Genomic DNA, 70265 nt, shown 5'->3' on the forward strand with positions numbered 1-70265 from the left:
GAGAAAGAGGGACAGAGAGAGGGAGACACAGAAAGGGAGAGGGAGAGAGTGAGAGACAGAGATCTTGAGTGTTGACAGTACTCACCTTGGTCAGAGGAGCTCCCACCAGAGAGCTGCAACCATCCACCATCTTGGTCATCGGCCCTTGCTGGGTCTACCTTGGACGGTCACTGTGTGACCATGTGGTGTGGACGGTCACTGTGTGACCATGCAGTGTGGACGGTCACTGTGTGACCATGCAGTGTGGACGGTCACTGTGTGCGGTAGGGGTGACCTGTACAAAAGGGACGGGTTACACCTTAACTAGAGGGGGACCGACATTCTGGCAGCCAGGTTTGCCAGGGCTACACGTGTGGGTTTAAACTAAATAGTGGGGGGGGGGGGGGGGGGGGGGGGTGGGATTGACAAATTGGGAGTATAAAGATGGAGTTGAAGTGATTACAGGAAAAATTACAAGTGATTCTCGAATTAATGGGAAGGAAAGCTCGAGAATGGACAACAGGGTAAGGTCAGGGCCAATTGCGAGGGGGGGAAGTGAATACGGAGGTCAAAGTGCTGGATATGAATGCGTGAAGTATAAGGAATAAAGTGGATGGGCTTGAGGCTCAGTTAGAAACTGGCAAGTATGATGTTGTGGGAATTACAGGAACATGGCTGCAAGAGGGCCAGGACTGGGAACTGAATATTCAAGGGTACACAAAAATGCTGGAGAAACTCAGCGGGTGCAGCAGCATCTATGGAGCAAAGGAAATAGGTGACGTTTCGGCCCGAAACCCTGAAGGAAATAGGCAACGTTTCGGGCCGAAACCCAAAGGGTTTCGGCCCGAAACGTTACCTGTTTCCTTCGCTCCATAGATGCTGCTGCACCCGCTGAGTTTCTCCAGCATTTTTGTGTACCTTCGATTTTCCAGCATCTGCAGTTCCTTCTTGAATATTCAGGGTTATACCTCCTATCGAAAGACAGACAGGTGGGCAGCGGGGGTGGTGTTGCTCTGTTGGTGAGGAATGAAATCAGTCCCTTGCAAGGGGTGACATTGAAACAGGAGATGTGGAGTCAGTGTGGATAGAACTAAGGAATTGTAAGGGTAAGGATGTTGTTTTGTAGATTTAGTTCTGCATTTAATACCATCATCCCCAGCAGAATGGTGGACAAACTGTCTGACCTGGGTGTTAATGCCAATACATGCGGATGGATCAAGGACTTTTTAACAGATCGCCCACAGACTGTCAGGATGGGGTCCAATCACTCCCCAGTCCTGACGCTCAGCACAGGAGCGCCACAAGGTTGAGTGCTGAGTCCCATCTTATACACAATATACACCTATGACTGCACACCAACACACAGCACAAACAGGATCATCAAGTTTGCGGACGGCACGACTGTGGTGGGACTGATAAATAACAACGACGAGTCTGCCTACAGGGATGAAGTTCAAAAACTGACGTCTGGTGCACTAAAAATAACCTGGTACTCAACCCAACTAAAACAAAAGAACTGGTTGTTGACTTCAGGAGGAAGAGAGAGGAACCTGCTCCTCTCTACATCAAAGGAGACATGGTGGAGAGTGTCACTGGCTTTAAGTTTCTGGGAATAAACATCTCCCAGGACCTCAAATGGCAAATGAACACCGTCACTCTCGTGAAGAAGTCACAGCAGCGGCTGTATTTCCTGAGGTCTCTGCGGAGAGCAAACATCTCACAGCCGCTGCTGCTGTCCTTCTACCGGTGTGCGCCGTGGAAAGTATCCTCTCCTATGGCATCCTGGTGTGGTTTGCTAGCTGCACTGTGGCTGAGAGGAGGGCGCTGCAGAGAGTTATAAAAACTGCACAGAGCATCACAAACGCTCAACTACCGTCCCTGGATGACATATACAGGGCCCGATGCTTGCGCCGGGCTACAGACATCAAGCAGGACACATCCCACCCTGCCAACCACCTTTTCACTCTGCTACCCTCTGGGAGGCGATACAGGTCTATGAAGGCTATGTAGACTAAACAATAGTTTCTACCCATGTGCGATAAAAGAACTTGATTCTAACAGAGAACACTGGGGAAGCACAATATAATTCGGGGTGCAAGATAATGCACAATATTCTTTTAAATATTTTTAATACCTATTTATTATTTTTTTTACTGATTTGTGCATATGTGAGTCAATGGCTGTTTGTGTTTTGTTCTTTTTAAACCGAAGGAGATGCAATGGAATTTTGTTGCACAGTATTGTGCAATGACAATAAACGTATCGTATTCTAAAAAAGACCCAAATGGGACTAATCTACAGGCCCCTAAACAGTAGCCTGGACAAAGGGCGCAAGTTGAATCAGGAGTTAAAATTGGCATGTAGTAAAAGTAATGCTGTGGTTGTTATGGGAGATTTCAATATGCAGGTAGACTGGGAAAATCAGGTTGGTACTGGATCCCAAGAAAAGGACTTTGTAGAGTGCCTTTGTGATGGATTCTTAGAGCAACTTGTATTGGAGCCTACCAGGGAGAAGGCAATTCTGGATTTAGTGTTATATAATGAACCGGATTTGATAAAGGACCTCGAGGTTAATGAGCCATTAGGAGGTAGTGACCATAACATGGTCAGGTTTAATCTACAACTGGAGAGGGAGAAGGATAGATCGGAGGTGTCAGTGTTGCTGAATAAAGGGGTCTATGGGGCCATGAGGGAGGAGCTGACCAAAGTTAACTGGAAGATACCCGAGCAGGGATGACAGTGGAACAACAATGGCAGGTGTTTCTAGGAATAATAAAGAAGGTGCAGGATCAGTTCATTCCTAGGAGGAAGAAAGATTCCAAGGGGAGAAAGGGACGACCGTGGCTGACAAGGGACGTCAGGGACAGTATAAAAATTAAAGTGAAGAAGTACAACGTAGCAAAGATGAGCGGGAAGCAAGAGGATTGGGTAATGTTTAAAGAACAACAGAAGATAACTAAAAGGACAATACGGGGAGAAAAGATGAGGTATGAAGGTAAGCTAGCCAAGAATATAAAGCAGGATAATAAAAGCTTCTTTTGGTATGTGAGGAGGAAAAAATTAGTTAAGACCAAAGTTGGACCCTTGAAGACCGAAAAAGGTGAATGTATTATGGGGAACAAGGAAATGGCAGTGGAGTTGAACAGGTACTTTGGATCTGTCTTCACTAAGGAGGACACAAGCTATCTTCCTGATATAGTAGTGGCCAGAGGATCTAGGGTGACGGAGGAACTGAAGGAAATCCACATTAGGCAGGAAATGGTGTTGGGTAGACTGATGGGACTGAAGGCTGATAAATCCCCAGGGCCTGATGGTCTGCATCCCAGGGTACTTAAGGAAGTGGCTCTAGAAATCGTGGATGCATTGGTGATCATTTTCCAATGTTCTATAGACTCAGGATCAGTTCCTGTGGATTGGAGGGCAGCTAATGTTATCCCATTTTTTAAGAAAGGCGGGAGAGAGAAAACAAGGAATTATAGACCAGTTAGAAACATAGAAAATAGGTGCAGGAGTAGGCTATTCGGCCCTTCGAGCCTGCACCGCCATTCAATATGATCATGGCTGATCATCCAACTCAGTATCCCGTACCTGCCTTCTCTCCATACCCCCTGATCCCTTTCGCCACAAGGGCCACATCTAACTCCCTCTTAAATATAGCCAATGAACCGGCCTCAACTACCTTCTGTGGCAGAGAGTTCCAGAGATTCACCACTCTCTGCGTGAAAAATGTTTTTCTCATCTCGGTTGTAAAGGATTTCCCCCTTATCCTTAAGCTGTGACCCCTGTTAGCCTGACATCGGTGGTGGGGAAGATGCTGGAGTCTGAAGCATTCGCTGTAAGGCAGCGACTCTACTGCTGCACCAATGTGACCGCCCCTTTCCATGCTGTTTCTCTCTGTATAATACTCATCCCTCAATGGGCCTGTTGCACTGTAGTTAGAGCACCTTTACCGCACAAGGAGACGAGGCAAGAAACACCAATGACAGTGAGACTGAACTGAGAGCAGCAGCTTTTAATTTCTGGAAGCGACCAACATTTGGCGAGTCTGATTTGATAAATAAACTTGCCAGTAAGTAACATGTTTGCAGCCGGGCATTGCACTTGAGCTAAGGCAGGAGAGCTGGGCATGACCGGCCACGCACTACCTTGGCCGCCAGTGGCCACAGAGGTGGCGGCTTTACCACTGGTGCCAGGCTTAGTTTCATTTCAAGAAGGAACTGCAGATGCTGGAAAATCGAAGGTACACAAAAATGCTGGAGAAACTCAGCAGGGTGCAGCAGCATCTATGGAGCGAAGGAAACAGGTAACGTTTCGGGCCGAAACGTTGCCTATTTCCTTCAGGGTTTCGGCCCGAAACGTCGCCTATTTCCTTCGCTCCATAGATGCTGCTGCACCCGCTGAGTTTCTCCAGCATTTTTGTGTACCTTTAGTTTCATTTCAGTCGATCGGGGGGGGGAAATTCTCACGGATTTGCGGCGGTCCTCAATTCATTCAATGCCACTTGGTTCCCATTGCTGGCGGGCGGGCGGGCGTGCAGCAGTCTGTAGCTCCAATCCTCTGTCATTTTCAGTCCCCAGTTTGGAGGTGCTTTGTCTGCCCAGCCTCTCGTACCCGCACCGCGAGGGTGGGCGGCTGACAATGGCCGATCCCAGGGCTGGGGGGGCTTCTCCACGGCCTGTCCTCATACACGGCCAAGACATGGTGGGAACGCCAGGATTCTGTCGGTGTGGGGGAGGGGGATGGCAAGTTGGGATTCCGTACCCCTCCCTCAGGCCCCGCCACCCTCAGTACTTCTTCTTCTTGGACTTGTGCTTCCTGTAGGAGTGCTTGCTGAAGGCCGGCAAGCGCTGGCTCCTGCCGTCACTGTCGCTGTCCGAGCCCAGGGTCTTGCCCCCCCCTCCGCTGTCCCGTCGGTCACGGCTGCCCCCCCCACCACCGGGCTCGGGCTCCAGCGGGGGCCAGCTGCTGTCTGGGGTGGCAGGGCATGGCCAGGCCGCGAGGTCCTGCAGATGCCCGAAGCTGGGCATGGGAGGCACCGAGGTCGGCGGGTAGTACTGCTGCTGCTGCTGCTGCTGCTGCTGCTGCTGCTGCTGGAGTAGCTGGGAACTGAGGTGGTACTGCTGCAGGGTGTAGGAGTTCATCTGAAACAGAACAACACACAACAGTACAGCACTGGAACAAGGCCCGTCAGCCCACAATGTCCATTGTAAGCACAATGCCACCTTAAACTCATCTCCTCCGCATTCACTTCCAACAGTGGCGCAGCGGGTAGAGCTGATGCCTCACAGGGACACAGGCTCGATCCTGACTACGGGTGCTGTCTGTACAGAGTTTGTACGTTCTCCCCTTGTCCTGTGTGGCTTTTCTCCCGGAGCTCTGGATTCCTCCGACACTCCAAAGACATACTAGTTAAAGGGCTAATTGGCTTGGCATAATTGTAAATTGTCCCTAGTGTGTGTAGGATGGTGTAAGTGTGCGGTGATCGCTGGTCGGCACGGACTCGGTGGGCCAAAGGGCCTGTTTCCGCGCTGTATCTCTAAAGACTAAAAAGCAAACTTACTAAGGCACAAAGCTAACTAATTGCTCTACATCGGTGAGACCAAGCACAGGCTTGGCGATCGCTTCGCCCAACACCTCTGCACAGTTCACATTAACCAATCTGATCTCCCGGTGGCTCAGCACTTCAACTCCCCCTCCCGTTCCCAATCTGACCTCTCTGTCCTGGGCCTCCTCCATGGCCAGAGTGAGTCCCACCGCAAATTGGAGGAGCAGCACCTCATATTTCGCTTGGGCAGTTTACACCCCAGCGGTATGAACATTGACTTCTCCAATTTCAGGTAGTCCCTGCTTTCTCCCTCCTTCCCCTCCCCTTCCCAGTTCTCCCACAGCCCACTGTCTCCACCTCTTCCTTTCTTCTTCCCGCACCCTCCCCTCACCCCCACATCAGTCTGAAGAAGTGTCTCAACCCGAAACGTCACCTATTCCTTCTCTCCTTAGATGCTGCCTCACCTGCTGAGTTTCTCCAGCATTTTTGTCTACCTTCGATTTTTCCAGCATCTGCAGTTCTTTCTTAAACAAGGCTTGTGATCAGACAGGCTTCCTTCCAGTAGCCCAAGCCGTTACTCACCATTGCCTGCCAGTAGTAGGGATCAGGGTGGCTGTAACTGTTGTTCATACAGTACGGTGGAGTTAGAAACAGCGAGGAACTGGGCCCACTGGGGAACTGAAGGTTCCTGAAGCAAACACAGAGAGAGAATGTATTAACAGGGGACACAAGACTGTGCTTCACCTCTTCTCTCCTTTCTCTCTTCTTCTCTCCAATTTGAGGAAGGACATTCTTGCTATTGAGGGAGTGCAGCGTAGGTTCACCAGGTTAGTTCTTAAAGAAAGGAGACTTTGAAGGTATGAGACGGGAATTGGTTCGGATAGACAGGCAAATTATACTTAAAGGGTTAACGGTGGAGATGCAATGGTGAAGATTTAAAGACCGCATGGTTGACCTCCAAAAATTGTTCATCCCTGTCTGGCGAAAAAATAAAATGGGGAAGGCGTCTCAACCATGGCTGACGAGGGAAATCAAGGATAGTGTTAAATCCGAAGAAGAGGCAGATAAATTGGCCAGAGGAAGCAGCAAACCGGTGGACTGGGAGAAATTTAAAACTCAACAGAGGAGGACAAAGGGGTTAATTAAGAGGGGGGAAAAGTGCATGAAAGAAAGTTTGCGGGGAATATAAAAACTGACTCTTAAAAACGTCTTTAGATATGTAAAAAGGAAAAGATTAGTGAAGTCAAATGTAGGTCCCTTACAGTCACAGTAGGGTGGGGAGATTGCAACCTTCACGTGGTCCGCCCTGTTTCGACGAATGCAATCAACCAGGCGTGCATAATCAAGTAAGATCAAATAGAACAAGTTGTCCTACAACTTTAGGCTGTGCACGCCATACGCAAGAAGAAGACAGTCAGAGACAGGTGAATTTATAACGGGGAAACAAGGAAATGGCAGACCAGTTAAACAAGTAGGTACACAAAATTGCTGGGGAAACTCAGCGGGTGCAGCAGCATCTATCGAGCGAAGAAAATAGGCGACGTTTCGGGCCGAAACCCTTCTTCAGTCTGGAGAAGGGTTTCGGCCCGAAACATCGCCTATTTCCTTCGCTCCATAGATGCTGCTGCACCCGCTGAGTTTCCCCAGCAATTTTGTGTACCTTCGATATTCCAGCATCTGCAGTTCCTTTTTGAACAGTTAAACAAGTATTTTGGTTCTATCTTCACAAAGGACGACACAAACAATCTCCCAGAAATACTAGGGGACCGAGGATCTGTATATCTCCCAGAAATACTAGAGGACCGATGGTAGGGAGGAACTGAAGGGAATCCACATTAGTCAGGATATGGTGTTGGGTAAACTGTTGGGACTGAAGGGAGATAAATCCCCGGGGCCTGATGATCTGCATCCCAGAGTACTCAAGGAGGTGGCCCTTGAAATTGTGGATGCATTGGTGATAATTTTCCAATGTTCTCTCGTCTCTGGATCAGTTCCTGTGGACTGGAGGGTAGCCAATGTAACTCCACTTTTTAAGAAAGGAGGGAGAGAGAAAACGGGGAATTATTGACCAGTTAGCCTTACACCGGTAATGGGGAAGATGCTTGAGTTGATTATTAAAGATGTTATTGCAGTGCATTTGGAAAACAGTGAAGGATCGGTCAAAGTCAGCATGGATTTATGAAGGGGAAATCATGCTCGACTAATTTTTGGAATTTTTTGAGGATGTAACAAGTAGAATGGATAAGGGAGAGCCAGTGGATGTGGTGTATCTGGACTTTCAAAAAGCCTTTGACAAGGTCCCACACAAGAGATTAGTGTGCAAAATTTGAGCACATGGTATTGGGGGTCGGGTATTGACATGGATAGAGAACTGGGTGGCAGACAGGAAGCAAAGAGTAGGAATTAATGGATCCTTTTCAGAATGGCAGGCAGTGACTAGTGGGGTGCCGCAAGGCTCGGTGCTGGGACCCCAGTTATTTACAATATATATTAACGATTTAGACGAGGGAATTAAATGTGACACCTCCAAGTTTGCGGATGACACAAAGCTGGGTGGCAGTGTGAGGATGCCATGAGGCTGCAGGGTGACTTTGATAGGTTGGGTGAGTGGGCAGGTGCATGGCAGATACAGTATATTGTGGATTAATGTGAGGTTATTCACTTTGATGGCTGGAACAGGAAGGCAGATTTTTATCTGAATGGTAGACAAAAATGCTGGAGTAACTCAGCGGGACAGGCAGCATCCCTGGAGAGAAGGAATGGGTGACGTTTTGGGTCGAGACCCTTCTTCAGACTGATGTCAGGGGAGTGGGCGGGACAGAGATAGAATGTAGTCGGAGACAGTAAGACTGGTGGGGGAACTGGGAAGGGGGAGGGGATGGAGAGAGAGGGAAAGCAAGGGCTATCTGAAGTTAGAGAAGTCAATGTTCCTATCACTGGATTCATATTATCTGAATGGTGTCAGATTAGGAAAAGGGGAGGTGCAACGAGACCTGGGTGTACTTGTACATCAGTCACTGAAAGTAAGCATGGAGGTACAGCAGGCAGTGAAGTAAGCTAATGGCCTTCGTTGCGAGAGGATTTGAGTAGGAGCAAGGAGGTCCTACTGCAGTTGTACAGGGCCCTGGTGAGACCACACCTGGAGTATTGTGCGTATTCACTGGAATTTAGAAGGATGAGAGGGCATCTTATAGAAATTCTGAAAGGATTGGAGAGGCTAGATGCAGAAAAAATGTTCCCGATGTCGGGGGGAGTCCAGAACCAGGGGTCACAGTTGAAGAATAAAGGAATGAGATGAGGAAAAAAAAATTCACCCAGAGAGTTGTGAATCTGTGGAAGGCAGTGGAGGCCAATTCACTGGATGTTTTCAAGAGAGAGGTAGATGTAGCTCTTAGGGCTAAAGGAATCAAGGGATATGGGGAAAAGCAGGAACGGGGTACTGATTCTGGATGATCAGCCATGATCATATTGAATGATGGTGCTGGCTCGAAGGGCCGAATGGCCTACGCCTGGACCTATTTTCTCTGTTTGCATTTCATTCCCCTCTCCTTATCTGACACCTTTTTGTTTCCTTTGCCACTTACTCCAGCCACCTGCCATCCAACCCCTCCCTCACCTGTATCCACCTGTCACGTGTAGGAAGGAACTGCAGACGCTGCTTTACAGGTGAGTCTCTGCACAGATAGAACGTGGAAATGTACAGTGTAGGAAGGAACTGCGGATGCCGGTTCGTATTTAACCAAAGGTAAAGCTTCACAGTTACTGTACCTGGAGTTGTCCTGTGGCATTCGACACAGAGTGTTCTCCGCTCCCAGGTACGGCGTACCTGCGTCAGTGGTGTGGGAGCTCCCTGCAACACACACACACACACACCTGTCCCGTAAACCTCACATAACAACACGTGTCTGCTAGTTATTCACGATACCACGCTCCCCAAAAACTTCAACCTTCTGTTTTTTAATTTTCGGACAGTTAGTAGGCCCCCCTCGGTTATGACTGACCTTGGCTGATGCATCCTGGTCGGATGCAAGCCTGGACGATGTCATATGGAGGACAGGCTGTTGCCCATGCAGCACGTCCCACCTCCCCACGTCGCTGATCGATTGATTTTCGGACAACGAAAGCCCATTTTTGTCCCATGTTTTTAATTAATGGGTCAGGTCGCATTTGGAATACCGTGAGCAGTTTTGGGCCCCATATCTGAGGAAGGATGTGCTGGCTCTGGAGAGGGTCCAGAGGAGGTTTACAAGAATGATCCCAGGAATGAGTGGGTTAACCTATGATGAGCGTTTGTCGACACTGGGCCTGTACTCGCTGGAGTTTAGAAGAATGTGCGGGGGACCTCATTGGAACTTACAGAATAGTGAAAGGCTTGGATCGAGTGTATGTGGAGAGGATGTTTCCACTAGTGGGAGAGCCTAGGAATTATAGGATGTCCATAGCCTCAGAATTAAAGGATGTTCTTTTAGGAAGGAGATGAGGAGACATTTCTTTAGACAGAGGGTGGTGAATCTGTGGAATCCTTTGCCACAGACGGCTGTGGAGGCCAAGTCAGTGGATATTTTTAAGGCAGAGATAGATAGATTCTTGATTAGTATGGGTATCAGGGGTTATGGGGAGAAGGCAGGAGAATGGGGTTAGGAGGGAGAGATAGAATAGAATAGAATAGAATAGAATAGAATAGTTTCTTTATTGTCATTGTAACATGAACCATGTACAACAAAATTGTAAAATGTCAGCCAGTCAGTGCACCATTCAAACATTTCTAAAAGCTAACGATACATACAAGGTAAAATATTTAAAAAAGATAAACAACTAAAATAAATATCATGAAAATAGCACGCATAAACACCCAGCCCTACATCCTTCTGTCGATTTCACAGTCTCTTAGTATGTATCGCCCCTGCGTTCCTTGGCGGCTACATTTAGTGCCTTTATAGCAGTGGGGTAAAAACTGTTTTTAAGTCTGTTTGTCCTTGTCCTTGTAGATCTGTACTGTCTGCCTGACGGTAACAGTTCAAACAGGGAGTGTCCGGGGTGGGAAATGTCCTTTATAATACTCTGGGATTTTTTGATGCAGCGGGAACTGTGTAAGTCCTCCAAGGTAAGGAGAGGGCAGCCGACAATCCTCTGGGCCAGATCAGATGCTGGTTTAAATCATAGACACAAAATGCTTTTGAGGGAGTGCAGCATAGGTTTACAAGGTTAATTCCTGGGATGGCGGGACTGTCATATGCTGAGAGAATGATTGAATGGTGGAGTAGACTTGATTGGCTGAATGGCCTAATTCGGCTCCAATGACTTATGACCTTATCTCAAACTGTCCTAAACACCATCCTGACCTTGTCAGGGTATGTAGTCGCCAACGTGCAGAGCTGACTGCAATTTTATTGTAAAGATCCAATCTCTTTATCGTGCAGCTTTTGAAGGAATGCAACAAGTTCAGAGGCCCTCAGTGTTGCAGTCACACTATGCGTGGGCTCCACACATACATGAATCTTCACAGGAATTAATCAAAGATAAAGGCCACTTTTTCACACAGAGAGTTATGAGTCTGTGGAATTCTCTGCCTCAGAGGGCGGTGGAGGCTCGTTCTCTGAATACTTTCAAGAAAGAGTTAGATAGAGCTCTAAGGGATATGGAGAGAAGGGATATGGTGAGAAGGCAGGAACGGGGTAATGATTGTGGATGATCAGCAATGATCACATTGAATGGCGGTGCTGGCTCGAAGGGCCGAATGGCCTAATCCTGCACCTATTGTCTATTTGGGTTACAGCAAACTCTGCTCTGGAAAGGGCGGCACAGTGGCGCAGCGGTAGAGTTGCTGCCTCACAGCGGCAGAGACCCGGTTTCGATCCTGACTACGGGTGCTGTCTGTTCGGAGTTTGTACGTTCTCCCTGCGACCTGCGTGGGTTTCCTCCCATATCCCACAGATGTGTGGGTTTGTAGGTTAATTGGCTTCTATAAATTGCCCCTTAGTGTGCGTGTCGGATAGCACTGGTGTATGGATGATCGAGGGTCAGCATGGACTTGGTGGGCCGAAGGGACAGTTTCCGCACTGTATCTCTAAAGTCTAAGGAATCGGCATGAGTTGGCATCATGTTTGGGGGCATGGATATCGTGGTATGGACATGAGCATATGCAGTAGGAAAGAACTGCAGATGCTGGTTTAAATCGTAGATACAAAATGCTGGAGTAAGAATGTCCTTTGAGAAAGGACATTCTTGCTATTGAGGGAGTGCAGCGTAGGTTTACAAGGTTAATTCCCGGGATGGCGGGACTGTCATATGCTGAGAGCTTGTACACTCTGGAGTTTAGAAGGATGAGAGAGCATCTTTTAAATTTCTTTATTTATATAGCACATTTTTAGTCAACATGCATTGACCCCAAAGTGCTTCACATAATTACATTCACACACACAAGCAAAGGTGGGTGAAGTGTCTTGCCCAAGGACACACACAGGCAAAGGTGGGTGAAGTGTCTTGCCCAAGGACACAACGACAGTATGCACTCCAAGCGGGATTCGAACCAGCTACCTTCCGGTTGCCAGCCGAACACTTAGCCCATTGTGCCATCTGTCGTCCAAGAAATCTTAATGAAACGTATAAGATTATTAAGGGTTTGGACACGCTAGAGGCAGGAAACATGTTCCCAATGTTGGGGGAGTCCAGAACCAGGGGCCATATTTACAAATAAGGGGTAAGCCATTTAGAACAGAGTTCGATTTTTTTAAAACTCGGGAGAGCTCTTGGGTAAACTTGCTAGTGGGACAGGGCCATAACACTATCCAGGGGCCACACACAGTTTAAGAATAAGGGGTAAGCCATTTAGAACGGAGATGAGGAAACACTTTTTCACACAGAGAGTTGTGAGTCTGTGGAATTCTCTGCCTCAGAGGGCGGTGGAGGCCAGTTCTCTAGATACTTTCAAGAGAGAACTAGATAGGGCTCTTAAAGATAATGGAGTCAAGGGATGTGGGGAGAAGGCAGGAACGGGGTACTGATTGGGGATGATGAGCCATGATCACATTGAATGGCGGTACTGGCTTGAAGGGCCGAAAGGCCTACTCCTGCACCTATATTCTTTTGTCTATAACTCAGCGGGACAGGCAGCATCTCTGGATAAATGGAATGGGTGACGTTTTAGGACGAGACCTAGCGGTCTCGACCCGAAGCGTCACCCATTCCTTTTATCCAGAGATGCTGCCTGTCCCGCTGAGTTACTCCAGCATTTTGGCGCCTATCTTCGGCATTTGTTGTATCTCTAAATGGACCAGATAGCCGGCAAGCAAAAACCTTTTTCCTGTATCCCCGCATGGTGACAAATATAACCCAGTATTGTTTAAGAAGGAACTGCAGATGCTGGAAAAATCGAAGGTAGACAAAATTGCTGGAGAAACTCAGTGGGTGAGGCAGCATCTATGGAGCGAAGAAATAGGTGACGTTTCGGGTCGAGACCCTTCTTCAGACTGATGTGGGGGTGGGGGCGGTAAGAAGAAAGGGAGAGGTGGAGACAGTGGCTGTGGGAGACAGAGGCTGTGGGAGAGCTGGGAAGGGGAGGGGAAGGAGGGAGAAAGCAGGGACTACCTGAAATTGGAGAAGTCAATGTTCGTACCGCTGGGGTTCAACACCCCCTCCCATTCCGAATCTGACCTTTCTGTCCTGGGCCTCCTCCATGGCCAGAGTGAGTCCCACTGCGAATTGGAGGAGCAGCACCTCATATTTCGCTTGGGTAGTTTACACCCCAGCGGTATGAACATTGACTTCTCCAATTTCAGGTAGTTCCCTGCTTTCTCCCTCCTTCCCCTCCCCTTCCCAGCTCTCCCACAGCCCACTCTCAGCCTCGTCCTTTCTTCTTCCCGCCCCCCCGCCCCCCACATCAGTCTGAAGAAGGGTCTCGACCCGAAACGTCGCCTATTCCTTCACTCCATTGATGCTGCCTCACCCGCTGAGTTTCTCCAGCATTTCTGTCCACTATAACCCAGTAGCAATGTACGGTGTTGATCCACGACCTACCGGAGCGATATTGCAGATTCAGCGGTCTACCGTATAGCCGGATGCCGTTCAGCAGGGTGATGGCGTAAGGCACAGACTCTGTGTGCTTGAAGCAGACAAACCCGTATGTCTTCTGCCTGCCGTCCTTCTCCTTGGCAATGTGCACTTTAGTTAGTGGGCCCGCCTACAATCACAATGAAACATAGAAACATAAAAAATAGGTGCAGGGGGAGGCCATTCGGTCCTTCGAGCCAGCACCGCCATTCATTGTAATCATGGCTGATCGTCCCCTATAAATAACCCGTGCCTGCCTTCTCCCCATATCCCTTGACTCCACTAGCCCCGAGAGCTCTATCTAACTCTTAAATCCATCCAGTGACTTGGCCTCCACTACCCTCTGTGGCAGACCATCCTGGCCACACACTCATCTCCCTGCTACCTTCAGGTAGAAGGTACAGGAGCCTGAAGACTGCAACGACCAGGTTCAGGAATAGCTACTTCCCCACAGCCATCAGGCTATTAAACCTGGCTCGGACAAAACTCTGAACATTAATAACCCATTATCTGTTATTTGCACTTTATCAGTTTATTTATTCATGTGTTTTGTAGTCAATGCCTATTATGTTCTGTTGTGCTGAAGCAAAGCAAGAATTCCATTATCCTATCAGGGACACATGACAATAAACTCTCTTGAACTTGAACTTGAATTCCATAAATTCACAACTCTCTGGGTGAAAAAGTTTTTTTCTCACCTCAGTCTTAAATGGCCCCCCCCTTTATCCTAAGATTGTGGCCCCTGGTTCTGGACTCGCCCAACAATGGGAACATTTTTCCTGCATCTAGCTTGTCCAGTCCTTTTATAATTTTATATGTTTCTATAAGATCCCCCTCATCCTTCTAAACTCCAGTGAATACAAGCCTAGTCTTTTCAATCTTTCCTCATATGACAGTCCCCATCCCAGGGATCAATCTTGTGAACCTACGCTGCACTACCTCAATCACAAGGATGTCCTTCCTCAAATTAGGAGACCAAAACTGTACACAATACTCCAGATGTGGTCTCACAAGCAAGATGAAGCATCACCCACACTGACCATCATGCTGCGCCCTCTGGAGATCAAGTCCACTCTGCCGTTCAATCATGACTGATCTATCTCTCCCTCCTAACCCCATTCTCCTGCCTTCTCCCCGTAACCCCTGACACCCGCACTAATCAAGAATCTATCTATCTCAGCCTTAAAAATATCCACTGACTTAGCCTCCACAGTCTTCTGTGGCAAATAATTCCACAGATTCACCATCCAGGTTCAGGAACAGCTACTTCCCCACAGCCATCAGACTATTAAACACAACTTCAAACAAACTATGAACTATAACAGCCTATTGCACTTTATCTGTTGGTAAACAAAAGTGCTGGAGAAACTCAGAGGGTGCAGCAACATCTATGGAGCGAAAGAAATAGGCAACGTTTCGTGCCGAAACCCTTCTTAAGCACTTTTTATTTATGTGTGTGTATATATATATATTCTATGGTATATGGGCACTCTGAACTGATCTGTATTCATGCCTTCAATATTCTGTTCTGCTGCAGCAAACATGAATTTCATTTTCCTATCTGGGACACATGACAATAAACTCTATTTACTGGACTCTTGACTCCCTCTGAATAAAGAAATTCCTCCTCATCTCCTTCCTAAAGGAACGTCCTGTAATTCTAAGACTATGACCTCGAGTCCCAGACTCTCCCACGAGTGGAAACATCCTCTCCACATCCACTCTATCCAGGCCTACATTAATAGACAATAGATGCAGGAGGAAGCCATTTGGCCCTCCGAGCCAGCACCGCCATTCAATGTGATCATGGCTGATCATCCCCAATCAGTACCCCGTTCCTGCCTTCTCCCCATATTCCCTGATTCCGCTATCTTTAAGAGCCCTATCTAGCTCTCTGTTGAAAGTATCCAGAGAACCTACCTCCACTGTCCTGTGGCAGAGAATTCCACAGACTCACAACTCTCTGTGAGAAAAATGTACACTATCTTACAGTGCCCTCCATAATGTCTGGGACCAAGACCCAGCATTTATTTATTTGCCTCTGTACTCCACAATTTGAGATTTGTAATATGAAAAAAAAATCACATGTGGTTAAAGTGAACATTGTCAAGATTTTAATGATTTTTATACATTTTGGTTTCACCGTGTGGAAATGACAGGTCCCCAGGGTGGAGGAGGAAGGTCACTAGGGTGGGGGTGATCCTGTGGGGGTGTGGGTGGGGGTACCGGTCCTAGCCCCAGTGGGTGGGGCCGATGCTCCCTACGGTGGGGGAAGACCCTGTGGGGGTCGGGGGAAGGTCCCGAGAGTTCGAGTAGGGTCACCAGGGTGGGGGAGACCACCCAGGGGGAGGGGGTGATGCTCCCTAGGGCTAGGGGGGGTGCAGGTCCTAGTCTCCAGCGGGTGGGGATGATCCTGACGGGATAGGGGGAGGAGAGGGGAGGGAAAAGATGCTCCCTGGGGTGGGGAAGAATCCGAGCTTTGGGAGGAGGATCACTAGGGTGGGGGAGATCTCTCAGAGGGTGGGGATGGTGATGATCCTGTGAGGGCTGATCGCTGTGGTGTGTGTCCCGGTCCCCAGGGGGTGGGGGAGATGTGTGTCCCGACCCCCAGGAGGGTGGGGATGATGTATGTGTGTCCCCGACCCCCAGGGGGTGGGGGAGATCATGTGGGGGTGGGGAGGGGATGGACAGGGGGGGTGGGGGAGATGTGTGTCCCGGCCCCCAGGGGGTGGAGATGTATGTGTGTCCCGGCCCCCAGAGGGTGGGGGAGATGTGTGTCCCAGTCTCCGGGGGGGGGGGGGGGGGGAGATGTGTGTCCCGGCCCCCGGGGGGGGGGGGAGATGTGTGTCCAGGCCCCCGGGGGGGGGAGATGTGTGTCCAGGCCCCCAGGGGAGGGGGGAGATGTGTGTCCAGGCCCCCGGGGGGGGGGGGGGGGGGAGATGTGTGTCCCGGCCCCCGGGGGGGGGGAGATGTGTGTCCAGGCCCCCAGGGGAGGGGGGGGGGGGGTGTGTGTCCCGGCCCCCGGGGGGGGGGAGATGTGTGTCCCGGCCCCCAGGGGAGGGGGGGGGGAGATGTGTGTCCCGGCCCCCGGGGGGGGGGAGATGTGTGTCCCGGCCCCCAGGGGGTGGGGGAGATGTGTGTCCCGGCCCCCGGGGGGGAGATGTATGTGTGTCCCGGCCCCCGGGGGGGGAGGAGATGTGTGTCCCGGCCCCCAGGGGGTGGGGGAGATGTGTGTCCCGTCACCTGCAGGAAGAGCTCGAACAGGATCTCCTCCCGGGCGCCGCTGTCCAGGTTCCCCACAAACACGGTGCGGTCCGCCTCGTCCTGCTTGCTCATCCCCGGCCCCAGGTCCAGGCCTCAGGCCGCCCGTCCCCGGAGCTCCCCGCTACCCGGCACCGCCATTGCGGCCCTCGGTGCGGCCACACAACCGAGCAGCGCAGAGCAGAGCAAAGCCGGCCGCCGCTCCTCGCAGCGACAGTGGAGCAACCCTCCCGGCCACAGGGGGCGCTGTGGGATCGGTGGTAAATGGTCCTCCAGGAGACAGGGGGCGCCGTGGGTCCGGTGGTAAATGGTCCTCCAGGAGACAGGGGGCCGCTAGTGGGCCCGGTGGTAATTGGTCCTCCCGGAGACAGGGGGCGCTAGTGGGCCCGGTGGTAATTGGTCCTCCCGGAGACAGGGGGCGCTAGTGGGCCCGGTGGTAAATGGTCCTCCAGGAGACAGGGGGCGCCGTGGGACCGGTGGTAATTGGTCCTCCGGGAGACAGTGGAACAACGCTCCCGGCCACAGGGGGCGCCGTGGGCCCGGTGGTAAATGGTCCTCCCGGCCACAGGGGGCGCTAATGGGACATGTGGTAATTAGTCCTCCCGGAGACAGGGGGCGGCGTGGGCGCGTTGGTAAATGGTCCTCCAGGGAGAGGGGGCGCTAGTGGGACTGGTGGTAAATGGTCCTCCCGGCCACAGGGGGCGCTGTGGGACCGGTGGTAATTGGTCCTCCCAGCGACAGTGGAGCAACCCTCCCGGCCACAGGGGGCGCCGTGGGACTGGTGGTAATTGGTCCTCCGGGAGACAGGGGGCGCTAGTGGACCCGGTGGTAATTGGTCCTCCCAGTGACAGTGGTGAGCAACCCTCCCGACCATTGGCCCTCCTGACCCACAGGGGGCACTTGTAGGCCCCGTGGTAATTGGTCCTCCAGGAGACAGGGGGCGCTCGTGCGACTGGTGGTAAATTGGCTCTCCTGACCCACAGGGGGCGCAAGCGAACCTGGTGTGATAGGTCCTCCCAGCCACAGAGGGCGCTAGTGGGCTCAGTGGCAATTCGCCATCTTGGTCTACAGGAGGCAGTAGTGGGCCCAGTGGTAATTAGTCCTCCAGGGCCAGGGGTACTAGTAGGACTGGTGGTAATTGGTCATCCCGGCCACAGGGGGCGCTAGTGAGCCCAGTGGTAATTGGTCCTCCCGGAGACAGGGTGCGGTAGTGGGCCTGGTGGTGATTAGTCCTCCTGACCCACAGGGTGCGGCAGTGGGCCTGGTGTGATTGATCCTCCCTGTGACAGTGGTGAGCAACCCTCCTGGCCACATGCGGCGCTAGTGAGCCCAGTGATAATTGGCCCTCTAGGCGATGGGGGGGTGGGGGGGGGGGGGGGACACCGCTGCGGGAATGGCAGCGTTTAGTCATTCCCCAGGGGGCGATAGTGGGTCCAGTGTGATTAGTCCTCCCAACCCACAGGGAGCAGTAATTAACCCAATGGTGATCAACCCTCCCAGACTACAGAGGGCGGTAGTGAACCTGGTGTGAGGTGATTTATTCCTCTCTGCGACTGGAGGCGCTTCTGGGACTGGTGGTGATGAGTCCCGCTGACCCACAGGGGGCGGTAGTGGACCTGGTGGTGATGAGTCCCGCTGACCCACAGGGGGCAGTAGGGGTGTTCAAGAAGGAACTGCAGATGCTGGAAAATCGAAGGTACACAAAAATGCTGGAGAAACTCAGCGGGTGCAGCAGCATCTATGGAGCGAAGTAAATAGGCAACGTTTCGGGCAGAAACCCTTCTTCAGACCTGGTGGTGATTGGTCCTCTAGGAGACAGGGGGCGGTAGTGGATCCGATGGCAATTAGCCCTCCTGACCCACAGGGGGCGGCGGTGGCAATGTTGCGACTGGTCCTGGCAGCGACAGTGGTGAGCAATCCTCCCGGTGGCCACTGGTGGTAATTGGTCCTCCAAGCGACAGGGGGCAGCAGTGGGACTCGTGCTGTTGCTCCTCCCGGCCAAAGGGGGGCGGCAGTGAACCTGGTGGTAATTGGTCCTCCTGACCCACAGGGGGCGGTAGTGAACCAGGTGGTAATTGGCCCTGGAGGAGGAAGGGGACGGTGGTGGGCCCGGCGTAAGGAGGTACGTCCTCACTCCCAGTGTCATCGCCAATAGTCAATAGACAATAGGTGAAGGAGTAGGCCATTCGGCCCATCGTGCCAGCACCGCCATTCAATGTGACCATGGCTGATCATCCCCAATCAGTACCCCGTTCCTGCCTTCTCCCCATATCCCCTGACTCCGCTATCTTTAAGAGCCCTATCTAGCTCTCTCTTGAAAGTATCCAGAGAACCGGCCTCCACCGCCCTCTGAGGCAGAGAATTCCACAGACTCACAACTCTCTGTGTGAAAAAGTGTTTCCCCGTCTCCATTCTAAATGGCTTACCCCTTATCCTTAAACTGTGGCCCCTGGTTCTGGACTCCCCCAACATCGGGAACATGTTTCCTGCCTCCAGCGTGTCCAAACCCTTAATAATAATAAACCCTTAACTCCAAACACAAGGCGTAGCTATGGGTACACGCATGGGCCCCAGCTACGCCTGCCTCTTTGTCGGGTACGTTGAACAATCCTTGTTCGAGACGTACCAGGGCCCCATCCCCGACCTCTACCTCCGTTACATTGACGACTGCTTTGGTGCCACCTCCTGCACCTACACACAACTGACTGACTTCATCCACTTCACCACCAACTTCCATCCGGCACTCCAATACACCTGGACGATTTCCGACACTTCCCTACCATTCCTTGACCTCACCATCTCCATCGCAGGGGACAGACTCCTGACCGACATACATTACAAACCCACTGACTCACATGGCTATCTGGACTACACGTCTTCCCACCCTGCCCCCTGTAAAGACTCCATCCCCTACTCCCAATTCCTCCGCCTACGCCGCATCTGTTCCCAGGATGAGACATTCCACACCAGGGCATCGGAAATGTCCTCGTTCTTCAGGGAACGGGGATTCCCCTCCGCCACCATAGATGAGGCTCACACCAGGGTCTCATCCATACCCCGTAACACTGCTCTCTCTCCCCATCCCCGCACTCGCAACAAGGGCAGAGTCCCTCTGGTCCTCACCTTTCACCCCACTAGCCGCCAAATACAACACATAATCCTCCGCCACTTCCGCCACCTCCAGCGTGACCCCACCACTCGCCACATCTTCCCATCTCCCCCCATGTCTGCCTTCCGCAAAGACCGCTCCCTCCGCAACTCCCTCGTCAATTCTTCCCTTCCCTCCCGCACCACCCCCTCCCCGGGCACTTTCCGTTGCAACCGCAAGAAATGCAACACCTGTCCCTTCACCTCCCCCCTCGACCCCATTCAAGGACCCAAGCAGTCGTTCCAGGTGCGACAAAGGTTCACCTGTATCTCCTCCAACCTCATCTACTGCATCCGCTGCTCTAGATGTCAGCTGATTTACATCGGGGAGACCAAGCGTAGGTTGGGCGATCGTTTCGCCGAACACCTCCGCTCAGTCCGCAATAACCTACCTGAACTCCCGGTGGCTCAGCACTTCAACTCCCCCTCCCATTCCCAATCCGACCTCTCTGTCCTGGGTCTCCTCCATTGCCAGAGTGAGCAACAGCGGAAATTGGAGGAACAGCACCTCATATTCTGTCTGGGGACCTTGCGTCCGTATGGCATTAACATTGAATTCTCCCAATTTTGCTAGCCCTTGCTGTCTCCTCCCTTCCTTAACCCTCTAGCTGTCTCCTCCCACCCTCCCATCCGCCCGCCCTCGGGCTCCTCCCCCTCCTCCCCTTTTCCTTCTTTCTCCCACCCCCCCTCAGTCTGAAGAAATGTTTTGGCCCGAAACGTCGCCTATTTCCTTCGCTCCATAGATGCTGCTGCACCCGCTGAGTTTCCCCAGCAATAATAATCCCTTAATAATCTTATATGTTTCAATGAGATACCCTCTCATCCTTCTAAACTCCAGAGTGTACAAGCCCAGCCGCTCCATTCTCTCCGCATATGACAGTCCCGCCATCCCGGGAATTAACCTGGTGAACCTACGCTGCACTCCCTCAATAGCAAGAATGTCCTTCCTCAAATTAGGGACCAAAACTGCACGCAATACTCCAGGTGTGGCCTCACTCGGGCCCTGTACAACTGCAGAAGGACCTCTTTGCTCTTATACTCAACTCCTCTTGCTGCCAGTGCCTCGGAGTGTGGGAGGAAACCGGAGCACCTGGACAAAACCCACGCAGGTCACGGGGAGAACGTGCAAACTCCGTACAGACAGCACCCGTAGTCGGGACCGAACCCGGGCCTCTGGCGCTGTGAGGCGGCAACTCTATCGCTACGCCACCGTGCTTGCCCCATCTGTCTATTCACCCCATCCCTCCCTAACTACCTCGCTCTCTCCCTCCCTCCCTATCTCCTTCCCTCTCTCCCTCCTGCCCACCTTCACCCCATACACTGGTCCACACATATTTTCCCACACCCCCAGTCACTTTGATCTCTCATCCTCAATGCCCATCCGCCATCCCCAACTCCTCTATTTCCGTTTTATTCCCTTCCACTGACACGCTGACTGGATAGCACGCAACAAAAAGCTTTTCTCTGTACCTCGGTACACGTGACAATAAACTCAACTAAACCAAATTTCATGTATATTCTGAAGAAGGGACCAACCTAAAATGTCACCTATTCATGTTCCCCACAGATGCTGCCTGACCCGCTGAGTTACTCCAGCACTCTGTGTCCTTGTTTTGTAAGCCGGTTCCTTGTTTCTATATTCATTGTTTTTCTTCAATGGTTGATAATGTAGTTCCTCATTGCTCCATAATTTTATGTACCTTTTTTAGACCTTCCCACAATCCTGAATTGGGTGAATCCATAACTCCAGTGGATCAGTGGTGATGGTGTTAATGTCCAAGTGACCCACTCCTGGTAAACACAGGGAAACGCTGGAGTGACAACCCTGACCTCCATCTGTTTACCTCACCGCCACTCCCAGTATGTGTCAGTCAGCACCAAACAGTAACCTGACTCTGGGAGAGTAGAGGAGAGCCGACACATGTGATGCACCAGCAGCCCAAAATACCACCAGCTCTCACTCTGAAATATCTGTTCTTAAATCGTCCCCTTGCTGTCCTGCCCGTGATTCAAACACTGCTGCTCTCTGTGTGAGCTGATGTTAAAATGCTTCCACAATCTACCCCAGTTTTCGCGTCGGACCAGGGTCCAACCTTTGCCTGGTTGACTCAAATAAACAGCCTAACACACTGACCATTTGACCAAAACAAAATCCTCTTTCTGGCATTACAACCCATCACACCCTATCATTCCATTCACAGATAGTCACGAAACGCTGGAGTAACTCAGCGGGGCAGGCAGCATCTCTGGAGAGAAGGAATGAATGGGTGACGTTTCGGGTCGAGACCCTTCTTCAGACGGTCTTCAGTTTAAACCAGCATCTGCAGTTCCTTCCTACATGTTCACGGATACTGTTGGCCCAGGAGTGAAACGGAACTCAAAAACAAGAGTCACAATTCCTTCTGACTTATAAAAACAAGGAACTGCAGAGATTGGTTTACGCAAAAAAAATACACAGAGTGCTGGAGTAACTCAGCGGGTCAGGCAGCATCTGTGGAGAACATGGATAGGTGACGTTTCGGGTCGGGACCCTTCTTCAGACTCCATAATTTTACATGGATTGGTGAAGTTTCACTTGCACTCGGGACAGGTATGTAGAAGTATTCCGACACAAAACGTCACCTGTCCATGTTCTCCACAGTTGCCACCTGACCCGCTGAGTTACTCCAGCACTCTGTGAAACGTCACCTATCCATGTTCTCCACAGATGCTGCCTGACCCGCTGAGTTACTCCAGCACTCTGTGAAACGTCACCTATCCATGTTCTCCACAGATGCTGCCTGACCCGCTGAGTTACTCCAGCACTCTGTGAAACATCACCTATCCATGTTCACCACAGATGCTGCCTGACCCGCTGAGTTACTCCAGCACTCTGTGAAACGTCACCTATCCATGTTCTCCACAGATGCTGCCTGACCCGCTGAGTTACTCCAGCACTCTGTGTCTTTTCTCCTCTTGCCTTGTCTTCTGTGGGTGTAGCGGACACTGGCCCCTTTTAAGAGCTCTGGCAGCCCATGCTGCTGTGATACTTGAGCGCTCTGCAGTGCCCCGGTGCCATAGCAACCCTGGCAGCCCTGTCGGCGGTGGGGCCATCCCCTGCCCATCCTCTGCCCCGGCCAGCCCAGTGCCCGCCCCTCCTGCCCCCACTCGCGTGTCTCCCACTCACTGATTGTTGTCTCTGTCTTCCAGCGATCGGCTCCAGTTCCAGCTCGGGGCTAGAGAAAGAGAGCGCAGCCATGGATGAATACAAAACACAGATACAAGCACGTAGCATTGATGAAACTGTGCAAGAGGAGAAAGAAGATGAAGGTATTGGTTCGTTAAATGACAAAGATATTTTAACCCTCACCCTTCCGGCTCATGTTGAAGTTTGAGAACGCACATCTCCATCGAGTCATAGAGTGATACAGTGTGGAAACAGGCCCTTCAGCCCAACTTGCCCATACTGGCCCAACATGACCCAGCGACACTAGTCATAGAGTGATACAGTGTGGAAACAGGCCCTTCAGCCCAACTTGCCCATACTGGCCCAACATGTCCCATCTACACTAGTCATAGAGTGATACAGTGTGGAAACAGGCCCTTCAGCCCAACTTGCCCATACTGGCCCAACATGTCCCATCTACACTAGTCATAGAGTGATACAGTGTGGAAACAGGCCCTTCAGCCCAACTTGCCCACACCAGCCAACATGTCCCATCTACACTAGTCACAGAGTGATACAGTGTGGAAACAGGCCCTTCAGCCCAACTTGCCCACACCAGCCAACATGTCCCATCTACACTAGTCATAGAGTGATACAGTGTGGAAACAGGCCCTTCAGCCCAACTTGCCCATACTGGCCCAACATGTCCCATCTACACTAGTCATAGAGTGATACAGTGTGGAAACAGGCCCTTCAGCCCAACTTGCCCACACCAGCCAACATGTCCCATCTACACTAGTCATAGAGTGATACAGTGTGGAAACAGGCCCTTCAGCCCAACTTGCCCACACCAGCCAACATGTCCCATCTACACTAGTCATAGAGTGATACAGTGTGGAAACAGGCCCTTCAGCCCAACTTGCCCACACCAGCCAACATGTCCCATCTACACTAGTCACAGAGTGATACAGTGTGGAAACAGGCCCTTCAGCCCAACTTGCCCACACCAGCCAACATGTCCCATCTACACTAGTCATAGAGTGATACAGTGTGGAAACAGGCCCTTCAGCCCAACTTGCCCACACCAGCCACCATGTCCCATCTACACTAGTCACAGAGTGATACAGTGTGGAAACAGGCCCTTCAGCCCAACTTGCCCACACCAGCCAACATGTCCCATCTACACTAGTCATAGAGTGATACAGTGTGGAAACAGGCCCTTCAGCCCAACTTGCCCACACCAGCCAACATGTCCCATCTACACTAGTCACAGAGTGATACAGTGTGGAAACAGGCCCTTCAGCCCAACTTGCCCACACCAGCCAACATGTCCCATCTACACTAGTCATAGAGTGATACAGTGTGGAAACAGGCCCTTCAGCCCAACTTGCCCACACCAGCCAACATGTCCCATCTACACTAGTCACAGAGTGATACAGTGTGGAAACAGGCCCTTCAGCCCAACTTGCCCACACCAGCCAACATGTCCCATCTACACTAGTCATAGAGTGATACAGTGTGGAAACAGGCCCTTCAGCCCAACTTGCCCACACCAGCCACCATGTCCCATCTACACTAGTCACAGAGTGATACAGTGTGGAAACAGGCCCTTCAGCCCAACTTGCCCACACCAGCCAACATGTCCCATCTACACTAGTCATAGAGTGATACAGTGTGGAAACAGGCCCTTCAGCCCAACTTGCCCACACCAGCCAACATGTCCCATCTACACTAGTCATAGAGTGATACAGTGTGGAAACAGGCCCTTCAGCCCAACTTGCCCACACCAGCCACCATGTCCCATCTACACTAGTCATAGAGTGATACAGTGTGGAAACAGGCCCTTCAGCCCAACTTGCCCACACCAGCCACCATGTCCCATCTACACTAGTCATAGAGTGATACAGTGTGGAAACAGGCCCTTCAGCCCAACTTGCCCATACTGGCCCAACATGTCCCATCTACACTAGTCATAGAGTGATACAGTGTGGAAACAGGCCCTTCAGCCCAACTTGCCCACACCAGCCAACATGTCCCATCTACACTAGTCATAGAGTGATACAGTGTGGAAACAGGCCCTTCAGCCCAACTTGCCCACACCAGCCAACATGTCCCATCTACACTAGTCATAGAGTGATACAGTGTGGAAACAGGCCCTTCAGCCCAACTTGCCCATACTGGCCCAACATGTCCCATCTACACTAGTCATAGAGTGATACAGTGTGGAAACAGGCCCTTCAGCCCAACTTGCCCACACCAGCCAACATGTCCCATCTACACTAGTCATAGAGTGATACAGTGTGGAAACAGGCCCTTCAGCCCAACTTGCCCACACCAGCCAACATGTCCCATCTACACTAGTCATAGAGTGATACAGTGTGGAAACAGGCCCTTCAGCCCAACTTGCCCACACCAGCCAACATGTCCCATCTACACTAGTCATAGAGTGATACAGTGTGGAAACAGGCCCTTCAGCCCAACTTGCCCACACCAGCCAACATGTCCCATCTACACTAGTCATAGAGTGATACAGTGTGGAAACAGGCCCTTCAGCCCAACTTGCCCACACCAGCCACCATGTCCCATCTACACTAGTCACAGAGTGATACAGTGTGGAAACAGGCCCTTCAGCCCAACTTGCCCACACCAGCCAACATGTCCCATCTACACTAGTCATAGAGTGATACAGTGTGGAAACAGGCCCTTCAGCCCAACTTGCCCACACCAGCCAACATGTCCCATCTACACTAGTCACAGAGTGATACAGTGTGGAAACAGGCCCTTCAGCCCAACTTGCCCACACCAGCCAACATGTCCCATCTACACTAGTCATAGAGTGATACAGTGTGGAAACAGGCCCTTCAGCCCAACTTGCCCACACCAGCCAACATGTCCCATCTACACTAGTCATAGAGTGATACAGTGTGGAAACAGGCCCTTCAGCCCAACTTGCCCACACCAGCCAACATGTCCCATCTACACTAGTCATAGAGTGATACAGTGTGGAAACAGGCCCTTCAGCCCAACTTGCCCACACCAGCCAACATGTCCCATCTACACTAGTCATAGAGTGATACAGTGTGGAAACAGGCCCTTCAGCCCAACTTGCCCACACCAGCCAACATGTCCCATCTACACTAGTCATAGAGTGATACAGTGTGGAAACAGGCCCTTCAGTCCAACTTGCCCACACCAGCCAACATGTCCCATCTACACTAGTCATAGAGTGATACAGTGTGGAAACAGGCCCTTCAGCCCAACTTGCCCACACCAGCCAACATGTCCCATCTACACTAGTCATAGAGTGATACAGTGTGGAAACAGGCCCTTCAGCCCAACTTGCCCACACCAGCCAACATGTCCCATCTACACTAGTCATAGAGTGATACAGTGTGGAAACAGGCCCTTCAGCCCAACTTGCCCACACCAGCCAACATGTCCCATCTACACTAGTCATAGAGTGATACAGTGTGGAAACAGGCCCTTCAGCCCAACTTGCCCACACCAGCCAACATGTCCCATCTACACTAGTCATAGAGTGATACAGTGTGGAAACAGGCCCTTCAGCCCAACTTGCCCACACCAGCCAACATGTCCCATCTACACTAGTCATAGAGTGATACAGTGTGGAAACAGGCCCTTCAGCCCAACTTGCCCACACCAGCCAACATGTCCCATCTACACTAGTCATAGAGTGATACAGTGTGGAAACAGGCCCTTCAGCCCAACTTGCCCACACCAGCCAACATGTCCCATCTACACTAGTCATAGAGTGATACAGTGTGGAAACAGGCCCTTCAGCCCAACTTGCCCACACCAGCCAACATGTCCCATCTACACTAGTCATAGAGTGATACAGTGTGGAAACAGGCCCTTCAGCCCAACTTGCCCACACCAGCCAACATGTCCCATCTACACTAGTCATAGAGTGATACAGTGTGGAAACAGGCCCTTCAGCCCAACTTGCCCACACCAGCCAACATGTCCCATCTACACTAGTCATAGAGTGATACAGTGTGGAAACAGGCCCTTCAGCCCAACTTGCCCACACCAGCCAACATGTCCCATCTACACTAGTCATAGAGTGATACAGTGTGGAAACAGGCCCTTCAGCCCAACTTGCCCACACCAGCCAACATGTCCCATCTACACTAGTCATAGAGTGATACAGTGTGGAAACAGGCCCTTCAGCCCAACTTGCCCACACCAGCCAACATGTCCCATCTACACTAGTCATAGAGTGATACAGTGTGGAAACAGGCCCTTCAGCCCAACTTGCCCACACCAGCCAACATGTCCCATCTACACTAGTCATAGAGTGATACAGTGTGGAAACAGGCCCTTCAGCCCAACTTGCCCACACCAGCCAACATGTCCCATCTACACTAGTCATAGAGTGATACAGTGTGGAAACAGGCCCTTCAGCCCAACTTGCCCACACCAGCCAACATGTCCCATCTACACTAGTCATAGAGTGATACAGTGTGGAAACAGGCCCTTCAGCCCAACTTGCCCACACCAGCCAACATGTCCCATCTACACTAGTCATAGAGTGATACAGTGTGGAAACAGGCCCTTCAGCCCAACTTGCCCACACCAGCCACCATGTCCCATCTACACTAGTCACAGAGTGATACAGTGTGGAAACAGGCCCTTCAGCCCAACTTGCCCACACCAGCCAACATGTCCCATCTACACTAGTCATAGAGTGATACAGTGTGGAAACAGGCCCTTCAGCCCAACTTGCCCACACCAGCCACCATGTCCCATCTACACTAGTCATAGAGTGATACAGTGTGGAAACAGGCCCTTCAGCCCAACTTGCCCACACCAGCCAACATGTCCCATCTACACTAGTCACAGAGTGATACAGTGTGGAAACAGGCCCTTCAGCCCAACTTGCCCACACCAGCCAACATGTCCCATCTACACTAGTCATAGAGTGATACAGTGTGGAAACAGGCCCTTCAGCCCAACTTGCCCACACCAGCCAACATGTCCCATCTACACTAGTCATAGAGTGATACAGTGTGGAAACAGGCCCTTCAGCCCAACTTGCCCACACCAGCCAACATGTCCCATCTACACTAGTCATAGAGTGATACAGTGTGGAAACAGGCCCTTCAGCCCAACTTGCCCACACCAGCCAACATGTCCCATCTACACTAGTCATAGAGTGATACAGTGTGGAAACAGGCCCTTCAGCCCAACTTGCCCACACCAGCCAACATGTCCCATCTACACTAGTCATAGAGTGATACAGTGTGGAAACAGGCCCTTCAGCCCAACTTGCCCACACCAGCCAACATGTCCCATCTACACTAGTCATAGAGTGATACAGTGTGGAAACAGGCCCTTCAGCCCAACTTGCCCACACCAGCCAACATGTCCCATCTACACTAGTCACAGAGTGATACAGTGTGGAAACAGGCCCTTCAGCCCAACTTGCCCACACCAGCCAACATGTCCCATCTACACTAGTCACAGAGTGATACAGTGTGGAAACAGGCCCTTCAGCCCAACTTGCCCACACCAGCCACCATGTCCCATCTACACTAGTCATAGAGTGATACAGTGTGGAAACAGGCCCTTCAGCCCAACTTGCCCACACCAGCCAACATGTCCCATCTACACTAGTCACAGAGTGATACAGTGTGGAAACAGGCCCTTCAGCCCAACTTGCCCACACCAGCCAACATGTCCCATCTACACTAGTCACAGAGTGATACAGTGTGGAAACCGGCCCTTCAGCCCAACTTGCCCACACCAGCCAACATGTCCCATCTACACTAGTCATAGAGTGATACAGTGTGGAAACAGGCCCTTCAGCCCAACTTGCCCACACCAGCCAACATGTCCCATCTACACTAGTCATAGAGTGATACAGTGTGGAAACAGGCCCTTCAGCCCAACTTGCCCACACCAGCCAACATGTCCCATCTACACTAGTCATAGAGTGATACAGTGTGGAAACAGGCCCTTCAGCCCAACTTGCCCACACCAGCCAACATGTCCCATCTACACTAGTCATAGAGTGATACAGTGTGGAAACAGGCCCTTCAGCCCAACTTGCCCACACCAGCCACCATGTCCCATCTACACTAGTCACAGAGTGATACAGTGTGGAAACAGGCCCTTCAGCCCAACTTGCCCACACCAGCCAACATGTCCCATCTACACTAGTCACAGAGTGATACAGTGTGGAAACAGGCCCTTCAGCCCAACTTGCCCACACCAGCCAACATGTCCCATCTACACTAGTCACAGAGTGATACAGTGTGGAAACAGGCCCTTCAGCCCAACTTGCCCACACCAGCCAACATGTCCCATCTACACTAGTCATAGAGTGATACAGTGTGGAAACAGGCCCTTCAGCCCAACTTGCCCACACCAGCCAACATGTCCCATCTACACTAGTCATAGAGTGATACAGTGTGGAAACAGGCCCTTCAGCCCAACTTGCCCACACCAGCCAACATGTCCCATCTACACTAGTCATAGAGTGATACAGTGTGGAAACAGGCCCTTCAGCCCAACTTGCCCACACCAGCCAACATGTCCCATCTACACTAGTCATAGAGTGATACAGTGTGGAAACAGGCCCTTCAGCCCAACTTGCCCACACCAGCCAACATGTCCCATCTACACTAGTCATAGAGTGATACAGTGTGGAAACAGGCCCTTCAGCCCAACTTGCCCACACCAGCCAACATGTCCCATCTACACTAGTCATAGAGTGATACAGTGTGGAAACAGGCCCTTCAGCCCAACTTGCCCACACCAGCCAACATGTCCCATCTACACTAGTCATAGAGTGATACAGTGTGGAAACAGGCCCTTCAGCCCAACTTGCCCACACCAGCCAACATGTCCCATCTACACTAGTCATAGAGTGATACAGTGTGGAAACAGGCCCTTCAGCCCAACTTGCCCACACCAGCCAACATGTCCCATCTACACTAGTCATAGAGTGATACAGTGTGGAAACAGGCCCTTCAGCCCAACTTGCCCACACCAGCCAACATGTCCCATCTACACTAGTCATAGAGTGATACAGTGTGGAAACAGGCCCTTCAGCCCAACTTGCCCACACCAGCCAACATGTCCCATCTACACTAGTCATAGAGTGATACAGTGTGGAAACAGGCCCTTCAGCCCAACTTGCCCACACCAGCCAACATGTCCCATCTACACTAGTCATAGAGTGATACAGTGTGGAAACAGGCCCTTCAGCCCAACTTGCCCACACCAGCCAACATGTCCCATCTACACTAGTCATAGAGTGATACAGTGTGGAAACAGGCCCTTCAGCCCAACTTGCCCACACCAGCCAACATGTCCCATCTACACTAGTCATAGAGTGATACAGTGTGGAAACAGGCCCTTCAGCCCAACTTGCCCACACCAGCCAACATGTCCCATCTACACTAGTCATAGAGTGATACAGTGTGGAAACAGGCCCTTCAGCCCAACTTGCCCACACCAGCCAACATGTCCCATCTACACTAGTCATAGAGTGATACAGTGTGGAAACAGGCCCTTCAGCCCAACTTGCCCACACCAGCCAACATGTCCCATCTACACTAGTCATAGAGTGATACAGTGTGGAAACAGGCCCTTCAGCCCAACTTGCCCACACCAGCCAACATGTCCCATCTACACTAGTCATAGAGTGATACAGTGTGGAAACAGGCCCTTCAGCCCAACTTGCCCACACCAGCCAACATGTCCCATCTACACTAGTCATAGAGTGATACAGTGTGGAAACAGGCCCTTCAGCCCAACTTGCCCACACCAGCCAACATGTCCCATCTACACTAGTCATAGAGTGATACAGTGTGGAAACAGGCCCTTCAGCCCAACTTGCCCACACCAGCCAACATGTCCCATCTACACTAGTCATAGAGTGATACAGTGTGGAAACAGGCCCTTCAGCCCAACTTGCCCACACCAGCCACCATGTCCCATCTACACTAGTCACAGAGTGATACAGTGTGGAAACAGGCCCTTCAGCCCAACTTGCCCACACCAGCCAACATGTCCCATCTACACTAGTCACAGAGTGATACAGTGTGGAAACAGGCCCTTCAGCCCAACTTGCCCACACCAGCCACCATGTCCCATCTACACTAGTCATAGAGTGATACAGTGTGGAAACAGGCCCTTCAGCCCAACTTGCCCACACCAGCCAACATGTCCCATCTACACTAGTCACAGAGTGATACAGTGTGGAAACAGGCCCTTCAGCCCAACTTGCCCACACCAGCCAACATGTCCCATCTACACTAGTCATAGAGTGATACAGTGTGGAAACAGGCCCTTCAGCCCAACTTGCCCACACCAGCCAACATGTCCCATCTACACTAGTCATAGAGTGATACAGTGTGGAAACAGGCCCTTCAGCCCAACTTGCCCACACCAGCCAACATGTCCCATCTACACTAGTCATAGAGTGATACAGTGTGGAAACAGGCCCTTCAGCCCAACTTGCCCACACCAGCCAACATGTCCCATCTACACTAGTCATAGAGTGATACAGTGTGGAAACAGGCCCTTCAGCCCAACTTGCCCACACCAGCCAACATGTCCCATCTACACTAGTCATAGAGTGATACAGTGTGGAAACAGGCCCTTCAGCCCAACTTGCCCACACCAGCCACCATGTCCCATCTACACTAGTCACAGAGTGATACAGTGTGGAAACAGGCCCTTCAGCCCAACTTGCCCACACCAGCCAACATGTCCCATCTACACTAGTCACAGAGTGATACAGTGTGGAAACAGGCCCTTCAGCCCAACTTGCCCACACCAGCCACCATGTCCCATCTACACTAGTCACAGAGTGATACAGTGTGGAAACAGGCCCTTCAGCCCAACTTGCCCACACCAGCCAACATGTCCCATCTACACTAGTCACAGAGTGATACAGTGTGGAAACAGGCCCTTCAGCCCAACTTGCCCACACCAGCCAACATGTCCCATCTACACTAGTCACAGAGTGATACAGTGTGGAAACCGGCCCTTCAGCCCAACTTGCCCACACCAGCCAACATGTCCCATCTACACTAGTCACAGAGTGATACAGTGTGGAAACCGGCCCTTCAGCCCAACTTGCCCACACCAGCCAACATGTCCCATCTACACTAGTCATAGAGTGATACAGTGTGGAAACAGGCCCTTCAGCCCAACTTGCCCACACCAGCCAACATGTCCCATCTACACTAGTCATAGAGTGATACAGTGTGGAAACAGGCCCTTCAGCCCAACTTGCCCACACCAGCCAACATGTCCCATCTACACTAGTCATAGAGTGATACAGTGTGGAAACAGGCCCTTCAGCCCAACTTGCCCACACCAGCCAACATGTCCCATCTACACTAGTCATAGAGTGATACAGTGTGGAAACAGGCCCTTCAGCCCAACTTGCCCACACCAGCCAACATGTCCCATCTACACTAGTCATAGAGTGATACAGTGTGGAAACAGGCCCTTCAGCCCAACTTGCCCACACCAGCCACCATGTCCCATCTACACTAGTCATAGAGTGATACAGTGTGGAAACAGGCCCTTCAGCCCAACTTGCCCACACCAGCCAACATGTCCCATCTACACTAGTCATAGAGTGATACAGTGTGGAAACAGGCCCTTCAGCCCAACTTGCCCACACCAGCCACCATGTCCCATCTACACTAGTCATAGAGTGATACAGTGTGGAAACAGGCCCTTCAGCCCAACTTGCCCACACCAGCCAACATGTCCCATCTACACTAGTCATAGAGTGATACAGTGTGGAAACAGGCCCTTCAGCCCAACTTGCCCACACCAGCCAACATGTCCCATCTACACTAGTCATAGAGTGATACAGTGTGGAAACAGGCCCTTCAGCCAAACTTGCCCACACCAGCCAACATGTCCCATCTACACTAGTCATAGAGTGATACAGTGTGGAAACAGGCCCTTCAGCCCAACTTGCCCACACCAGCCAACATGTCCCATCTACACTAGTCATAGAGTGATACAGTGTGGAAACAGGCCCTTCAGCCCAACTTGGCCCACACCAGCCAACATGTCCCATCTACACTAGTCCCGCCTGCCTCTGTTTGGTCCATATCCCTCCAAACCTATCGTATCCATGTACCTGTCGAACTGTTTCTTAAACGTTGGGATAGTCCCAGCCTCAAAATACCCTCCAGCAGCTTGTTCAATACACCCACCACCCTTTGTGTGAAAAAGGTACCCCTCAGATTCCTATTAAATATTTCCCCTTCACCTTTTGTCCTCTGGTGCTCGGTTTCTCTGCTCTGGATAAGAGACTCTGTGCTATAGACAATAGATGCAGGAGTAGGCCATTCGGCCCCTCGAGCCAGCACCGCCATTCATTGTGATCATGGCTGATCATCCAAAATCAGTACCCCGTTCCTGCCTTCTTTCCATAACCCCTATCTTTAAGAGCCCTAGCTAGCTCTCTCTTGAAAGTATCCAGAGAACCGGCCTCCACCTCCCTCTGAGGCAGAGAATTCCACAGACTCACAACTCTCTGTGAGAAAAAGTGTTTCCTCATCTCCAGACTAATGTCATCATCTCATGCCCTCTGGTCCTCGGTTCCCCTACTCTGGGCAAGAGACACTGTGCATCTACCCAATCTATTCCTCTCATGATTTTATACGGAATCAGTGACAGTTGTGCCTTCCCCCATAATGGGAACCATTGTGGGGGGATGTTTTTATGTTAAAGCTATTTATTATTGTTATGTTTGTATTCTTTCTTATGTGCTGCATTGGCAAAAGGAATTTCACTACATCTAGGTGTATGTGACAATAAATCAACCTTTGAACCCTTTGAACCTTTGAACCTTTGAGTTATCAGGCAACTGAAACGTCCTCTCTCCAACTAGAGAGTGGTCCTGACTTCCCATCTCCCTCATTCGAGACCCTCAAACTATTTTTAATCAGAGAGAGACACAAAGTGCTGGAGCAACTCAGCGGGTCAGGCAGCAAGTCTAGAAGGGTCCTGACCCTAAACGTCACCTGTTCCTTTTCTCCGGAGACGCTCCAGCAGTTTGTGTCTCTCTTTGTGTATAAACCAGCATCTGCAGTTCCTTCCTACATATCTTTAATCGGACTTCACTGGACTTTATCTTGCACTAAACGCTATTCCCTTTAGCCAGTATCGTTATGCTGTGGGCGGGTTGATTAGACAATAGACAATAGGTGCAGGAGTAGGCCATTTGGCCCTTCGAGCCAGCACCGCCATTCATTGTGATCATGGCTGATCATCCAAAACCAGTACCCCGTTCCTGCCTTCTCCCCATATCCCTTGACACTGCTATCTTTAAGAACTCTGTCTAGCTCTCTCTTGAAAACATCCAGGGAACCGGCCTCCACCACCCTCTGAGGCAGAGAATTCCACAGACTCACAACTCTCTGGGTGAAGAAGTTTTTCCTCATCTCCGTTCTAAATGGCCTACCCCTTATTCTTAAACTGTGGCCCCTGGTTCTGGACTCCCCCAACATTGGGAACATGTTTCCTGCCTCTAGTGTGTCCAATCCCTTAATAATTTTATATATTCCAATAAGATATTCCTCTCATCCTTCTAAATTCCAGTGTATACAACAAGCCCAGCCGCTCCATTCTATCAACATATGACAGTCCCGCCATCCCGGGGATTAACCTGGTGAACCTACACTGTACTGATTGGGGATAATCAGCAATGATCACAAAAATGCTGGAGAAACTCAGCAGGTGAGGCAGCATCTATGGAGCGAAGGAAATATGCGATGTTTCGGGTTGAGACCCTTCTTCAGACCCGAAACGTCACCAATTCCTTCGCTCCATAGATGCTGCCTCACCCGCTGAGTTTCTCCAGCATTTTTGTCTACCTTCGATTTTCCAGCATCTGCAGTTCCTTCTTAAGCATTGAATGGCAGTGCTGGCTTGAAGGGCCGAATGGCCTACTCCTGGACCTATTGTCTATTGTCTGTTGTCATCCTTCTAAATTCCAGTGTATGCAAGCCCACTCAGTCCATCCTATCAACATATGTCAGTCCCGCCATCCCGGGAATAGTGATCATGTAGAATCTTTCCGCTGACTGGATAGCACGCAACATTAAACTTGGTACACGTGACAATCAAGTTCAAGAGAGTTTATTGTCACGTGTCCCAGATAGGACAATGAAATTCTTGCTTTGTTTCAGCACAACAGAATATAGTCGGCATTGACTACAAAACAGATCAGTGTGTCCATATACCATTATATAAATATATACACACATGAATAAATAAACTGATAAAGTGCAAATAACAGATAATGGGCTATTAATGTTCAGAGTTTTGTCCGAGCCAACATTAATAGCCTGATGGCTGTGGGGATGTAGCTATTCCTGAACCTGGTCGTTGCAGTCTTCAGGCTCCTGTACCTTCTACCTGAAGGTAGCGGGGAGATGAGTGTGTGGCCAGGATGGTGTGGGTCCTTGATGATGCTGCCAGCCTTTTTGAGGCAGTGACTGCGATAAATCCCCTCGATGGAAGGGAGGTCAGAACCGATGATGGACTGGGCAGTGTTTACTACTTTTTGTAGTCTTTAGTCATGTAGCCATGAACTAACCTAAACTTTCCACCGTTATTGCTCTCTCGGCAGGGTATGGATGGTGTGCCTGGATGCTCATCATCGGCTCGGTAATGTTAATCCTCGCAACCTTCCCCATCTCCATCTGGTTCTGCCTTAAGGTAAATAAATGTCTCTTCTTGTGGCTTTGAAGGGTTGTTCAGCAACTGTCCCCAAACCCCAGCTATTGCAGAGAGACACGAAACGCTGGAGTAACTCAGCGGGTCACGTGACATCTCTGGAGAAAAGGAATAGGTGACGTTTCGGGTCGAGACCCTTCATCAGACTTCTCCAGAGTCTTGCAGAAACGCCACGGGTCAGGCAGCATCTGTGGAGAACATGGATAGGTGACGTTTCACAGAGTGCTGGAGTAACTCAGCGGGTCAGGCAGCATCTGTGGAGAACATGGATAGGTGACGTTTCACAGAGTGCTGGAGTAACTCAGCGGGTCAGGCAGCATCTGTGGAGAACATGGATAGGTGACGTTTCACAGAGTGCTGGAGTAACTCAGCGGGTCAGGCAGCATCTGTGGAGAACATGGATAGAGACCTTTCTTCAGATCTTCTTCAGCCCAGTCCTGACCCGAAACATCATCTATCCACTTTCTCCGGAGATGCTGCCTGACCCACTGAGTTACTCCAGCACTTTGTAGTTTTTGTTTGTAAACCGGCATCTGCAGTTCCTTGTCTATCTTTGGTGTAAACCGGCATCTCCAGTTCCTCTCTGCACACCCAGCCACTGCATCTCATCCCAGACCCTCTCTCGAACCGAGGGAGTTTAGAGTCATAGTCACACGGGGTGGGAACAAGCCCTGTGGCCCAACTCTTCCACCCCGACCAAAACGCCCACCCAAATTATCAATATCCACACATTTCCGGGTGGATTATTCTAGAGACGGAAGCAAATGTGGATGCTGCCGAACCGGCTGAGTTCCTCCTGCACGATGTGTTTTGTGAAGAGTTTCCCCCATCAAGTGCAGCACGTGCAAACCTTAGACCCTGAGGTGTGTGCCAGAGAGGAGTTAGTTATCCTTAGCAGCATCGATATACCGAACAATCCACCGGGTGGCGCCGCCTGCGATGGCAGCCTCGCCAACATTCTGTCTGTCCTTTTTGTCTTTTTTTTCTGAATTTTAATGTGTTTTAAAAGTTTGTGTTAATGTTTTCTGGTTTGTTTTATGTGGGGGGGGGGGGGGGGGGGGAGGGGGGAGGGGGGGAGGGGGGGAGGGGGAAACCTTTTTTTTCAATCTCTTACTTTGCCGGAGAAGCGATTGTTTTCCGGGTGGTATCTCCGGTCGCTCTGCGGCCTAACATCATGGAGTTGGATGCCGTGCTCGGGACTGACTTTGAGCCCCACCGCGGGGACGTGGACTTACCATCGGAGCCTGCGATTCCTTGCCTGGGATCGATGCTCCAACCGCGGCCTGCGGACTTTAACATCGAGGAGCTCGCAGTCTCGGGTAGAGGCCGACGTTGGGAAGCTGCAAATGACGCACGACGTTCGACCAGTCCTGACCCGGGGCAGATCGCCCGGCGCGGGGGAGCTGAGATTCCCCCCCGATACAGGATCTTGATCGCCCCGACGAGGAGGCCCGCCACTGGCTACGGGAATAAGATTGAAGGTTCGAGACCCCCGACCGCTGGAGAACAAAGAAGGGAAGAGATTGAATGTTTTTTTCGCCTTCCATCACAGTGAGGAATGTGGAGGAGTCACTGTGGTGGATGTTTATGTTAAAATGTGTTTTGTTACAAGCATAAGGTGCAATAGGAATTTAAAATATAAATGGTACCAGGATCTGGTAACGGGGGGTATAAAATAAACTTTTTTTTAAAAAACACGGTTGGTATATCCTTTTTTGCGGAGTTTTGTGTTACAATAGAGCGATTGTTTTTCCTTTTTTTTTTTCTTTTCTTTCTAGGGTCTTATTTCATTTCTTTACTTCCTTCTCTAATTTCTTCCCCAAGGGGCTTTCTTCTCCCAACACTTTCCTGCACCTTCACGATTCTTGCTCACTTTCCTTACTTCTTTTATTTCTACCTTTTTTAAAGCTCAAAAAACAAAGTGGTACAACAAAAAATAATAAGATATATCTGATGTGTATTACTGTAATTTACTGTACTTCTAATAAAAATAAAATGTGTTTTGTGTGTTCTGTTGCTTTTTATTGGTATGACTTTACGGCAAATCAAATTCTTCATATGTTGCAAAACATATTGGCGAATAAAGTATGATTGTAATTGTGATCATGGGGTCCAAGTACTTATCTCCCTGAAAGTGGCAACACAAGTAGAGAGAATGGTTTGGTTTAGTTTGGTTTAGTTTAGGTCTCAAGAAAGGTCTCGACCTGAAACATCACCCATTCCTTCTTACCAGAGATCCTGCCTGACCCGCTGAGTTACTCCAGCTTTTCGTGTCTATCTTTGGTTTAGTTTAGTTTAGTTTAGAGATACAGCGCGGAAACAGGCCCTTCGGCCGCACCGAGTCCGTGCCGACCAGCGATCCCCGCACATTAACACTATCCTCCACACACTAGGGACAATTTACAATTTTATCGAGGCCAATTAACCTACAAACCCGCATGTCTTTAGAGCAGTGGTTCTTAACCTGGGGTCGTGACCCCCTATGGAGGTCGTTTTGGGCTTTGCCGGGGGTCATGTAGGGGACACAAATAACATATCAATTTGTTGAGCCCATGTTTAGGAACCTAACAAAGGTACATATCACATAGAGTATTTTGTTCGCGTATGTGCGTACTGGTGCCAAAAAGAACCATTGCTTTCGAGTGTGGGAGGAAACTGGAGCACCTGGAGAAAACCCACGCAGGCCACGGGGAGAAGGTACAAACTCCGTGCATACAGCACCCGTAGTCAGGATGGAACCCGGGTCTCTGGCGCTGTGAGGCAGCAACGCTACCCGCTGCACCACCATGACGCCCGGGGAGTTGTGGAAAGTATTTAGATTGAGGTTAATTAATTTTAATTGTAATTAATTTAATTTAATTTATTAGAGCCAAGTATGTAAAATCATACAAAGAATTTGATTTGCCACACAGTCATACCAAAAAAAGCAACACAATGTGATGGAAGACAATAACGTATTATCTTCTTTCTCCTTTTCTCCCGCGGTCGGGGCAGTTGAACCATCCGCAGTCGGGGCGATAGAAGCTCCCGCGTCGGGGTGGTCAAAGCTCCTGCGGTTTGGAGCTCCCGAAGTCGGTCCCCAACCAAGGGACCGCGAGCTCCACAATGTATCATGCGCAGGCTCCCGCGGTTGGAGCTCCCAGAGTCGATCCCCAGCAAGAGGCCGCCAGCTCCTCGATGTTAGGCTGCAGCGCGGATGGAGATACGATACGGAAAAAGTCGCATCTCCATCGAGGAAAGAGATTTAAAAGGTTTCCCCCAACCCCAGATAGACTAAAACATACATTTAACAACAGACTGAAAACAACAAAAGAAGAAAAGGTCGAGACAGGCCGTTGGCGAGGCTGCCATCCTACTACAGCGCCACCTGCAAAGTAAATGAGAGGGACCAGTCAGGGTCCGGGGGGCAAGGCGCACCGCCACTCCTTCTCGGGTCCGCAAGGGGGAGCAGTGGCGATGCTGTCAGCGACCGAAGGCCTGTGACGGGATCTAGGGAGTGGGCAGGGCTGAAGATGTCCTGGTTGGGTTGCTCCTGGGCCTGGCCTAGCTGGCCATCCGCGAGTCACGGCGCCAGGCGGTGGAGGGCTTCGCCCGAGCCCGATGCCTGCCCCTTTACCAGGGTTACGTCCGCCGGTGCCCGGGTGGTGTTAGAGAGGGACATCGTGGTCTAGTAGTTATTTAGTACATTTGTAACATCACTGTTTGCAATTTAGAGCCTGAATAATCTGGTGATTCTGGAACATGGTGTTGGGGGGGCACCACGAGGTTGTGACGTGCAGGGTTGGTGGATGATGGGCTCGTCGTGGCTGAGTGATGATGTGTTGGTGTTGATTGTCCGTTTCTTGCAGACTGTCCAGGAATACGAGAGGGCTGTGATATTCCGACTCGGCAAACTCCTTCGTGGGGGGGCCAAAGGACCAGGTAGGCTTCCCAATCCCTGGCACGGAACCCAGAGCTTCAACCCACTGGCCAGAAGCGATAGGAGTGGAATTAGGCCATTCGGCCCATCAAGTCTACTCTGCCATTCAATCATGGCTGATCTGTCTCTTTCCCTCTTTCTCCTCCCCTGCCCAGCTCTCCCACAGCCCACTGCCTCCGTCTCTTCCTTTCTTCTTCCCGCCCCCCCCCCCACCCCCACATCAGTGTGAAGAAGGGTCTCGACCCGAAAAGTCACCTATTCCTTCGCTCCATAGATGCTGCCTCACCCGCTGAGTTTCTCCAGCATTTTTATCTATCTTTCCCTCCTAATTCCATTCTCCTGCTTTCTCCCCATATACCGTGACACCCATACCAATCGACAATCTACCTAGAGTATCTCTGCTTTGAAAATATCCATGGACTTGGCCACCACAGCCTTCTGTTTCAAATAATTCCACAGGTGAGAATTTCCTTCTCATCTCGTTCCTAAAGGAACGTCCTTCAATTCTGAGGCTGTGACCTCTGGTCCTAGACTCTCCCACTAGTGGAAACATCCTCTCCACATCCACTCCATCCAGGCCTTTCACTATTCTGTAAGTTTCAATGAGGTCCCCCCCCCCCCCCCCCTCGTTCTTCTAAACTCCAGCGAGCACAGGCCAAGTGCTGTCAAACGCTCCTCATAAGTTTGACCCACTCATTCCTGGGATCACAATAAACAATAGACAATAGGTGCAGCAGTAGGCCATTCGGCCCTTCAAGCCAGTACTGCCATTCAATGTGATCATGGCTGATCATCCACAATCAGTACCCCGTTCCTGCCTTCTCCCCATATCCCTTGACTCCGCTATCTTTAAGACCCCTATCTGGCTCTCTCTTGAAAGTATCCAGAGAACCGGCCTCCACCGCCCTCTGAGGCGGAGAATTCCACAGACTCACGACTCCCTGTGAGAAAAAGACTCTTGTAAACCTCACGCCAGTGTGTCTGCTTCCCACTGGCCTGATTCAGGAACAGCTCCTTCCCCGCTGTTGTCAGACTCAGCCAAACATAGACCAGTGCAGCACGGGAATAGGCCCTTCGGCCCACAATGTCTCTGCAGAACACGATGCCAAAACCAACTCTTATCTGTCTGCATGTGATCCACATCCCTCCATTCCCTGCATATCCACGTGCCTGTCCAAAAGCCTCTGTTACGCCACTATCGTATCTGCCTCCACCACCACCCCTGGCAGCGCGTTCCAGGCACCCACCACCCTCTGTGTGGAAAATAACTTGCCCGCACATCTCCTTTAATCTTTGTCCTTCACACCTTCAATGTTACGCCCCCTTCTGGCTTTTCCATGTATTGCGTTCCCATTCACCTCGCGTCAACCACACTTAGAATCAAATGATTGCAGGATTAACACAGAACACGTTGATTTTGAGTGTGTGGGAGTGCTGGTTTGGTCAACGTCTTCCACTCTGTTATCAGGCTTCTGAATGGTCCTTCCATTCCGTTCTATTTATGGGCGGCACGGTGGCGCAGCGGTAGAGTTGCCGCCTCACAGCGCCAGATACCCGGGTTCCATCCTGACTACGGGTGCTGTCTGTACGGAGTTTGTACGTTTCGCCCTGTGACCGTGTGGGCTTTCTCCGGGTGCTCCGGTTTCCTCCCATGCTCCAAAGATGTGCAGGTTTGTAGGTTAATTGGCTTCAGTAAAAATTGTAAATTGTGGCTAGTGTGTAGGATAGTGTTAGTGGCTTGGACTCGGTGGGCCGAAGGGCCTATTTCTGCACTGTATCTCTAAAACTAAAAGCGAAAAAACAGCTAGGGCACTGTTCGATTCACCTCTACCCCATTGCGGACATTGGGGTTAGTCTCTGGAACTGATGCGCTACAATGCTGAGAACTATATTCTGCACTCTGTATCTTTCCCTTTGCTCCACCTCTTGTACTTTAGTTTGACCTGATTGTATTTATGCATGGGATTGTCTGATCTGATCTATACAGCATGCGAAACAAAGCTTCTCACTGTACCTCGGTACACGTGACAACAATAAGCTTAACTACAGAAGGCCATTTGCTACAGTAGGCTGTGGAGACAATAGACAATAGACAATAGGTGCAGGAGTAGGCCATTCGGCCCTTCGAGCCAGCACCGCCATTCAATGTGATCATGGCTGATCATCCCCACTCAGTACCCCGTTCCTGCCTTCTCCCCATATCCCCTGACTCCGCTATCTTTAAGAGCCCCATCTAGCACTCTCTTGAAAGTATCCAGAGAACCGGCCTCCACCGCCCTCTGAGGCAGAGAATTCCACAGACTCACCACTCTCTGTGTGAAAAAATGTTTCCTCATCTCCGTTCTAAATGGCTTACCCCTTATTCTATGTTATCCCACTTTCCCATCCATTCCCTAAACATTGGGGACAATTTACAGAGGGCCGATTAACTTGCAGATCTGCACGTCTTTGGAATGTGGAAGGAAACCGGAGCACCCGGAGGAATCTCATGCAGTCACAGGAAGAGGGCGGCATGGTGGCGCAGCGGGTGGAGCTGCTGCTTCACAGCGCCAGAAACCCAGGTTCCATTCTGACTACAGGTGTTGTCTGTGCGGAGTTTGCACGTTCTCCCCGTGACCTGCGTGGGTTTTCTCTGAGATCTTCGGTTTCCTCCCACACTCCAAAGACGTTGGATAATCGGCTTGGTGTAAATGTAAAATTCCGGGCTAATAATGGGAAAAAAGCTCATACTTAAATTCTGGAAAAATGCGCCCACACCAACAATAAAAATGTGGATATCAAATATGTTTGAAACATTACATCTGGAAGAGATGAGATTCCTCTTAGCAGGTAAAGCAGACCAATTCCAAAAGACGTGGTCTACGTTTCTGGACCTATTACAAGCATGAGGTGCAATAGTAATTTTAAAAACAAATAAATAAATAAATGGTATCAGGACCTGGCAATGGGAGGTAAAACAACAAAAACAGACTTGGTTGGTAGTCCCCTTTCTGCGGAGTTTAATGTTATAATAGAGCGATTGTTCCTACTTTCTTTTTCTTTCTTTTCTAGGGTCTACTTTCTTACTTTACTTCCTTCTCTAACTTCTTTTCTAAGGGGCTTTCTTTTCCCAACACTCTCTTGCACTTCACGACTCTTGCGCACTTTCTTTACTTTCCTTACTTCTATCTTTTTCTTAAAGCTCAAAAAAATGAAGCGGTACAAAAAATGTATTAAGATATATGTGTTGTGTATTATTGTAATTTACCGTACTTCTAATAAAAATAATTAAAATTTAAAAAAAAGTAAATGTAAAATTCTCACTCGTGCGTTCAGTATTAAAGTGCGGCGCGGACTCGGTGGTCCGAAGGGCCCATTCCCGCGCTGTATCTCGAAACTAATAAAAAAAACTAAGAGCGTGCAAACTCCGCACAGACAGCTCCCGAGGTCAGGATGGAACCAAGCTGTACCACTATGCCGCCCTTGCGTTTAAGTTTCAACTTGTTTAAAAGGCTGATGATATGTTTTGTTTACCTTTAGGTCTTATATGGTTCATTCCTTACACTGATAGCTTCTCTCTTGTTGACTTGCGGACAGTGTCATTCTCTGTACCACCTCAAGAGGTAGGTGTGGTGGTTGTTTGCTACGTGCTGGTGGGGAAGGTGGAGACTAGTTAACTGTTTGCCGAAATATATCGTGCCAATGGTTGCACAATCTCCATGATCAGCTTTGTTGTTGTTTGTTTGTTTATGTGTGTATGTCTGTGTGCAGTGTGAACTGTGAGGAGGATGCTATGTGGATGCTGGGTGACTTGGACAGGTTGGGTGAGTGGGCAGATGCATGGCAGATGCAGTTTAATGTGGATAAATGTGAGGTTATCCACTTTGGTGGCAAGACCAGGAAGGCGGATTACTATCTGAATGGTGTCAAGTCTGGAAAAGGGGAAGTACAATGGGATATGGGTGTCATTGTACATCAGTCACTGAAAGTAAGCATGCAGGTACAGCAGGCAGTGACATGTTGGCCTTCATAACAAGAGGAGTTGAGTACAGGAGCAAAGAGGTCCTTCTGCAGTTGTACAGGGCCCTAGTGAGACCACACCTGGAGTATTGTGTGCAGTTTTGGTCTCCAAATTTGAGGAAGGACATTCTTGCTATTGAGGGAGTGTCATATGCTGATAGAATGGAGCGGCTGGGGTTGGATACAGTGGAATTTGGAAGGATGAGAGTGCATCTTATTGAAACATATAAGATTATTAAGGGATTGGACACACTAGAGGCAGGAAACATGATCCCATTTAGAATGGAGATGAGGAAAAAATTCTTCACCTAGAGAGTTGTGAATTTGTGGAATTCTCTGCCTCAGAAGGCAGTGGAGGCCAATTCTCTGGATGCTTTCATCTACAATTATCTGGAATCAGTACCCCGTTCCTGCCTTCTCCCCATATCCCCTGACTCCGCTATTTATAAGAGCCCTATCTAGCTCTCTCTTGAAAGCATCCAGAGAACCTGCCTCCACCGCTCTCTGAGGCAGAGAATTCCACAGACTCACAACTCTCTGTGAGAAAAAGTGTTTCCTCGTCTCCGTTCTAAATGGCTTACTCCTTATTCTTAAACTGTGGCCCCTGGTTCTGGACGCCCCCAACATCGGGAACATGTTTCCTGCGTCTAGCGTGTCCAAACCCTTAACAATCTTATATGTTTCAATAAGATATCCTCTCATCCTCCTAAACTCCAGAGTGTACAAGCCCAGCCGCTCCATTCTCTCAGCAAATGACAGTCCCGCCATCCCGGGAATTAACCTTGTAAACCTATGCTGCATCCCTCAATAGCAAGAATGTCTTTCCTCAAATTAGGAACAACATTCCATGCTGTATCTCTAAAACTAAACATGACTTTGACACCATCATGTTTCCACTAGTTTAGTTTAGTTTAATTTCGAGATATAGCGCGGAAACAGGCCCTTCGGCACACCGAGTCCGCACCGACCAGCGATCCCTGCACAGACCAACAGGCCCTGGTACTGAAGGCTGATAAATCCCAAGGGCCTGATGGTCTGCATCCCAGGATACTTAAGGAAGTGGCTCTAGAAATCGTGGACGCATTGGTGATTATTTTCCAATGCTCTTTATATTTAGGATCATTTCCTGTGGATTGGAGGGTAGCTAATGTTATCCCACTTTTTAAGAAAGGCGGGAGAGAGAAAACAGGGAATTATAGACCAGTTAGCCTGACATTGGTGGTGTAGAAGATGCTGGAGTCAATCTTAAAAGATGAAATAGCGGCACATTTGGATAGCAGTAACAGGATTGGTCCGAGTCTGCATGTATTTACGAAGGGGAAATCATTCTTGATTAATCTTCTGGAAAATTTTGAGGATGTAAGTAGGAAAATAAACAAGGAAGAGCCAGTGTACCTGGACTTTCAGAGGAAAACTTTTTCACACAGAGTTGTGAATGTGTGGAATTCTCTGCTCAGAGGGCAGTGGAGGCTGGTTCTCTGGATGCTTTCACGAGAGGATTAAATAGAGCTCTTTGGGATAGCGGAGTTAAGGGATATGGAGAAAGGGCAGGAACGGGGGTACTAATTGTGGATGATCAGCCATGATCACAGTGTATGGCGGTGTTGGCTCGAAGGGCCAAATGGCCTACTCCTGCACCTATTGTCTATTGTCTATTAACACTATTCTACACACACTAGGGACAATTTTTAAAAAACATTTATCCATTTATACAAAGCCAATTAACCTACAAACCTGTTTGTCTTTGGAGTGTGGGAGGAAACCGAAGATCTCGGAGAAAACCCACGCAGGTCACGGGGAGAACGCAAAAAATGCATCAGACAAGCACCTGTATTCAGGATCGAACCCAAGTCTCTGGCGCTGTGGGGCTGTAGTTCTACCACTACGCCACGATGGGAGAGTCTAGGAGAGTCTAGGGCGAGCCCTCGCCGGGGGTCGCCGGAGGGGAGCGCTCTGTTCGCTGGCCCGCGTCAGCCTGAAGCCGCGGTCTGCGGAGTTCCAGCTGGTGGCGTCTGGAGCCTGGGATCCTTCGTTGGGGATCCGGAGGAGAAGAGCTCCGACCAGCGGCCCGTGGCCTACCTCTACCGCGGGCGCTGCGGGGACTTACCAACCCGGAGCAGGGTCCCTCGCCGGGGATCCCTGGAAAAGAGCTCTGACCACTGGCCTTGCGGTCTGCGGTGCTTCTGGCTGCGGCGCGGCGGGGACTTTAAATCTTCGACCGCCGGCCTGCGGCCTACACCATCTTGATGCCGCGGTCTCCGGTGGGGAGGCACCGATTCAGGACTTGCCTGGACTTACCTTGTCTGTACATCTGGACGCCCGCAGCGGCGACTGCGGAGGGTTGAGGTCCCGACCACGGGGGAAAATGGAGGAGGACTGGCCAAACATTGTGCCTTCCACCAAAGTGATGAATGTTGTGGTGGATGTTTTGTTAAATTTTTATTAGGTATTGTGTGTTTTTTTAAAATTGTACCGCTGCTGGCAAATTCATTTCACTTGCACTAGGAATTTCTTGAGCCAGAGGGTGGTGAATCTGTGGAATTCTTTGCCACAGACGGCTGTGTAGGCCAAGTCAATGGATATTTTTAAGGCAGAGATTGCCAGATTCTTAAATAGTACGGGTGTCAGGGGTTACGGGGAGAAGGCAGGAGAATGGTATGATGGTGAAACATAGAAAATAGGTGCAGGAGTAGGCCATTCGGCCCTTCGAGCCAGCACCGCCATTCAATATGATCATCCAGAATCAGTACCCTGCTCCTGCCTTCTCCCTGTATCCCTTGATTCTGTTAGCAATATGAGGTAAATCTAACTCTCGGTTGAAAACATCCAGTGGATTGGCCTCCACTGCCTTCTGTGGCGGAGAATTCCACAGATTCCACAAGTGTCTGGGAAACTTTGCTGACCGCTGAGCTTTGTTGCAGGTGCTGTCGAAGGACTCTGTGACGGTGATGGTGGACGCTATAGTGTACTACCGCATCTTTGATCCGGTGCGTTCGGTGGTCAAAGTGAAGAACGTGGCCAGTGTGACTCACCTCCTGGCCCAGACCACACTGCGCAACATCCTGGGCACCCGCAACCTGTCCGACATCATCTCGGATCGCATGAACATGGCTCAGCAGATGGAGGTATGGCCCGGGCAATCAACCCCTCCCCCCCTCGACCCACAGCCTGGTCTACCTGTCCAGGTGTCTTTTAAATGTTGTTGTCGTACCTGCCTCAACTACCTCCTCTGGCACCTCGTTCGCTAATGGAAACAAGGGGGAGTATACGGGGTGAAGGCAAGAACCGGGTACTGATTCTGGATGATCAGCCATGATCACATTGAATGACGGTAGACAAAGATGCTGGAGAAACTCAGCGGGTGAGGCAGCATCTATGGAGCGAAGGAATAGGTGACGTTTCGGGTCGAGACCCTTCTTCAGACTGATGTGGGGGTCTCCGCCTCTTCCTTTCTTCCTCCAGCCTCTCCCCCCCACCCCCACATCAGTCTGAAGAAGGGTCACGACCCAAAACGCTCCATAGATGCTGCCTTACCCACTGAGTTTCTCCAGCATTTTTGTCTACATTCGATTTTTCCAGCATCTGCAGTTCTTTCATAAACACATTGAATGGCGGTGCAGGCTCGAAGGGCCGAATGGCCTACTCATGCACCGATTTTCTATGTTTCTATGACACACTCACCGGGGCTCAGCGGAATGAGAGGAATCATCCAGCAGATAGAGATAGGGATACAGCGCAGAAACAGGCTCTTCGGCCCACCGAGTCCGCACCGACCAGTGATCACCCCGTACACGAACACTATCCTACACACTGGGGACGATTTACGATTTTTAAACGGAAACAGGCCCTTCGGCCCAACTCGTCCGTGCCGACCATCTAAGCTGGTCCTATTTATCTTGTCCTTGATGGCACCAGTCAGAAACACAACTCGATGGCAAATCCTTGGTGCCACATACTCTGTAGCTGGCTCCAGATGTAACACATTCCCAGTTAGCCTTTGTTTTGAGTTCAGAGATACAGCGCAGAAACAGGCCCTTCGGCCCACCGAGTCCATGCCGTCCAGCGATCCCCGCACACTAGCACTATGCTACACACACACGAGGGACAATTCACAATTTTACCGAAGCCAATTAACCTACAAACCCGTACACCTTTGTCGTGTATTGTGTATCGCCTTTCCGCTGACTGGTTAGCACGCAACAAAAGCTTTTCACTGTACCTCGGTACACGTGACAATAAACTAAACGCTATTGTTTCTCCCGCCTTGGGCACAGATAGGTGCTCACCCTTATAGTTTCCCCCTTCTTCCCACTGATGGGTGCTCACCCTTATAGTTTCCCCCTTCTTCCCACTGATGGGTGCTCACCCTTATAGTTTCCCCCTTCTTCCCACTGATGGGTGCTCACCCTTATAGTTTCCCCCTTCTTCCCACTGATGGGTGCTCACCCTTATAGTTTCCCCCTTCTTCCCACTGATGGGTGCTCACCCTTATAGTTTCCCCCTTCTATTAATGGGTGCTCACCCCTATAGTTCTGCCCTTGACCCCCACTGATGGGTGCTCACCCCTATAGTTTCCCCCTTCCTCCCAATAATGGTGCTCACCCCTATTGTTTCCCCCCCCTTCCTCCACTGATGGGTGCTCACCCCTATTGATTTCCCCCCTTTCTCCTGTCGAAGGGTGCTCACCATCAGTTCCCTCCCCGCCAACTTCCTCTCACCAGAAGTTCCCCATACTCCTCCTCATCAATGGGTGTTCACCTCTGGTATTCCCCAGTCCCCCTCACCGTTGCAAACTCACCTCACCACCCAACTTGTCCACGTTGACCAACAAGCCCCATCTGCCTGTGCTTGGCCCATATCCCTCCAAACCGATCCTGTCTCACTGTTAAACGTTGCGACAGTCCCTGCCTCAACGACCTCCTCCAGCACCAAGCCACACTTCCTGCATGAACGGGGTTGTTTTTCAACGTTATTCCCTTATCGTATCTATACACTGGAAATAGCTCGATTGTAATGATATACTGCCTTTTTTTACTTGGCATCATGGTCAGCACAGACATTGTGGGTCAAAGGGCCTGTTCCAATGCTGTACTATATTCCATGCTCTGTAAAGTTGACCAGAGCATCAACTATAACATTTCTCTGGAGCGTCGGAGACTGAGGGGAAACCTGATAGAACTATATAAAGTATGAGAGACGCAGAGAGGGTGGGCAGTCAGAACCCATCTACTATCTACCTCATTGGTGACCCTCGGACTATCCAACACCCAAGGCTTGGTGCGGTTTAGTTTATTAATGTCACGTACAGTGGGGTCCAGTGAAAAGCTTCAGCTTGCAGGCTGCTTGGACAAAGAAAAGACTATACGCAATTACAGTCCACAGTCCGAGACACCTCAGACTGTCCTTGATCGGACTTTGCTGGCTTTATCTTGCACTAATCGTTATTCCCTTATCATGTATCTGTTCACTGTAAACGGAGATGAAGAAAAACGTTTTCACCCAGAGAGTTGTGAATCTGTGGAATTCTCTGCCACAGAAGGCAGTGGAGGCCGATTCACTGGATGTTTTCAAGAGAGAGTTAGATAGGGCTCTTAAAGATAGCGGAGTCAGGGGATATGGGGAGAAGGCAGGAACGGGGTACTGATTGTGGATGATCAGACATGATCCCAGTGAATGGCAGTGCTGGCTCGAAGGGCCGAATGGCCTACTCCTGCACCTATTGTCATCATGTATTGTCTTTCAGCTGACTGGATAGCATGCAACAAAAGCTTTTCACTGTACCTGGGTACATGTGACAATAAACCGGACTGTAAATTGGTTCAAAGACGGTGACGTTCCGCGCTGTGGCCCCCGCTGGCCTCTGACCACCGACCTCCACATGAGGTGGGGACAATGCACTGGGGCTCAACAACTGCCGCTAAAAATCCCCTCCTGCTCGAACCTTGGACAGAAAAAAACACCCCTGTCCGCACTCCGAGTGCTGGCTTCTGCTGTAATTTATAAACATAGAAAAACATAGAAAAATAGGTAGGAAAGAACTGCAGATGGTGGATTAAATCGAAGGTAGACACAAAATGCTGGAGTAACTCAGCGGGTGAGGCAGCATCTCTGGAGAGAAGGATAGGTGCAGGAGTAGGCCATTCGGCCCTTTGAGCCATTACTGCCATTCAATATGATCATGGCTGATCATCTAAAATCTACCCCGTTCCTGCTTTCTCCTCATATCCCTTGATTCCGTCTTCCCTAAGAGCTCTATCTAACTCTCTCTTGAAAACGTCCAGTGAATTGGCCTCCACTGTCCTCTGTGGCGGAGAATTCCACAGATATAGCCGGCTCTGTATTGCTGAATCTTGTACCATTTATCTGTGGACTTTGGACGGCTTCATTCTTGATTAGTTCGGGTGTCAGGAGTTACGGGGAGATGGCAGGAGAATGGTGTTGAGAGGGTAAGATGGATCAGCCATGATTGAGCGGCGGGGTAGACCCGATGGGCCGAATGGCCAAACTCTGCTCCGAAGACTTAGTTTAGAGATACCGCAGAGAAAACTGGCCCTTCGGCCCACTGAGTCCGCGCTGACCAGTGATCACCCCGTACACACTGGGGACAATTTACCACCCACGCTAATTAACCTACAAACCTGCGCGGCTTTGGAGTGTGGGAGGAAGCCGGAGCACCCAGAGGAAACCCATGTGGTCACGGGGAGAACGTACAAACTCCGTACAGACAGCACCCGTAATCAGGATGGAACCCGGGCCTCTGGCGGTGTAGGGCAGCATCTCTACCTTAAGGTCATAAGTGATGGGAGTAGAATTAGGCCATTCAGCCCATCAAGTTTACTCCACCATTCAATCATGGCTGATCTATCTCTCCTTCCTAACCCCATTCTACCACCCCTTCACCTCTGACACCCGTACTAATCAAGAATCTATCTATCTCTGCCGTAAAAACATCCACAACAGCCGCCTGCCCAAGTTTTGTTTTGCTGACAATCTCAGGCATCCTGTGGGGGTAATTGTCATCATTGATGTGCTTTTGGCCAGCGACCAGGGAGACCCCCAGTGTGAATGCCGTGTCCTTGTCACAGGGCCTCCTGTTCGAAGCGTCGCAGGTTTGGGGCGTCAAGGTGGAGCGCGTGGAGTTCAAGGATGTGCGGCTGCCATCGGGCCTGCAGAGAATGATGGCGGCAGAGGCAGAGGCCGTGAGGGAAGCCAAGGCCAAGGTGAGGGGGCGAGGGGTGAAGGTGAGGGGGCGAGGGCAAAGGTGAGGAGTAAAGGTAAGGGGGCGAGGGGCAAAGGTGAGGGTGCGAGGGGTAAAGGTGAGGGGTCGAGGGGCAAAGGTGAGGGGTTAAGGGGTAAAGGTGAGGGGCAAGGGGGAGGGGGGCAAAGGTGAAGGGGCAAAGGTGAGGTGGCAAGGGGCAAAGGTGAGGGGCAAGGGGCAAAGGTAAGGGGGCGAGGGGCAAAGGTGAGGGTGCGAGGGGTAAAGGTGAGGGGGTCGAGGGGCAAAGGTGAGGGGTCAAGGGGTAAAGGTGAGGGGCAAAGGGGAGGGGGCAAAGGTGAAGGGGCAAGGGGCAAAGGTGAGGTGGCAAGGGGCAAAGGTGAGGGGTGAGGGGCAAAGATGAGGGGGTGAGGGGCAAAAAATGAGGGGTGTGGGGCAAAGGTGAGGGGGCAAGGGGCAAAGGTGAGAGGGAATGGCTGGGGGGAAGGTGATAGGGTCAGGGATAAGGTCACAGAGACTCCATGAATGGCAAGACTAGTGTGAGGGATCTACTGTCATTCCCATTCCATTATGTGTTTCTAAGACGTTCTTGTTTAATTTATTATTGTAACGAGGTGCTGTGAAAAGCTCCTTGTTGCGTTCTATCTAGTTTAGTTTTGTTTATTTTGTTCAGCGATACAGCGCAGAATCAGGCCCTTCGGCCCATCGGGTCCGCGCCGACCAGCGATCCCCGCATACTAACACTATCCTACACACTAGGGACAATTTACTGTTTTTTTTAACCGAAGCCAATTTACCGACAAACCTGAAAATGGATGCAAAAAGCTGGAGTAACTCAGTGGGACAGGCATTATCTCTGGAGAGAAGGAATGGGTGACGTTTCGGGTCGAGACCCTTCTTCAGACCTGTCTGTCTTTGGAGTGTGGGAGGAAACCGGAGCACCCGGAGGAAGCCCACGCAGGTCACGGGGAGAACGTACAAACTCTGTACAGACGGAATCCGTAGTCAGGATGGAACACGGGTCTCTGGCGCTGTGAGGCAGCAACTCTACCGCTGCGCCACCGTGACGCCATATTCAGCCAGAGGAAAGGATCACAAGAGACATTGTTTGCTGCTGGGGTGTGGGGCTGCTCGATGTGCTTGGTGTGATGTGAGGGCAGGGCCACGGAGTGAAGCCACGATGACTCCCGACATCACAGTCCAGAACCAGGGGCCACAGTTTAAGATTAGATTAGATTAGATTCCTTTATTGTCATCCAGACCTTTCGGTCTGAATGAAATTTCGTTGCCTGCAGTGATACACAATAATAATAAATAACAAATACAATAAACACAAATTAACATCCACCACAGTGAGTTCACCAAGCACCTCCTCACTGTGATGGAGTCAAAAGTCTTAAAGCGCTTTCTCACGGGGCGACTTGACACAAGATGTAACCAGAGTGAAGTGGTCGTGGTCTACAATACAATACAATACAATACAATACAATACAATACAATACAATACAATACAATACAATACAATTCAATTTATTGTCATTTGGACCCCTTGAGGTCCAAACGAAATGTCGTTTCTGCAGCCATACATTACAAACAAATAGACCCAAGACACAACATAATTTACATAAACATCCATCACATTGCTGTGATGGAAGGCCAAAAAAACTTATCTCTCCACTGCACTCTCCCCCCCCCCCGATGTCAGAGTCAAAGTCAAAGTCAAAGCCCCCGGCGGGCGATGGCGAATTGTCCCGCAGCCATTAAAGCCACGCCGGGTGATGCAAGGCCGCACACCGGGTCTTGGTGTTAGAGCCCCCGGCGCGCGCTCGCAGTCCCGCAGCCATTCCATGCCGCGCGGGGCGGTGCTGTAAAGCCCCGCTCTGGTGCTCTTCAACCCCGCAACCCCGTCTAGCACGATATCACACGATATAACGGGGGGTAGATAAAGAGTTCCCACGGGTACTCGGCATTTCTGTTATTTGTGCGAGTGACTTGTCCGTCTCCCGAGCTTTCCCGTTAAATCTTGAATGAACATTGTGAATCCCCATTCATAAAAGAGAAGGTAATTGCGCGGGAGGGTTAATAATTGACAATCTGCTGCTGCCTGCCCGCTGAGTTAAAACGTTCCCACGGTCACGATATACAGTGTATCGTGAGTCTTGCGTGGGAACTTTTTAACTCAGCGGGCAGGCAGCAGCAGATTGTCGCTCCCTTCAGTTTCACCCCACCTATACCCCTCTGCTTCCCGGCCATGTGTGTGACCCCTTCCCTCCCCTCTTCAGCTCCCCGCCCATTGCACCGGCGCGGGGGCTTTGCACTGTCTTCACGTCGGCGATGCCAGCAGGTCAGTGCCAGTCACCGGAGACGTCAGGACCAACGGGACACCGACCCCCAGGCCCACTGCAAGCGCTGAGATCCCAGAGACCCACAGCCAGCAGCAGCGCAGCCCCGTTCCAACTCCAGAGGAACACGCTCCCCGTAGGGACAGAAGCTGATGGTGTGCAAGGTACGTCTTGTTCTTGGGGTTGCGGATGAGGGGGCGCAGCTCGGGCTGTGACGTCTCCGTACAGGAGCTGAGACTGGGAACTGTGGGGTTGTTTGCAGTTGCAGAGGGAAGGGGCAAGGGCGGTACAGTTCACAGTCTCAGCTCCGAGTCGAGCCGCCGCCGCCTCAGCCCCGAAGTCGGCCAGCCTAGTCCTGGCTGGCACTGCCTCCGGAGCCTCGAGGTCGGTCGCAGTTGGAGACCGCCAGCTCCGCCATTAGGCCTCAGCGCAGACGGAGGCAGAGAAGGGGTAATACGACAAGAGAAAGTCGCATTCCCCCGAAGGAAGAGACAAGAAAACATGTTTCACCCCCCCCCCACACACACACAACACAAACAAATAAACTAAAATTTAACTAAAACAAGACAAAAAAAAAACAACAAAAAAAGTAAAAACAGACGGACTGCAGGCAAGCCGCAGCTAAGAATAAGTAGCAATGTTACAAAATTTTGAGATTTTAAAAATCAAGTCTGCAATTTATCCCATCAGATAAAGCATAAAAAGAAGTTTAATTTGACACCTAATTCACTTTCGTATCTTCAGTATTAAAAAAGTTATGGCCATTTTCATACTCGGAAATTAGCATCTTGTTCCCTATTGATTTTCCATTGACTTAACACAAAAGCTGTGATCGAGGATAGTCTAAAGCCCATAACTTTATTAAAAATTAAGAGAACTGAAAGAAATGTTCAGTTATTATAGATTGAAGCATTCTGAAACAAATATTAAACAATCTTACTTGGATGACCTGAAATTAAAGCATATAATTAGTTAGTTACCCAATTGTAGCTAATTCCAAAATGCAATTACTAGATCTAAACATCTATCCATTTCTTAAGGAAAGATTAACATTTTTAAATAGCCTAAGTTCCAAAGAACATTCAGACAAGAATTCACAATAAAACATGATTTTTAAATCTCATTGACATTAATTTATAGGCCAAATGGAATGAATTTAGTATTCAATTGCTGTAAATTAATGGCCATTTAAATCAGCTTTCGAGTGGGATCCTGTGGAACTCTGTGGAACGCGCTGGTTTGGAACGTTCCCATTGCGGTGAATTTGTACCCCATATGCCCAGAAAAATACTGCGGGATTTAATGGGCCCCCAAATTAGCTACTCGCAACATAACATTTTGTATAAAGGGATCTTAAGAAGCGCTTTTTAATGTAAAAATAAATAACCTACCTTGCGTTGTCCCCTACGTGATATCCATCCCGTTGGCGGCGGTCGCAGGTTTAGAAGATGATTTTTAACCTACTATAACAATTAAATTAACCAATTAAGTTTAAAAATAGCCGCAGCGAACGAACCTCGCAGCGATTTTTCGTCAGCAACTAAGTAGGCTGAACAACCTCGATTTGAATAGCCGAGAGAAAATCGCGTTTTAAACCCGCCCCCCCTCTCAAAGGCGCCAAAATCGCGCACACAGACCTGCAGCGCACCTGAAGGTAGGTTTTGCAACATACCTAGAATAAGGTGTAAACCATTTAGAATGGAGATGAGGAAACACTTTTTCACCCAGAGAGTTGTGAGTCTGTGGAATTCTCTGCCTCAGAGGGCGGTGATAGGAGTAGAGTAAAATGGGTGCTTGGTGATCCGTGCGCAGCTGAAGGGCTTGGTCCAGTGCTCTATGACTCTCACACAGAGCTGGGGAGCTGAGAACCAGAGGACATTGGTATAAGGTGAGGGGGGAATGGTTTAATGGGAATCTGAGGGGTAACCTTCACACACAGAGGGTGGTGGGTGTATGGAACAAGCTGCCAGAGGAGGTAGTTGAGGCTGGGACTATCGCAACGTTTAAGAAACAGTTAGACAGGCACATGGATAGGACAGGTTTGGAGGGATATGGACCAAACGCAGGCAGGTGGGACTAGTGTAGCTGGGACATGTTGGCCAGTGTAGGCAAGGTGGGCCAAAGGGCCTGTTTCCACACTGTATCACTCTATGACTCTAAAACATAAGAGGGGAGGAGGAAGATTTAATAGGAAGGTGAGGGGCAACTTTTCCACACAGAGTGTGGTGGAACGAGCTGCCGGAGAAGGTAGTTGTGGCAGGTACAATAACAGCATTTTAAAAAGTAGCTCAGCGGGTCAGGCAGCATCTGTGGAGAACATGGATAGGTGACGTTTCACAGAGTGCTGGAGTAACTCAGCGGGTCAGGCAGCATCTGTGGAGAACATGGATAGGTGATGTTTCACAGAGTGCTGGAGTAACTCAGCGGGTCAGGCAGCATCTGTGGAGAACGTGGACAGAGCTGGGTTGTGAGCTACACTAGGTGCTGTTCCTCCAGTTTGCATGTGGCCTCACTCTGGTAATGAAGGAGGCCCAGGACAGGAAGGTCAGAGTGGGAATGGGAAGGGGAGTTACCTGGGAGATTCGGTAGGAACTCTCTTATTCCGGATTGCAGAGAATTGTGAATGTAACTGGGTCCATCACACAGACCAGACTACCTACCATTTGTCTGAAGAAGGGTCTCGACCCGAAACGTCACTCATCCCTTCTCTCCAGAGATGCTGCCTGTCCCGCTGAGTTAATCCAGCATTTTGTGTCTACCTACCTACCTTTGACCACCGGGTGGCGATTCGATGGCAGTCTCGCCAACAGTCTGTCTGTCCATTTTGTCCTTTTTTAGTTATTTTTAGTGTGTTTTAAAAGTTTGTGTTAATGTTCTCTGGTTTGTTTTATGTGGGGGATTTTTTTTCAATCTGTTACCTTGCCGGAGATGCGATTGTTTTCCGGGTGGTATCTCCGGTCGCTCTGCGGCCTAACATCACGGAGCTGGCGGCCTCGCTCGGGACTGACTTTGAGCCCCACCGCGGGGACGTGGACTTACCATCGGAGCCGTTTCCTTGCCTGGGATCGACGCTCCAACAGCGGCCTGAGGACTTTAACATCGAGGAGCTCGCAGTCTCGGTTTGAGGCCGACGTCTGGAAGCTCCAAACCGCACGACGTTCGACTAGTCCCGACCCAGGGTAGATCGCCCGGCGCGGGGAAGCTGAGATTCCCCCCCCGATGCAGGAGCTTGATCGCCCCAACGAGGAGGCCCGCCACTGGCTACGGGAGTAAGATCGTCACGTTAACGGAAGGCTCGAGGCCCCCGACCGCTGGAGGACAAAGAAAGGAAGAGATTAAACTTTTGTTTCGCCTTCCATCACAGTGAGGAATGTGGAGGAGTCACTGTGGTGGATGTTCATGTTAAAATGTATTTTGTGTGTTCTGTTGCTTTTTATTGGTATGAATGTACGGCAAATCAAATTCCTCGTACGTTGTAAAACATCCTGGGCTAATAAAATATGATTATGATTTACACTTTATGTTGCTTCATGAAAGCAGCCAACATAATCAAAGATAGACACAAAATGCTGGGGTAATTCAGCGGGACAGGCAGCATCCCTGGAGAGAAGGATATAAACAAAAACATAATCAAAGACTTGTCCCACCCCGGTTATTCCTTCTTCTCCCCGCTCCGATCCGACAGAAGGTACAGAACCTAAAAATGAACCTAAACTCCCCAGGTACTTTCCCTGCAACCGCAGGAGATGCAACACCTGTCCTTATCCCTCCATGCAGGGACCTACCTGAACAATTCTTTCAGGTGAGACAGAGGTGCACATGTACCTCCTCTAGCCCCATCTACTACATCCGGTGTTCCCGATGTGGGCCCCTGTACATCGGTGAGACCAAACGTCGATTCAGTGACTGTGTCCCTTAACACCTATGCTCAGTCCGCCGAGGATTGCGTGGTCTCCTGGTGGCCAAGTATTTCAACTCACCATCCCATTCCCACACTGACCTTTCTGTCCTTGGCCTGCACTGTTCAAGTTCAAGTTCAAGTGAGTTTATTGTCATGTGTCCCTGTATAGGACAATGAAATTCTTGCTTTGCTTAAGCACACAGAAAATAGTAGGCATTTACTACAAACCAGATAATGTGTCCATATACCTGTACCATGATATAAATATATACACACATGAATAAATAAACTGGTAAAGTGCAAATAACAGAAAGTGGTTATTAATAATCAGTGTGAGGCCACACTAGAGGAACACCACCAGTGGAAGCTTACAACTGGAGAGAAGGAATGGGTGACGTATCGGGTTGACCTGAAACGTGTCTGAAGAAGGGTCTCAACCCGAAACGTCACCTATTATTCGTTTGCTGCCTGGCCTGCTGAGTTGCTCCTTCTGTTTGTTACTGCATCTTCAATGGGAGGGAGGTCAGTCTGTGCGGTGGTCTGGGCTACGTCCACAATTCGCCGTGATGTCGCGAATCTGTGGAATTCTCTGCCACAGACGGCAGTGGAGGCCAATTCACTGGATGTTTTCAAGAGAGAGTCAGATTTAGCTCATAGGGCTAACGGAATCAAGGGATATGGCGAGAAGGCAGGAACGGGGTACTGATTGGGGATGATCAGCCATGATCACATTGATTGGCAGTGCTGGCTCGAAGGGCCGAATGGCCTACTCCTGCACCTATTGTCTATCTGTGGTGGGAAGGGAAATATGCTGGGGATTATTCTAGGAACAAAGGTTATAGACAATAGACAATAGGTGCAGGAGGAGGCCATTCGGCCCTTCGAGCCAGCACCGCCATTCAATGCGAACATGGCTGATCATCCACAATCAGTACCCCGTTCCTGCCTTCTCCCCATATCCCCTGACTCCGCTATCTTTAAGAGCCCTATCTAGCTCTCTCTTGAAAGTGGGCGGTGGGGGTAGGTTTTGGAGATGAAACATTTCCTTCTGCATCTCCTGCACCCATATGGGAACTACACTCGCCCCCCCTGCAGGAACTATACATCAGGAGGTGCAGATCCAGAGCCAGCAACATTTTGGGGGACCCCTTCCACCCCAGCAACGGACTGTTCCAGCTGCTACGGTCAGGCAAACGCCTCCGCTGCCACGCTGTGAAAACAGGATGAGACGTAGTTTCTTCCCACAGGCCATTAAGACTGTAAACTCTTATCCCACCAGGGACTAATTTACTGTTGTGTTGTGTCTTTTTAAAATTGCTGGGTTTTTTTCTCTCACCAATATGTAATTACTGTCTGAAGAAGGGTTTCGGCCCGAAACGTTGCCTATTCCCTTCGCTCCATAGATGCTGCTGCACCCGCTGAGTTTCTCCAGCTTTTTTGTGTACCTCCGATTTTCCAGCATCTGCAGTTCCTTCTTAAATAATATGTAATTACTTTCTGTTCTATTCTATATTGTAGTGTTTTGCACAATCCGCGAGCATTGCCACTTTTCATTTCACTGCACATCTCGTATGTGTATGTGACGAATAAACTTGACTTGTCTTGTCCATGTCTCTGTGTTTCCACGTCTCGTTGTTAACGCCCCGGTACGTGGTGTCTCTCCCTCTCTCTCTCTCTCGTCGCAGGTGATCGCTGCTGAGGGTGAGTTGAATGCGTCGCATGCGCTGAGGGATGCGGCCGCCGTGATGAAGAGGCACCCGACGGCCCTGCAGCTGCGGTACCTGCAGACGCTGACCGAGGTGGCGTCCGAACACAACTCCACCATCTTCTTCCCCGTGCCCATCAACCTGATGAGCGGCTTCGTGAGGAAGTGAGCCTGGGTCGACGGGGGGTGGGGGGGGGGGGGGGGGGCGGAGTCTCAGGGAAAAGGAGGGGGTGCACCTCAACATCCTACAATCCTGCACTCATGTTTCCTGCCTCTAGCGTGTCCAAGCCCTTAACAATCTTATATGTTTCAATGAGATACCCTCTCATCCTTCTAAACTCCAGAGTGTACAAGCCCAGCCGCTCCATTCTCTCAGCATATGACAGTCCCGCCATCCCGGGAATTAACCTGGTAAACCTATGCTGCACTCCCTCAATAGCAAGAATGTCCTTCCTCAAATTAGGAGACCAAAACTGCACACAATACTCCAGGTGTGGTCTCACTAGGGCCCTCTACAACTGCAGAAGGACCTCTTTGCTCCTATATTCGATTCCTCTTGTTATAAAGGCCAACATGCCATTTGCTTTCTTCACTGCCTGCTGTACCTGCATGCTTACTTTCATAGACTGATGTACAAGGACCCCCAGATCCCGTTGTACTTCCCCTTTTCACAACTTGACGCCACTTAGATAGTAATCTGCCTTCCTGATTTTGCTACCAAAGTGGATAACCTCACATTTATCCGCATTAAACTTCATCTGCCATGCGTCTGCCCACTCCCCCAACCTGTCCAAGTCACCCTGCATTCTCATAGCATCCTCCTCACAGTTCACACTGCCACCCAGCTTTGTGTCATCTGCAAATTTGCTAATAGACCTCGGGCGGGAGTGGGGGAGAGGGAGGGGGAGGGGGATAGAAAGATGCCAAGCATTTGGGTTAACGTGTAGGAAGGAACTGTAGACCGAAGATAGATGCAAAAAGCTGGAGTAACTCGGCGGGTCTGGAGAGAAGGAATTGGTGACAAGGGTCTCGACCCGAAACGTCACCGAATCCTTCTCTCCAGAAATGCTGCCCGTCCCGCTGAGTTACTCTAGCTTTTTGTCTCACCCCTCCCCATCCCCACAATACCATCACACTTTTGTTTTACAGACTTAAGGTCATGAGGAATAGTAGAATAAGGCCATTCGGCCCATCGAGTGCACTCCGCCATTCAATCATGGCTGATCTATCTCTCCCTCCTAACCCCATTCTCCTGCCTTCTCCCCATAACCCCTGACACCCGCACTAATCAACAATCTATCCACTGATCTCCGCCTTAAAAATACCCACTGACTTGGCCCCCACAGCCTTCTGCCTACTAATCTACGCCTTAAAATTGTCCATTGACTTGGCCTACACTGCCTTCTGTGGCAATGAATTCCACAGATTCACCAGCCTCTGACTAACGAAATTCCTCCTCATCTCCTTCCTAAAGGAATGCCGAGGTTGACGAAGAGGGAAGACATCACCGCCCCTGAAGCCCGCACTAGCCCTCAAAGTATTGCAAGCGGGTCAATGGTGGGTGTTTACACTGCTGGAGATGGGGGGGGGGGGGGGGTGGGGGTGAGGGGGGAGGGGGGGGGGGTGAGGGAGAACCAGCCCAGGGCCAGGAGTTGCTGAGGAGTTTCAGTACTCACTGTTTTCCCTCTGTTAATGTAACAAGGTGACTTGTTGTCCATTCTGCCTCTGCTCAACAGATTCTCCAGACATTTGATGGTGTCATTGAGTGTGGCCATTCCATCTACATGCCCAAAGAGGTCGGGCAGTGATCATCCATTTCCTACAACGCAAGGCACTTGTTCTACTTTCCCCTCCCTCTCCCCTGCCCTCTCTCTCCCCCTCCTCCTCTGGCCTCGCTACTCACCCCCCTCCTTCCATCTCACCCTCTCCCCTCCCCTCTCCCCTCCCTCTTTCCCCAGCCACTATCCCCCACCAATTCTCCCCCCCCTTTCTCACCACCCCTCGCTCCCTCCCCTCCCCTCCTCGCCCTCTCTCTCCGTCCCTCTCCTCCCCTCTATCCTTCTCTCCCCTCCCACTCTCCCCCCTCATGCCCTCTCTCCCCCTTCCCTTCCTCTCCCCCCCTCCCTCCCTCCCGCTCCGTCCCCCTCCCACACCCCCCCTCCTCCCTCCCCCCCCTCTCTCGCTCCAAAGGCTGTACATGACAATACTATTAATTGGGAAGGAATCTGTTCTCTGGTTTAGCTGAGAGTCTGTCTTGTTAATCCTCGGCTGAGTGAGACATTGTGCCATTTGATGGTGTCATTGAGTGTGGCCATTCCATCTCCATGCCCAATCCTCTGTGTTGAGGATTCGCTATTTACAGTTGTGTCTTGTGTTGCTTCTCGATTGTTAAACTTTCCACTTTCTCGAAAAGTTGTTTAATGCTGTGGGTTTTTTTTTTAACACCGGCAATTAAAAAGTTCCGAACAATTTCTTAGAAAACGCTCTTATTCCGTCCACGCACGGCTTTCACACTAGAACGTAGAATGCTGCACCTCGATAACATTACCCCCTCATCCCCCTGCGCTCCAAGGACCCGCCCGACCCCTCTCCCTGTAGCCCAGACCCTCGAGTCCCGGCGACATCCTCGTAAATCTCCCCCGCGTTCTTTCCAGCCGCGCGACATCCTTCCAATTCGGTGGCACGGTGGCGCAGCGGTAGAGTCGCTGCCTCACCGCGCCAGGTTCGATCCCGGCCACGGGTTCTGTCTGTACTGAGTTCGTAACTTCTCCCCGTGACCCGCGTGGGGTTTTCCCCAAAATCTTCGGTTTCCTCCCACACTCCAAAGACGTGCAGGTTTGTAGGTTGATGGGGTTGGTTATAAATGTAAAACATAAATTGTCCATAGTATGTAGCAATGTTACAACATTTTGAGATTTTAAAAATCAAGTCTGCAATTTATCCCATCAGATAAAGCATAAAAAGAAGTTTAATTTGACACCTAATTCACTTTCATATCTCATGTATTTAAACAGTTATGGCCATTTTCATACTGGGAAATGAGCATCTTGTTCCCTATTGATTTTCTATGGACATAACAAAAAAGCTGTGATCGTGAACAGTCAAAAGCCCATAACTTTCTTAAAAATTAAGAGAACTGAATGAAATTTTCAGTTATCGTAGATTGAACCATTCTGAAACAAATATAAAATAATCTTACTTGGATGACCTGAAATTAAAGCATATAATTAGTTAGTTACCCAAGTGTAGCTAATTTCAAACTTCAATTACTAGATCTAAACATCTATCCATTTCTTAATAAATGATTAACATTTTTAAATAGCCTAAGTGTGCAAATAATATTCATAAATAATTCACAATAAAACATGATTTTTAAATCTCATTTACATTAATTTATAGGCCAAATGGAAGGAATTTAGTGTTCAATTGCTGTAAATTAAAGTCCATTTTAAATCAGCTTTCCAGTGGGTCCCTGTGAACGCGCTGGTTTAGAACGTTCACATTGCGCTAGATTTGTGCCCCAAATGCCATGACAAATACTGCGGGATATAATGGGGCCAAAATGAGCTACTCGCAATATTAAACTTTGTATAAAGGGATCTTAAGAAGCCCTTTTTAATGTAAAAATAAGCTACATACCTTCTGTGGTTTGCTCTATGAGACCCTGACGGCTGCCGGTGGTCGCGGGTTTAGAGATTGATTTTTAAACTACTATAACTATTATCCAAGGCCTTTAAAACTAATAATAGCTTTTGCGACGGGGTCTTCCAGCGATTTTTCGTTAATAATTAACAAGGCTGAACATCTTCGATTAGAACAGCCTAGAGAAAATCGCGTTTTAAACCCGCCCCCTCTAAACGGCGCCAAAATCGCGCACACCCGCAGCGACAGATTTTCAGCGACGCTTCAGGTAGGCTTTGCAACATACCTATTTATGCGTAGAGTACACGGAGCCTAAAGGCCCGAAACAAAACTGCTGGTCTACAGAGCCGTTGTCCTCTCCACCCTGTTGTATGGAGCCCAGTCATGGACCACCTACAGCAGGCTCTTGTTAGCCATGGAACAATAACATCGAAGATCCTTACGAAAGATTCTGAGGATCAGCTGGGAGGACAAACGCACCAACATCAGCGTTTTGGAGGAAGCCAACATCAGCATCACCACCACAATAATGCAGCACCAACTTCGATGGACTGGCCATGTCCAACACACGTCTCCCTGAACACATCCTGTACTCTCAAAGTGAAGGAAGGTCGGCGAGTCCCCGGCAGGCCAAAGAAACGCTTCAAGGGCAACATCATGAACAGTCTGAAGAAATCCCACATCACATCGAGCAACTGGGAGCACATTGCACTGGACAGGCGGCGCTCCTGGAGGAAATCCGTGCAGGAAGGAGCTGCACGTTACGAAACGGAACTACACCGTGTCGCAGAGGCAAAGCGACAGCACCGTAAGGAGCAAGAGAGAGAGAAGGGGGGTCGACAATTACCAACTACCGCCAGTCTCCACTGCCCACGTTGCACCAAGGTGTGTGTGGATCGCGGATCGGCCTCTACAGACACCTGCAGACCCACAGGTAGACCACCCTATGGAGAGGAGAGGCCAGTCATACTAATTCCCAGTCTTCTTCTTCTTGCGTATGGCGTGCACAGCCTAAAGTTGCCGGACAACTTGTTCTATTTGATCTTATTTGATTGTGCACGCCGGGTTGATTGTATTTGTTGAAACAGGGCGGACCACATGAAGGTTGCAATCTCCCACCCCCTCGTTTCCAGTGGCCGCCGATGATACAGAGTAGTATTAGCGTGCGGGGATCGCTGGTCGGCACAGACTCGGTGGGCCGAAGGGCCGGTTTCTGCGCTGTATCTCTAAATTAAACTTAACTATTCCTGATCAAAACCGAACACGATACTCCAAATGTGGCCTCACCAGCGTGTTATACAAATGTAACATTACATCCTAACTTCTAGACTCTACCGCCCCGACTTGGCATTAATTGTACATTGTACCCTTGCATTCAGTTGGGGTATTGCCCCTCAGATTGGGGTCACAGATTAAGAATAAGGAGTAGACAGAAATGCTGGAGAAACTCAGCGGGTGAGGCAGCATCTATGGAGCGAAGGAATAGAAAGATAGAAACATAGAAAATAGGTGAAGGAGGAGGCCATTCGGCCCTTCGAGCCAGCACCGCCATTCATTGTGATCATGGCTGATAGTCCCCAATCAATAACCCGTGCCTGCCTTCTCCCCATATCCCTTGATTCCACTAGCCCCTAGATCTCTATCTAACTCTCTCTTAAATCCATCCAGTGATTTGGCCTCCACTGCCCTCTGTGGCAGGGAATTCCATAAATTCACAACTCTCTGGATGAAAAAGCTTTTTCTCACCTCAGTCTTAAATGGCCTCCCCTTTATTCTAAGACTGTGGCCCCTGGTTCTGGACTCGCCCAACATTGGGAACATTTTTCCTGCATCTAGCTTGTCCAGTCCTTTTATCTCTATATTATTAAAAGTCTGTTCTTGACCGGTTTTGGCCATCTGTGCTGCGATTTCCGAGAGAACCCCGCCACCTACGGCCGTCATTTTGGCCACCTTGCTCAGAGCCCCCCTCCACCGCATGTGTGCCGAGGATTTGCCCCCCTCCTCTTCTCTTCCCCCCCTCCTCTCTCCCCCCCTCTCCTCTCCCCCCCTCTCCTCTCCCCCCTTTCCTCTCCCCCTTCTCCTCTCCCCCCTCTCCTCTCCCCCCCTCTCCTCTCCCTCTCCTCTCTCTCCCCTCTTTTCTCCTCCTCCCTCTCCCTCCCCTCCCTAAACCCCCTCCCTCAACACCCCTACCCTCCCTCCATCCCCCCCTCCCCTCCTGCTCCCCACCTATCCCCCCCCTCACCTCACCCCCCCACAACACTCCCCCCCCTCCCTCTCTCCCTCTCTCTCTCTCCCCCCCTCCTCTTCCCCTCTCCTCTCCCTCCCCACCTCCTCCCCCTCTCTCCCCTCCCTCCCTCCCACCGTCCCTCCCCTAAACCCCCCTCCCTCCCCTCCCCCACCACCTCCCCCTCCCCTCCCCCTCCCCCCCTCCCCCTCCCCTCCTCTCCCTCTCCCCCTCCCCTCTCCTCCCCCTCCCCTCACCCTCCCCTCCTCTCCCCCTCACTCCCCTCCACCCCACCTTTCCCCTCTCACCCACCATCCCTCTTTCCTCTCGCCACCCTTCCCTCTTGCCCCTCTCTCTCTGTGTCTCATGCCCCTTCTCTCCTCTGCCCTCACTCTCTACCCCCCCCTCCCCCCCTCTCTAGATGTGACTGCAAGTTGGGGGCTGTGCGTCAGTAGATAGGGTGGTTATGGGGTAAAAGGAGCAAATTAATAATATTAATATAATATCAAGGGGGGTAATTAGCGTGAATGCGGGGGGGAGGGGGGATAGTTAGTGTGTGTGACGCTGCATGTCGCCTCCCCTCCCACAACTGCACGTTGGGGGCACTTGGTCTAGTAATTTTATATGTCTCTATAAGATCCCCCTCATCCTTCTAAACTCCAGTGAATACAAGCCTAGTCTTTTCAATCTTTCCTCATATGGCAGTCCCGCCATCCCAGGGATCAATCTCGTGAACCTACGCTGCACTACCTCAATCACAAGGATGTCCTTCCTCAAATTAGGAGACCAAAACTGTACACAATACCCAAATGTGGTGTCACCGGACCCCTATACAACTGCAGAAGTACCTCTTTACTCCTATACTGAAATCCTCTTGTTATAGGTGACGTTTCGGGTCGAGACCCTGAAGGTAAGTGGACGTTGGGAGTAGGTTTTGGAGATGGAACACTTCCTTCTGTATCTCGACCCATTTCTTCATCAAAACAGCGCAGTGGCGTTAGAATCGTGGTGAAGCAGTTTCACTCTCGTAAGTTCACGTTAGAGGAGCAGAATTAGGCCATTCAGCCCATCAAGCCTACTCCCCCATTCAATCATGGCTGATCTATCTCTCACTCCTAACCCCATTCTCCTGCCTTCTCCCCAGGGCCCCCTGAAACCCGTACTAATCAAGAATCTATCAATCTACTCCTTAGAAATATCCATTGTCTGTGAATGAATTGCACAGATTCACCACCCTCTGGCTAAAGAAATTCCTCCTCATCACCATTATAATGGGACGCCCTTTAATTCTGAGGCTATGGCCTCCGGTCCTACACTCTCCCACTAGTGGAAACATCCTCTCCACAACCACTCTATTCCATGCTTTTCATTATTTGGTAAGTTTCAATGAGGTCCTTCAATAGACATTCTTGCTTTTGAGGGAGTGCAGCGTAGGTTCACGAGGTTAATTCCTAGGATGGCGGGACTGTCATATGCTGAGGGAATGGAGCAGCTGGGCTTGTACACTCTGCGATGGCCTACTCCTGCACTTATTGTCTATTGTCTATTGTCGATTGTTCCCCCCCTCATTCTTCTAAATTCCATCGAGTACAGGCCCAGTGCCGTCAAACGTTCATTATATGTTAACCCACTCATTCCTGGTAGACAAAAATGCTAGAGAAACTCAGTGGGTGAGGCAGCAACTATGGAGCGAAGGAATAGGTGACATTTTGGGTCGAGACACTTCTTCAGACTGTCTACCTTCGATTTATCCAGCATCTGCAGTTCGTTCTTAACCACTCATTCCTGGGATAATTCTTGTAAACCGCCTCTGGACCCTCTCCAGAGCCGGCACATCCTTTCTCAGATACGGGGCCCAGAAATGGCTCACAATGCTGCAACTGCGGCCTGACCAGCGCCTTATAGACCCTCAACGTTACATCCCTGTTTTATAACCATTTCTTTCTTGCGTCTACACTGCATTACAATACGGAGCTACAAAGGTTCTCATTAGTGCAACTTTAGATTAATGTTCAACGTAAACTGTCTGCTGTTCAGCGCCACCCTAGACTGAATGTTGTGTTTAGCTGTCGTTATGGGCTGTTTGACCTGTGTCTGCAGTAACGTTGTCCCTGTGCAGTTACACCCACTACTACCGTCCGCAGAGACAGGAGAGGACAACTGAGGAAGGGGCAACCTCACAGGGGCGAGGCGAAGAATGGAAGAGAATGATGTTGAAATTTGGCCATGATTTAATTTATTATTGTGATAAGGACCAGAGGTCACAGCCTCAGAATTAAAGGGCGCACTTTTAGAAAGGAGGTGAGGAGGAACTTCTTTAGTCAGAGGGTGGTGAATCTGTGGAATTCATTGCCACAGAGGGCTGTGGAGGCCAAGTCAGTGGATATTTTTAAGGCAGAGATAGAGAAATTCTTGATAAAAAACGGTAGTTAATCTGTTAATCTCCCCATCAACCCTCCCCCCATCTGTCTGCCTGACCCGCTGAGTTACTCCAGCACTCTGTGAAACGTCACCTATCCATGTTCTCCACAGATGCTGCCTGACCCGCTGAGTTACTCCGGCTTTTTGTGCCTATCTTCGGTGTAAAGCAGCATCTGCAGTTCCTTCCTACACATTGTTTGGACATTAGGCAACGCTACAAGTGGGAGCATGTTGTGTCGGAGTTACAGGAACACGTACACTCCAGCGTCTGTGTGTTCCTTTGGTGAATCTTGAAAGGTGCCGTGAAATAAAATCCTTCCTCCTTGTGACGACCAATGACACGAGATTAGTTTATTATTGTCACCTTCCCAGATACGGTGAAAAACATTTGTTTGATCCAATTAAATCAGATTATACTGTACATGAGTACAATCAAGTGTCGTTTAGTTTACTAGACAATAGGTGCAGGAGTAGGCCATTCGGCCCTTCGAGCCAGCACCGCCATTCATGGCTGATCATCTACAATCAGTACCCCGTTCCTGCCTTCTCCCCATATCCCCTGACTCCGCTATCTTTAAGAGCCCTATCTAGCTCTCTCTTGAAAGTATCCAGAGAACCGGCCTCCACCGCCCTCTGAGGCAGAGAATTCCACAGACTCACAACTCTCTGTGTGAAAGCGTTTTTCCTCGTCTCCGTTCTAAATGGCTTACCCCTTATTCTTAAACTGTGGCCCCTGGTTCTGGACTCCCCCCCCCCCCCCCCCCCCCCCCCCCCCCCCCCCCAACATCGGGAACATGTTTCCTGCCTCTAGCGTGTCCAAACCCTTAATAAACTTATATGTTTCAATAAGATTGCTTCTCATCCTTCTAAACTCCAGAGTGTACAAGCCCAGCCGCTCCATTCTCTCAGCATATGACAGTCCCGCCATCCCGGGAGATGTAGAGATACAGTGCAGAAACAGGATCTTCGGCCCACCGAATCCGCGCCGACAAGCGATCCCCGCACACTAACACTATTTTACAGTACCACACACACTAGGGACAATTTACATTTACACCAAGCCAATTAACCTTGGGTTGGCAAGAAACTCAGCGGGTGAGGCAGCATCTATGGAGCTAAGGAATAGGTGACGTTTCGGGAAACTCAGCGGGTGAGGCAGCATCTATGGAGCGAAGGAATAGGTGACGTTTCGGGTCGAGACCCTTACGGGTCTCGACCCGAAACATCACCTATTCCTTCGCTCCATAGATGCTGCCTCACCCGCTGAGTTTCTCCAGCATTTTTGTCTACCTTCGATTTTTCCTGCATTTGCAGTTCTTTCTTAAACCTTCAAACCTGCACGTCTTCGGAGCGTGGGAGGAAACCTAAGATATCGGAGAAAACCGATGCAGGTCGCGGGGAGAACGCGCAAACTCCGCACAGACAGCGGTGGTAGTCGGGATCGGGAAAGGCAGCAACTCTACCGCTGCGCCACCGTGCCACGCTTAGTGTAAAGAGAAAAATACCACCAGGGTGCAGAATACAATTTCTCAGCGTTGCTGTGTCATAATTCCAGGTACAAGGTCCAACAGTCCGTAGCGAGATACGTGGGAGAATCGGGACGCATCCTGGCCTGTGGGAGGAGCCGTTCAGAAGCCTGATAACAAGAGAGATAAGAGATATTTATTGTCACATGCACCGTGGTCAACATACAGCCATTGAATAAAATAAAGAACACAGAACACGATAGTCTTTAACATAAACATCCACACACAGCGGTATCCAAGTTTCCCACTGAGAGGGAAGGCACCAAAGTTCAGTCCACCTCCTCTGTTGTCCTCTGATGTTCACCCATGGCCGGGGCCTCCCGAGCCCTCCGTAGTCGCCGCTACGGGTGGCCCGATGTTCAGGCCCGCTCGCCGGGATGATGGAACTCCGACGTCGGGACGGGAGAACATCCTCAGCGGCTTGGACCTCCGAATAGGCCACTTCTTACCGGAGTCCGCGGCTCCCGAAGTCCACGGGCCGAGCTGGGTGGAGATCCAACACTGGCGACCCCCCGGCAAAGGGTCCCGGGACTCCGCGATGTTGGTCAGCGCTGACAGCGGGGAAGAAGCTGTTCCTGAATCTGGTGGTGTGGGCTTTCAACGTTCTCTATCTTCTGCCTGGCGGGAGAGTGGACAAGGTTGTGCAGCCATAGAGTTGCTGCCTCACAGCGCCAGAGACCCAGGTTCGATCCTGACCACGACCGCTGTCCGTACGTTCTCCCTGTGACCGCGTGGGTTTTCTCTGGGTGCTCCAGTTTCCTCCCACATTCCAAAGACGTGCAGGTTTGTATTTCAATTGGCCTCTGTAAATTGGCCTTAGTGTGTGTGGGGTAGAATTAGTGTGTGGGGTGATCGATGGTCGGCGCGGACTCGATGGGATGAAGGGCCTGTTTCCACGCTGCATCTCTAAATCTATAACTGAAGTGGAAACAACTGGGGTGGGACTATCTTTGATTATGTTGGCTGCTCTTCCGAGATGCCGTGGTGTAGATGGAGTCGATTGTGGGGAGTGGGGTCTGTGTGATGTACTGGGCTACATAGAAACATGGACAATCGGTGCAGGAGGAGGCCATTCGGCCCTTCGAGGCAGCAACGCCATTCAATGTGATCATGGCTGATCGTCCCCAATCAATAACCCGTGCCTGCCTTCTCCCCATATCCCTAAACTCCACTAGCCCCTAGAGCTCTATCTAACTCTCTCTTAAATCCACCCAGTGACTTGGCCTCCACTGCCCTCTGTGGCAGGGAATTCCACAAATTCACAACTCTCTGGGTGAAAAAGTTTTTTCTCACCTCAGTCTTAAATGGCCTCCCCTTCATTCTAAGACTGTGGCCCCTGGTTCTGGACTCGCCCATCATTGGGAACATTTTTCCTGCATCTAGCTTGTCCGGTCCTTTTATAATTTTATGTTTCTATAAGAACTCCCCCTCATCCTTCTAAACTCCAGTGAACACAAGCCTAGTCTTTTCAATCTTTCCTCATATGACAGTCCCGCCATC

The 70265-nt window shown here is 50.4% G+C and overlaps 3 protein-coding genes across 3 annotated transcripts in view; 1 reads left to right on the plus strand and 2 right to left on the minus strand.

The window, feature by feature from the left end:
- LOC116980871 (lysozyme C-2-like) overlaps nt 1-130 on the minus strand; it is a 16684-nt gene extending 16554 nt beyond the window's left edge. Inside the window, exon 1 of the mRNA XM_033033486.1 lies at nt 86-130. Coding sequence (XP_032889377.1) covers nt 86-130 — 45 coding nt within the window. The remainder of the gene's footprint in view (nt 1-85) is intronic.
- A 3841-nt stretch (nt 131-3971) lies between these two features.
- On the minus strand, nt 3972-17068 carry rbm11 (RNA binding motif protein 11). Its single transcript, XM_033032344.1, has 5 exons — nt 16817-17068; nt 13541-13703; nt 9293-9374; nt 6107-6212; nt 3972-5120 (listed from the first exon to the last, which is right to left on the minus strand). The coding sequence occupies exons 1-5, from the start codon at nt 16907-16909 to the stop codon at nt 4764-4766; spliced, it is 801 nt and encodes a 266-aa protein (XP_032888235.1). The 5' UTR covers nt 16910-17068; the 3' UTR covers nt 3972-4763.
- Nucleotides 17069-18845: 1777 nt separating this feature from the next.
- On the plus strand, nt 18846-59121 carry LOC116980277 (erythrocyte band 7 integral membrane protein-like). The gene is made up of 8 exons (XM_033032345.1): nt 18846-18956; nt 23171-23290; nt 35764-35852; nt 39719-39791; nt 43309-43391; nt 46710-46913; nt 50874-51008; nt 58933-59121. Exons 2-8 carry the CDS (start codon nt 23218-23220, stop codon nt 59119-59121), a joined length of 846 nt encoding a protein of 281 aa, XP_032888236.1. The 5' UTR covers nt 18846-18956; nt 23171-23217.
- The last annotated feature ends 11144 nt before the right edge of the window (nt 59122-70265 follow it).

Source organism: Amblyraja radiata, chromosome 14 (genome assembly GCF_010909765.2).
Source record: "Amblyraja radiata isolate CabotCenter1 chromosome 14, sAmbRad1.1.pri, whole genome shotgun sequence".
Classification (NCBI taxonomy): Eukaryota; Metazoa; Chordata; class Chondrichthyes; order Rajiformes; family Rajidae; genus Amblyraja; species Amblyraja radiata.

Bases quoted from the DNA above. Each gene is read 5' to 3' on its own strand.
- rbm11 (XM_033032344.1), bottom strand. From the start codon at position 16,909: ATGAGCAAGCAGGACGAGGCGGACCGCACCGTGTTTGTGGGGAACCTG. The intron at 9,375-13,540 runs GTAGGTCGTGGA...TGTGTGTTGCAG, and splicing joins GAATCTGCAATATCGCTCCG to GGAGCTCCCACACCACTGAC. The intron at 6,213-9,292 runs GTACAGTAACTG...TGTTTGCTTCAG, and splicing joins ATGCCACAGGACAACTCCAG to GAACCTTCAGTTCCCCAGTG.
- LOC116980277 (XM_033032345.1), top strand. From the start codon at position 23,218: ATGGATGAATACAAAACACAGATACAAGCACGTAGCATTGATGAAACT. The intron at 39,792-43,308 runs GTAGGCTTCCCA...GTTTACCTTTAG, and splicing joins TGGGGGGGCCAAAGGACCAG to GTCTTATATGGTTCATTCCT. The intron at 51,009-58,932 runs GTGAGGGGGCGA...CTCTCGTCGCAG, and splicing joins TGAGGGAAGCCAAGGCCAAG to GTGATCGCTGCTGAGGGTGA.